Consider the following 60,948-nt stretch of genomic DNA (forward strand, 5'->3'; position numbering starts at 1 on the left):
GTGTATCTTGGCTATAAAAATACATTTGTACTTTGGTCTCGGGGCTCTCAACAAGTCATCTGAGCGTGAATCGTCAACCAGCCATCATTATCGTAGAGCACTCAATTGATTCACTTTATATATGTGCGTTGTATTGACCTGCTCCCTTATTAATAAGTGATTAAAGATTTAGTTTAAGTACAACTCTGACATGTGTGATAAGTTTGTCTCTCCTCATTTGATAGTAAAGAAATTAACCACCACAACAACCTGCTTGGAGTTTGCCAAAAAGGCACCTAAAGGACTCTCAGACCATGAGAAACAAGATTCTTCAGTCAGATGAAACCAAGATTGCACTCTTTGGCCTGAATGCCAAGTGTCACATCTGGAGGAAACCTGGCACCACCCTCACGGTGAAGCATGGTGGTGGCAGCATCATGCTGTGGGAATGTTTTTCAGCTGCAGGGACTGGGAGACTAGTCAGGAGCGAAGTACAGAGAGATCCTTGATGAAAACCTGCTCCAGAGCTCTCAGGACCTCAGACTGGGGAGAAGGTTCACCTTCCAACAGGACAACGACCCTAAGCACACAGCCAAGATAACGCAGGAGTGGCTTCAGGACAAGTATCTGAATGTCCTTAAGTGGCCCAGCCAGAGCCCGGACTTGAACCCGATCAAACATCTCTGGAGAGACCTGAAAATAGCTGTGCAGCAATACTCCCCATCCTACTTGACAGAGCTGGAGAGGATCTTCAAAGAATGGGAGAAACTCCCCAAATACAGGTGTGCCAAGCTTGTAGCGTCATACCCAAGAAGACTCGAGGCTGTAATCACTGCCAAAGATGCTTCAACAAAGTACTGAGTAAAGGGTCTGAATACTTACAGTTGAAGTCGGAAGTTTACATACACCTTAGCCAAATACATTTAAACTCAGTTTTTCACAATTCTTGACATTTAATCCTAGTAAAAATCCCCTGTCTTAGGTCAAATAGAATCACCACTTTATTTTAAGAATGCGAAATGTCAGAATAATAGTAGAGGGAATGAGTTATTTCAGCTTTTATTTCTTTCATCACATTCCCAGTGGGTCAGAAGTTTACATACACTCAATTAGTATTTGGTAGCATTGCCTTTAAATTGTTTAAATTGGGTCAAACGTTTCGGGTAGCCTTCCACAAGTTTCTCACAATAAGTTGGGTGAATTTTGGCCCATTCCTCCCGACAGAGCTGGTGTAACTGAGTCAGGTTTGTAGGCCTCCTTGCTCGCACACGCTTTTTCAATTCTGCCCACAAATGTTCTATAGGATTGAGGTCAGGCCTTTGTGATGGCCACTCCATTACCTTAGCTTCATTGTCCTTAAGCCATTTTGCCACAACTTTGGAAGTATGCTTGGGGTCATTGTCCATTTAGAAGACTCATTTGCAACCAAGCTTTAACTTCCTGACTGATGTTTTGAGATGTTGCTTCAATATATCCACAATTTTCCCTCCTCATAATGCCATCTATTTTGTGAAGTGCACCAGTCCCTCCTGCAGCAAAGCACCCCAACAACATGATGCTGCCACCCCTGTTCTTCACAGTTGGGATGGTGTTCTTCGGCTTGCAAGCCTCTCCCTTTTTCCTCCAAACATAACGATGGTCATTATGGCCAAACAGTTCTATTTTTGTTTCATCAGACCAGAGGACATTTCTCCAAAAAGTGCGATCTTTGTCCCCATGTGCAGTTGCAAACCGTAGTCTGGCGTTTTTTTATGGAGGTTTTGGAGCAGTGGCTTCTTCCTTGCTGAGCGGCCTTTCAGGTTATGTCGATGTAGGACTCGTTTTACTGTGGATATAGATACTTTTGTACCTGTTTCCTCCAGCATCTTCACAAGGTCCTTTGCTGTTGTTCTGGGATTGATATGCACTTTTTGCACCAAAGTACGTTCATCTCTAGGAGACAGAACGCGTCTCCTTCCTGAGCGGTATGATGGCTGCGTGGTCCCATGGTGTTTATACTTGCGTACTATTGTTTGTACAGATGAGTGTGGTACCTTCAGGCATTTGGAAATTGCTCCCAAGGATGAACCAGACATGTGGAGGTCTACAATTTTTTTTCTGAGGTCTTGGCTGATTTCTTTTGATATTCCCATGATGTCAAGCAAAGAGGCACTGAGTTTGAAGGTAGGCCTTGAAATACATCCACAGGTGCACCTCCAATTGACTTAAATGATGTCAATTCGCCTATCAGAAGCTTCTAAAGCATCATTTTCTGGAATTTTACAAGCTGTTTAAAGGCACAGTCAACTTAGTGTATGTAAAGTTCTGACCCACTGGAATTGTGCTACAGTGAATTATAAGTGAAATAAACTGTCTGTAAACAATTGTTTGAAAAATTACTTGTGTCATGGACAAAGTAGATGTCCTAACCGACTTGCCAAAACTATAGTTTGTTAACAAGAAATTTGTGGAGTGGTTGAAAAACGAGTTTTAATGTCTCCAACCTAAGTGCATGTAAACTTCCAACTTCAACTGTATGTAAATGTGATATTTCCGTTTTTTTATTTTTAATACATTTGCAAAACAAAAGTTGCCTAGATTGATGAGTGGGGAAAAAAAACGATTTAATACATTTTAGAATAAGGCTGTAATGTAACAAAATGTGTAAAACGTCAAGGGGTCTGAATACTTTCCGAATGCACTGTAGGTAGCTAAAACACAAACACTGCTTAACAACAATGTGCTCGGTAGGTAGTTAGCGCGTTGTAGTTGGTTAATCATTGTTTAGTCTTAGCTGGTATTGCAGTGAAGGTGGAGGAGTAGATTATAAATGTTAACAGGCACACAGAAGATGTACATACTACTCTTTGCTGAATGTAGGCTACAGCATCAGTTGGCTGGACACTGATAGACAAGCTAGCAGAGCAAGTCTTGCCTAGCTTGTATAGAGAGAATATCCTGTGGAAAAGATGTCATAATATCAGAGGACAGCTAGTGAACCCCAAGTAATACAGAGTGGTAGCCTAGGACCATAGCCTGATTACCAGACTCAGATTTCGGCGTTCAACAACGCTACATGGTTGATTATTTGCCAAGTTGACAAGCTGGCTACAGTTGAAACAGACTTGTAGCCAGTTCAGTCCCATGGACAGCACCACCGTAAACGTCCATCTCTGCCACTTCCTCTTTCCCTTTCTGCGTGGTACTGGGATAGGCAGAAGTGATTATACAAGAAATGTGTAACTTTATGGACAACTCCAAGGTTTTTCACCTGAATCTGAAATTGGCTCACTCCTCAGATATTGAATGTGCATGTGTTGTGTGACATAGAACGCACTAGCGGCTGTTCCCGGCCCAAAAATATGTTGGCTCTGCCAGTTCACTCAGCATTTTTACAGAGGAATTTCAAAAGCATAATATAATATGATTTCTTAATTAAAGCCACACAGAAATGTTGACACAGTTGGGGAAGCTAATAGCTTCCCCAACATTTCATTAGTTGGCGTTTTTGCAGTGTTGTACCATAGCTGACGGGCCAGGCTATTTGCCATTCAACAATGCTACATCGTTGATTATTTGTCACGTTGACAAGCTGTCTATAGTAAAAAAACTGATTGGTAGCTAGCAAAACGGCAAACGATCCATTCTGCTGCTGGCACTGTCCCTTTCCCCGTGGTGCTGAAATAAGCGGCAGAGAAAGAGCTCTAGTTTACGAAGGGCTTTAATAAATGTATATAAAGAAACATAACTTTAGTGATTCTAAAATAAATGTGTAACTTTATAGATGTTATTTGAGGAATTTCTCATCAAGTTGAAACCCCCGAGAAAACTGCTCGAAAGACAATGAACACTGCATGCGGTGTCTGTAGCTTTAAAGAACTGTCCTCCAGACTCGGTCAGTTAGTCACTGAGTCAGCCAGAGCCGCCGGGACTCGTTTAATCCGGTACATCTCGCCGGGGTTAGAGGGGCTGAGTGACAAGATCTAACACCAGCTCAGGCATTACAGGGATTATAGTCTGGCATGCATACAGGTGAGAGAGAGAGATAAATTATAATCTGACAGGCATACAGGTGAGAGAGAGAGAGATAGTGTGAGAGAGAGTACTAAATAGGTATACTTCTTTCCCAAATGTCAAGATTCATCAATGATTTGAATTGTATGATAATGTTTGGGATCGCTCTCTTTTTCTTTACTTCCGGTCTGTTGCTCAGCCACGTAATCAGCAGTGTAACCTCTGTCGATCCAGTGATGTGTAACAGTTGAGTGCCTCATTCTATCCAGTACGTCAATGCAGGGTAGCAGGGAGACGCATTAAGAACCCCCACCCCCTTCTCCCTCTCTCTGACAGAACATGGTCCCCATGGGGAATATCACAGATATGAGATAAGCCTGGGTTTAATCAATACTGTACCACACACACACACACGAGAACCAGGTCATCAGCGAGAGAGAGCCAGAGACAGGGGGATAGTTATAGTTTTGCTTGATATTTAATAGATTTCTCTCAAAAATAAGACGTATTCCTTTTTGAATGTCTCTAACCGCTCCCATTGCCAGATAAACAACTACATACCGGGACGCTGACCGTCATGCTGTCCTGGTTAACATAATGGTACCAGGGAACTACACAGGAAGAAAGCCTTACATTAAGGCTTGCATCCCAAATGGCATAGGCCACTGGTCAAAAGTAGTGCACTATATACGGAATAGGGTCTCTGTAATGTATAAACTTTTAATTCATTCAGGTCCATGTCTTATTAACCGCTTAACACTATGAAGTCTTCTCTTCTTTTCATTGCAGGTGCAGTGTTATATTTCCAGTCTGTTCTCTTCCTCGTCCTCTTTCTGGCTACCATGGTTACGACCACTGACCCATGACAGCCAGAGCATCAGCACCTTGGCTTTAGACTGCTTACTGCTTGAAACAGTCTCACAGTTACAGTAACAGTCTACAGTCATGGCTACTGACGCCTGGCAACTCACCGTGGTAACACACTACCTGTCCCGGAGACACCACCCTGGAAGTGCTGCCATGGAAACTGTAGTCTGGGGTATAGGGTAACTAACACCATGACAATGGTATGGCATTGGCAACTAAGACTATGGGAAGACCCTAACGATGTCTGTGCCGGTAATGTCTCAGTAATGTCCGAGTATGGTATGCTACGATAGCAACTTTCCAGAGGACATGGAAACTCCACAATAATCTCTCCTTCTCTCTCTTTGTCTTTCTCCCGCACCACCTCACTATCTCTCAGTCTTGTGTGTGTGCCTGTGTGTGAGTGAGCCTGCCTGCGTGGGCCTGCATTGGGGGAGCCCTATGCTGATGTGCGCACATCATTTCCACCCACCAGCCAATCGGACTTCACCATCTCCAGTTACCATGCCAACTCCCGCTCCTCCATCTCCCTGCTGTCTCCATGGCGACCGTGGCTTTAGATTGTTACTCTAGAGACAGCACCATGGTAACAGTCTACAGCCATGGTCGTTAGGGGGCATGCGTCACGGCGACAGTGGAAGGCAACGGAAAGAGATGAAAAAGAATAAGAAGAGATCAGAGCATGTGTGTGTGTGTGTGTGTGTGTGTGTGTGTGTGTGTGTGTGTGTGTGTGTGTGTGTGTGTGTGTGTGTGTGTGTGTGTGACGACAGCAGAGCGGGCATGTGAGAGATGGTTTTCCCAACAGGCAGGCAACCCAGAGCTCAGGCCAGCTATCTGACACACACAGCTTTCTGAGCCAGACGCTGCCTGCTGCAGTCTCCTACTATCTCTTAGTAGGTCAAAGGGACACAGATGCCGTTCACTGCTGGAAGTTCTTATATACACTTCTTTACAGAGTTGTCTATATATGTCATTGGCAAAAATGATACATACACAACACTTTAAAACAAAAAAGGATTAACTTTCATTTTAGACATAGCTCTCTTTCTCTTTCTGTAAAGATCTCAATTGCGTACTCCTTCGCGTCCTCTCTGCTCGTTTACTTCTCAAAACCCATTGGATGAGAGAGCCTGAGATCCCTGACCTCTGACCTTTTCCTCCAATGAGTAGAGAGGAAGACGAGAAGAGTATGCAATTTAGATCTTTCCTCTCTCTCTCAATGCAACACGATGGCTATATTTCTGCATAAAGGCATATTTTACATAGTTTGATATTTGTAAAACAAGTATATGTGAAAACAGTCTGATTTTGATAAACTAGCCAATTAATATTAGCATTTTTTTAGGATCAATTTCCATTTCAGTCAAATTTTCCCATTTAGCATCTTTTAAATATTATTCCAAAATCATCTAAAATTGTCTTTCAACCAAGTCAGTGAGCAACACAATCCATTTAGGCAATGATTTGGCCATGAAATGTCTTGCTGTTTGCTTAGCTCAACAGGTCAGTGCGTGTCATTGATGCCACATCTGGATAGAGTAAGTTATGTCTTAGGTAGAAAGGATCTCATGTGATATAGAGACAGAACCTCAACACACACTTTAATCTGTAAACATTTAAAGCACTGTAAACAATGTGATTGATAAAAAAAAACAATAAAGTGATATTTGGATAAATGTAATTTGTCTGTTGGTTTTTGGGGGTGGCATGTGTTGCAAATATTTGGGTCACATTTTTTTATTTTTTATTTCACCTTTATTTGAACAGGGACAACTTTGAGACCAAGGTCTCTTTTACAAATATGACCTGTATAATACAACATAAATATATACATTATACCCAAACATATACACAATAAAATACATAAACACAGTCATGGGAAGCACAAATAAAACACTACAAATTATCCAGAAAAACAGTTACATTCCTCTACAAATAAGTCTCCAATCCATACTTTAAATTGCCGAACGGCACCAGAACAGAGATGAAATGTATTTAAAATTTTGTTCCAGCAATACAGTACATTAAAACTAAAAGCGAATTTACCTAGCTCGGTGGAGACCCTAGGAACCTCAAGTGTTAACCAATCCTGTGAACGGGTTAGGCAACTCAGGTGTCTATACAAAAAGGGAGTAATGTAGAGATCTACGGGTCTTCAGCGAAGTCCAGACAACTTTTTACGCCTTTTTCTCCCCAATTTCGTGATATCCAATTGGTAGTTACAGTCTTGTCCCACCGCTGCAACTCCCGTACGGACTCGGGAGAGGCGAAGGTCAAGAGCCATGCGTCCTCCGAAACATGACTCTGCCAAGCCGCACTGCTTCTTGACACAATGCCCGCTTAACCTGGAAGCCAGCCACACCAATGTGTCGGAGAAAACACCGTACAACTGCGACCGTGTCAGAGTGCATTTGGCCGGCACTCACAGGAGTCGCTAGAGAGCGATGGGACAAGGACATCCCAGCCGGCCAATCCCTCCCCTAACCCGGACGATGCTGGCCCAATTGTGCGTTGCCTCATGGGTCTCCCGGTCGTGGCCAGCTGCGACACAGCCTGGGATTGAACCCAGATCTGTAGTGACGCCTCAAGCACTGCAGTGCCTTAGACCGCTGCGCCATTCGGGAGGCGATCCAGCCAACCTTTTGATACAGGATGCAGTGATGAGTATCAAAACTGTCACCTTTAACAAAACAAAGAGCACTATGGTAGATGGCATCCAAAGGATCAAGAGTAGTAGCAGCTGCACTTTGATAATATCACCATAACCAAGAACAGATAAAAAGGTTGATTGAATAATCTGCTTCCTACTGCTAAGAGAAAGGCACGATCTGTTTCTGTAGAAAGAGACAACTTTAAACCTTAGCTTCTTAACCAGCTCATCAATATGTTTTTTTAAACATCAAATCCATATAAATCCAAATGCCTAAGTATTTATATCCGGGAACACGTTCGATTGGAGAACCATCTAATGAGTGAATATGTAGTTCATCTGAAACATTCTTACGAGAGTTTGAAAACAACATGTACTTCGTTTTGCACGCATTAAGCACACGTTTTGAATCAACAAGTGATTCCAGCGTAGGTATAAAGTCTGACTTTAGTCTTGACACAACCAGATCAACAGACAGGGCAATAACATACATAATACTATCATCCACATATAGATGAAGTTTACCATTTTTAATTAACAGATTGACCAATGGTGTTTATATAAATAGTGAAGAGAATAGGTCCCAAAGTCGACCCCTGTGGTACACCTTTATGTACATTAAGGGTCAGAGATACCATATAGTTACATAGATGGAGAAATTGATGGATAGATAGAGAAATGGAGAGAGGAAAAGGCGTGTGTGTCCTCTCATCTGTGTACTGTAAGAGATCAAATGCTGATTGAGAACACAGCACATAAAACTCTTACTGTTCAAGGCTGAGAGAAGAGAAGGAGGGTGGAAAAGAGGGAGGATGGAGGCAGAGAGAAGAGGAGAGAAGAGAAGAGGGAGGACGAAGGCAGAGAGAAGGAGAGAGGATATAGGAGACTGTATAAATAATAATTTATACAAACACTCACTCTCTAACACACACACACACACACACACACACACACACACACACACACACACACAACTGACAATGGTTTGGGCATAAACTAGACAGTGATTGGATTAAAACAGTAATAAATAAACATGTGACGTGTCAGCGTAGTCAGACACCCCCATTCCCTCCATCCCATCTTGATGATGACTAATACTTAGCCCAGTCAGATGTGTCAGAGTCAGACAGGAACCTGTGAGGACGGCCAAACCACAGCTGTGTCTGCCAGGACTCCCTCAGGACCCTCGTGGATGCTGACATACAGCAGTCATGTGACCTGCTCTCTGCCCTCGCTTCATACCCTTTCCTCTGACCTAGAGAGAGAGAAATAAAGGAGGGGGAGATAGGGGGAGTGGAAATGGGGGGGGGGGGGGGGAGACAGAAGTAATGGTACACAGAGAGATGTTGTCTTCACCCATAGTATACACAAACAGGAAAACCATGTAGGAGGAGAGGAGAGGAGAGAGAGAGAGAATAATGTTAAACACAAATCACACCAATATGGACACAGAGGACATAACATGCAAAGAATGTGATCACTCACACAAACAAACACACATTTAAGGGGCACAGTAACCTGGGGTGTAATCATTAGTGCACACCATAGCAAAGAGAAAACATTTTGCAACGAAAACAAGAGTTTCTATTGGCCAAATTCAGTTATGTCAGTCCCTGTTTCATTCCATTATGTCCCACCCTGTTTCATTCCGTTTGCTTCCATTTGGTTCTGTACGCTTTCATGTGGTTCTGTTTGGTTCTGTTTAGGTCCATTTGTTTCTGTTCGTTTTCATGTGGTTCTGTTTTATTTGGTTCTGTTTGGATGAATTTAATTCTGTTAGGTTTAATTTGGTTCTGTTTTGTTCCTAGTGCATACAGCCCTGATCCAGTCTGTCCCTCTACATTCATCACCCCCTCTATCAGCCCCTGTGACAAAGCTGACTCGTTGGTTCTCGTCACGAACGCGCATTATTTAATTACCCTTATAAATTGTTTAGTGTTCATGTTTCCATATACATCTAGTAATGAATTTATCCTACATGTATATTATATAGTGTTGTTCTTTTCCTCTTTTGCCAGTATCATGGGTATTTACTGTGCGAAAGGCTAATTGCGTGTCGAGGAAATCTTTAGTCAAGTTGCATTGTGACGCATTTCAGTTTCATATTTAAATGCAGTAATTTACCATTTTGCCCACCTCCCAGTGGATGCGATGTTCAGGTGCACATGAACACTTGCCACACTGACGAGAAATACGTTTCTTCATTTCCATATTGTAATTTTGCCCGTGTTTGAAGTTCGCGTGTCTCGGAGCTCCATGTCTCGTCTGTCATGTCCGTGCGTAATGGGAGCGCGCGCGGGTGCGCAGCTCCATAAGTAATACGTTTTGCCGCCTGTTGGTCTGCAGAATTATTGTTATGAAATCTGTATTCATTAATGGAAAGTAAATCCCGCTTTGAGGATAAGCCAGGAATTTTTAAGATGTTTAATTAGACGGAATATGTAAATATAGGTAAATCAAATCAAATGTTATTGGTCACATACACACGGTTAGCATATGTCAATGCGAGTGTAGCGAAATGCTTGTACTTCTAGTAGAGTAATATCTAACAAGTAATCTAAAAATTCCCCAACAACTACCTAATACACAAATCTAAAGGGAGGAATATGTACATATAAATATATGGATAAGCGGCATAGGCATGGTGCAATAGATGGTGTAAGATACAGTACATACATATGAGATGAGTAATGTAAGATATGTTAACATTATTAGTGTCATTGTTTAAAGTGACTAGTGACCCATTTATTAAAGTGGCCTTTGATATGAGCCTCTATGTAGGCAGCAGCCTCTCTGAGTTAGTGATGGCTGTTTAGCAGTCTGATGGCCTAGAGATAGAGCTGAAGTCGGAAGTTTACATACACCTTAGCCAAATACGTTTAAACTCAGTTTTTCACAATTCCTGACATTTAATCCTAGTACAAAGACCCCGTCTTAGGTCAGTTAGGATCACCACTTTATTTTAAGAATTTGACATGTCTTCCCTGTAGCTCAGTTGGTAGAGCATGGTGTTTGCACCAGGGTTGTGGGTTCGATTCCCACGGGGGGCCAGCACAGAAAAAAAATGTATGAAATGTATGCATTCACTACTGTAAGTCGCTCTGGATAAGAGCGTCTGCTAAATGACTAAAATGTAAATGTAAAATGTCAGAATAATAGTAGAGAGAAGGATTTATTTCAGCTTTTATTTCTTTCATCACCTTCCCAGTGGGTCAGAAGTTTACATACAGTCAATTAGTATTTGGTAGCATTGCCTTTAAATTGTTTAACTTGGGTCAAACGTTTCGGGTAGCCTTCCACAAGCTTCCCACAATAAGTTGGGTGAATTTTGGCCCATTCCTCCCGACAGAGCTGGTGTAACTGAGTCAGGTTTGTAGACCTCCTTGCTCGCACACGCTTTTTCAATTCTGCCCACAAATTTTCTATAGGATTGAGGTCAGGGCTTTGTGATGGCCACTCCATTACCTTGACTTCGTTGTCCTTAAGCCATTTTGCCACAACTTTGTAAGTATGCTAGGGGTCATTGTCCATTTAGAAGACTCATTTGCGACCAAGCTTTAACTTCCTGACTGATGTCTTGAGATGTTGCTTCAATATATCCACATAATATTCCTCCCTCATGATGCCATCTATTTTGTGAAGTGCACCAGTCCCTCCTGTAGCAAAGCACCCCAACAACATGATGCTGCCACCCCCGTACTTCACGGTTGGGATGGTGTTCTTCGGCTTGCAAGCCTCCCCCTTTTTCCTCCAAACATAACAATGGTCATTATGGCCAAACAGTTCTATTTTTGTTTCATCAGACCAGAGGACATTTCTCCAAAAGGTACAATCTTTGTCCCCATGTGCAGTTGCAAACTGTAGTCTGGATTTTTTATGGCCGTTTTGGAGCAGTGGCTTCTTCCTTGCTGAGCGGCCTTTCAGGTTATGTCGATATAGGACTCATTTTATTGTGGATATCGACACTTTTGTACCGGTTTCCTCCAGCATCTTCACAAGGTCCTTTGCTGTTGTTCTGGGGATTGATTTGCACTTTTTGCGCCAAAGTACGTTCATCTCTAGGAGAGAAAACTGGTCTCCTTCCTGAGCGGTATGACGGCTGCCTGGTCCCATGGTGTTTGACTTGCATACTATTGTTTGTACAGATGAACGTGGTACCTTCATGCGTTTGGAAATTGCTCCCAAGGTTGAACCAGACCTGTGGAGGTCTACCATTTTTTTTTAGGTCTTGGCTGATTTGATTTTCCCATGATGTCAAGCAAAGAGGCACTGAGTTTGAAGGTAGGCCTTGAAATACATCCACAGGTACACCTCAAATTAACTCAAATGATGTCAATTAGCCTATCAGAAGCTTCTAAAGCCATGACATCATTTTCTGGAATTTTCCAAGCTGTTTAAAGGCACAGTCAACAAAGTGTATGTAAACTTCTGACCCACTGGAATTGTGATACAGTGAATTATTAGTGAAATAATCTGTCTGTAAACAATTGATGGAAAAATTCCTTGTGCCATGCACAAAGTAGATGCCCTAACCGACTTGCCAAAACTATAGTTTGTTAATTACAAGAAATTTGTGCAGTGGTTGAAAAACGAGTTTTAATGACTCCAACCTAAGTGTATGTAAACTTCCCACTTCAACTGTAGAAGCTGTTTTTCAGTCTCTCGGTCCCAGCTTTGATACACCTGTACTGACCTCTCCTTCTGGATTGTAGTGGTGCGAACAGGCAGTGGCTCAGATGGTTGATGTCATTGATGATCTTTTTGGCCTTCCTGTGACATCGGGTGCTGTAGGTGTCTTGGAGGGCAGGTAGTTTTCCCCCGGTGATGCGATGTGCAGACCGCACCACCCTCTGGAGAGGGTGTAAATACCATTTTGTAAATACCTTTATAGATTATGTAAATATTGAATGGATTTTGTCATTCACCGGGAACCACCTTTCACTGTTAATAAACTGGAAACTGTTTTGCACCTGATCCTGCTGCCTCTTCTAATTACTGCACTTAAGGTTGCTCCAACATCTGGTCCCTAAGACATCCTCTCTATCAGCCCCTCTATCAGCTGTCTATCAGCCCCTCCATCAGCCCCTCTATCAACCATCTATCAGCCCCTCTATCAAGCATCTATCAGCCCCTCTATCAAGCATCTATCAACCCCTCCATCAGCCCTTTATCAACCGTCTATCAGCCCCTCTATCAACCGTCTATCAGCCCCTCTATCAACCATCTATCAGCCCCTCTATCAACCATCTATCAGTCCCTCTATCAACCATCTATCAGCCCCTCTATCAACCATCTATCAGCCCCTCTATCAACCATCTATCAGCCCCTCTATCAACCATCTATCAGCCCCTCTATCAACCATCTATCAGCCCCTCTATCAACCGTCTATTAGCCCCTCTATCAACCGTCTATCAGCCCCTCTATCAACCGTCTATCAGCCCCTCTATAAACCATCTATCAGCCCCTCTATCAACCATCTATCAGCCCCTCTATCAACTGTCTATTAGCCCCTCTATCAACCATCTATCAGCCCCTCTATCAACCGTCTATCAGCCCCTCTATCAGTCCCTCTATCAACCATCTATCAGCCCCTCTCAACCATCTATCAGCCCCTCTATCAACCATCTATCAGCCCCTCTATCAACCATCTATCAGCCCCTCTATCAACCATCTATCAGCCCCTCTATCAACCATCTATCAGCCCCTCTATCAACCGTCTATTAGCCCCTCTATCAACCATCTATCAGCCCCTCTATCAACCGTCTATCAGCCCCTCTATCAGTCCCTCTATCAACCATCTATCAGCCCCTCTATCAACCATCTATCAGCCCCTCTATCAACCATCTATCAGCCCCTCTATCAACCATCTATCAGCCCCTCTATCAACCATCTATCAGCCCCTCTATCAACCATCTATCAGCACCTCTATCAACCGTCTATCAGCCCCTCTATCAACCGTCTATCAGCCCCTCTATCAACCGTCTATCAGCCCCTCTATCAACCGTCTATTAGCCCCTCTATCAACCGTCTATCAGCCCCTCTATCAACCATCTATTAGCCCCTCTATCAACCGTCTATCAGCCCCTCTATCAACCATCTATCAGCCCCTCTATCAACCATCTATCAGCCCCTCTATCAACCATCTATCAGTCCCTCTATCAACCGTCTATCAGCCCCTCTATCAACCGTCTATCAGCCCCTCTATCAACCGTCTATCAGCCCCTCTATCAACCGTCTATTAGCCCCTCTATCAACCGTCTATCAGCCCCTCTATCAACCGTCTATTAGCCCCTCTATCAACCGTCTATCAGCCCCTCTATCAACCGTCTATTAGCCCCTCTATCAACCATCTATTAGCCCCTCTATCAACCATCTATTAGCCCCTCTATCAACCGTCTATTAGCCCCTCTATCAACCGTCTATCAGCCCCTCTATCAACCGTCTATTAGCCCCTCTATCAGTCTATCAACCGTCTATCAGTCCCTCTATCAACCTCCAAAACAACACAGCCCTCCCGACCAGCATCCAAAACAACACAGCCCTCCCGACCAGCATCCAAAACAACACAGCCCTCCCGACCAGCATCCAAAACAACACAGCCCTCCCGACCAGCATCCAAAACAACACAGCCCTCCCGACCAGCATCCAAAACAACACAGCCCTCCCGACCAGCATCCAAAACAACACAGCCCTCCCGACCAGCATCCAAAACAACACAGCCCTCCCGACCAGCATACAAAACAACACAGCCCTCCCGACCAGCATCCAAAACAACACAGCCCTCCCGACCAGCATACAAAACAACACAGCCCTCCCGACCAGCATCCAAAACAACACAGCCCTCCCGACCAGCATACAAAACAACACAGCCCTCCCGACCAGCATACCGATTTCACCACACATATACACACACAAGCTGGCATGCAGGAATGCACACACACACACACACACACACACACACACACACACACACACACACACACACACACACACACACACACACACACACTGGCAAGCAGGAACATGTAGCATTCAGGAACACATACAACACAAATGTAAAGTCATGCTCACATTGATTCTACCTCCTTGTTCAAAAAGGCAAAACAAATCCCATTGCAAATGTCCCAGTTCACAAAATATGATGATGAAGGTGGTAGCATGGAGCTGAGGAGAAAAGGATGTGTTGAAGATTGATTGATGCTTTGGTTCAGGAGGCTCTGAGGCAGTCTGGTAAGGGCAGTAGAAACATAGTAGTAGTCTGTATTGGTAGTAGTAGTCGTTACAGTAATACCTGTAGCAGTAACTGTAGTAACAGCAACAGCAGCACTAGTAGTAGTGACTGCAGTAGTAGCAGCAGAAGCAGTAGTGGTAGTAGTATTACTGTAGCAGCAGTAGCAGTAGTAGTAGTAGTAGTAGCAGCAGTAGTAGTAGTAGCAGTAGTAGTAGTAGCAGCAGTGGTAATGGTGGTGGTGGTAGTAGTAGTAGTAGTAGCAGCAGTGGTAATGGTGGTGGTGGTAGTAGTAGTAGTAGCAGTGGTAATGGTGGTGGTAGTAGTAGTAGTAGTAGTAGTAGTAGTAGGAGGAGGAGCAGCAGCAGCAGTGGAAATGGTGGTAGTAGTAGTGGTAGTAGTAGTAGTAGTAGTAGTAGTAGTAGCAGCAGCAGCAGTAGCAGCAGCAGTGGTAATGGTAGTAGTAGTAGTAGTAGTAGTAGTGGTAGTAGTAGTAGTGGTAGTAGTAGTAGTAGTGGTAGTAGTAGTGGTAGTAGTAGTAGTAGCAGTAGCAGCAGCAGTGGTAATGGTAGTAGTAGTAGTAGCAGCAGTAGCAGCAGCAGTGGTAATGGTGGTAGTAGTAGTAGTAGTAGTAGTAGTAGTAGCAGCAGCAGCAGTGGTAATGGTGGTAGTAGTAGTAGTAGTAGTAGCAGTAATAGCAGTAGTAGTAGTAGTAGCAGTAGTAGTAGTAGCAGTAGCAGCAGTAGCAGCAGTGGTAATGGTGGTAGTAGTAGTTGCAGTAGCAGCAGTGGTAATGGTGGTAGTAGTAGTAGTAGTAGTAGTAGTAGTAGTAGTAATAGCAGTAGTAGTAGTAGTAGTAGTAGCAGCAGCAGCAGCGGTAATGGTGGTAGTAGCAGTAGTAGTAGTAGTAGTAGTAGCAGTAGCAGTGGTAATGGTGGTAGTAGTAGTAGTAGTAGTAGTAGTAGCAGTAGCAGCAGCAGTGGTAATGGTGGTAGTAGTAGTAGTAGTAGTAGTGGTAGTAGTAGTAGCAGTAGCAGCAGCAGTGGTAATGGTGGTGGTGGTAGTAGTAGTAGTAGTAGTAGTAGCAGCAGTAGCAGCAGTGGTAATGGTGGTAGTAGTAGTAGTAGTAGTAGTGGTAGTAGTAGTAGTAGTAGTAGTAGTAGTAGCAGCAGCAGTGGTAATGGTGGTAGTAGTAGTAGTAGTAGTAGTAGTAGCAGCAGCAGTGGTAATGGTGGTAGTAGTAGTAGTAGTAGTAGTAGCAGTAGCAGCAGCAGTGGTAATGGTGGTAGTAGTAGTAGTAGTAGTAGTGGTAGTAGTAGCAGTAGCAGCAGTAGCAGCAGTGGTAATGGTGGTAGTAGTAGTAGCAGTAGCAGCAGTAGCAGCAGTGGTAATGGTGGTAGTGGTAGTAGTAGTAGTAGTAGCAGTAGCAGCAGCAGTGGTAATGGTGGTGGTGGTAGTAGTAGTAGTAGTAGCAGTGGCAGCAGTAGCAGTGGTAATGGTGGTAGTAGTAGTAGTAGTAGTGGTAGTAGTAGTAGTAGTAGTAGTAGTAGCAGCAGCAGTGGTGATGGTGGTAGTGGTGGTAGTAGTAGTAGTAGTAGTAGCAGCAGCAGTGGTAATGGTGGTAGTAGTAGTAGTAGTAGTAGTAGTAGCAGCAGCAGCAGTAGCAGCAGTAGTGGTAATGGTGGTAGTAGTAGTAGTGGTAGTAGTAGTAGCAGCAGTAGCAGCAGTGGTAATGGTGGTAGTAGTGGTAGTGGTAGTAGTAGTAGTAGTAGTAGTAGTAGTAGTAGTAGTAGTAGCAGCAGCAGCAGTAGCAGCAGTAGTGGTAATGGTGGTGGTGGTAGTGGTGGTAGTAGCAGCAGTGGCAGCAGCAGCAGTGGTAGTGGTGGTAGTGGCAGTGGTGGTAGTAGTGAGTGGTAGTAGCAGCAGCAGCAGCAGTGGCAGCTGCTGCTGGTGGTAGTGGTGAGTAATGGTGGTAGTAGTAGTAGTAGTAGTAGTAGTAGTAGTAGTAGCAGCAGCAGCAGCGGTAATGGTGGTGGTAGTAGTAGTAGTAGTAGTAGTAGTAGTAGTAGTAGCAGCAGTAGCAGCAGTGGTAATGGTGGTAGTAGTAGTAGTAGTAGTAGTAGTAGTAGTAGCAGTAGAAGTTAGCTAGTATCCTGGTAAGACTGATGCTTTAGCTAACAGGATGACCAGATAGTCTGGAGTTGAAGGACCTCTTTTATATACTCTCTCTGTGGCCCCTCCCTCTATAGCATCTCCCATGACAACAAGGCTTCTAGAATCAAAACACAGCCTGTCGGTCTGTCCCGCCGAACATACTGATACTTACTGCTTTCAGAACCTTCGTGACTGTCTGTCTCCCTGTTCCCCACATAACCTCTATACAGAGATGGAGAGGAACTTTTCCCTCCTCCCTCACTCACTCTCTACGTTATTTCTCGCTTGTTGTGCAACAGAGAAGGAACAGATTCCAGAGCAGAGAGTCACAGCTCTGTTGTAAAACCTACTGGCAACACTGACTCTCTGTTTTTCTTTTTCTCTCTCCTTGTTATCAAAACCATGTGTGTGTGTGTGTCTGTGTGTGACTGTGTGGGTGTGTGTCTGTGTGTACACATGTTAAGGTCTAGGAAGGACAGAAGGGAAACATGAGAGGACAGGAGAGGGTAAAGAAAAAGAGAGGAGCAGAGACGAGACGAGGAGGGGAGAGGACAAGAGAGGAGAGGAGCAGAGACGAGACGAGGATGGGAGAAGAGAGGAGAGGAGAAAGACAGGCAGGCAGACACATCAGGTAATAATTGGATAATTGAAGAGATGAGAGTGAGGGAGGATAGAAGAGCTTGGCAGGGTAGAAAGGAGATACAAAGAGAATGGAGAGGATGAGTGGAGAGGAGAGAGAGCATGTTTGTGTGAGAAACGTCAGAAGGGAGGTTGTGTGTGTGTGTGTGTGTGTGTGAGAGAGAGAAAGCGGGACAGGGAGAGAGACAGAGAAAGAGAGAGGGAGAAAGAGAGAGGTCAGGAAAGAGGTAGTGTGGATCGGATGGTTTAGTACTTCCTGTCAACCACATCACGTAGCTTCCCCCACTTCCTGAAGAGAAAGGGGACACACAAACACACAAAATAAATACATAAACACAACCACCAACCCACACCACTATCAAATCCACTACACCCACTCACAATCTACACCCACTCACAATCTACACCCACTCACAATCTACACCCACTCACAATCTACACACACCAGTGGTGTAAAGTACTTAAGTAAAAATACTTTAAAGTACTACGTAAGTTGTTTTTTGAGTATCTGTACTTTACTTAACAATATAGATTTTTGACAACTTTTACTTCACTACATTCCTAAAGAAAACTATTTACTTTTTACTCCATACATTTTCCCTGACACCCAAAAGTACTCAATACATTTTGAATGCTTAACAGGACAGGAAAAGGGTCTAATTCACACACTTATGAAGAGAACATCCCTAGTCATCCCTACTGCCTTTGATCTGGCGGACTCACTAAAGATAAATGCTTTTATTTGTGAAATGATGTCTGAGTGTTGGAGTGCGCCCAACACTATCCATAAATAAAACAGAAAAAAAAGAAAAATGGTGCTTGTTGGCTTGATATAAGGAATAACAAATGATTTATACTTTTACTTTGATACTTAAGTATATTTTAGCAGTTATATTTACTTTTGATACTTAAGTATATTTAAAACAAAATACTTTTAGACTTTTACTTAAGCAGTATTTTACTGGGTGAATTTCACTTTTACTTGAGTCATTTTCTATTAAGGTATCTTTACTTCTACTCAAGTATGACAATTGACTACAGGCTTCTGGAACACTCTCAGATGAAAGCAGGGGAGAGGGAAAGAGGGAGAATTAAAAAAAGAGAGGAGGGAGGGGAAAAAGAGAGGAGGGATTGATATTCTCAACCTATCTGGAAGCAATCATGAGGAGAGTAACACGCACAAGCTTTCACTACAAAAGAACACGGAGTCCTTGCCCACTTCCAACAAACACATACTCTCTCACACGCACACGAGCAGTCATTAATCAGTGGCAGATATGACACTACACCAGGGGTCTCCAACTTCTCTAGCATGAGAGCTACTTTAAAAAAAAATTGCAACATATCACGAGCAACACATTTTTTCCTAGATTTCAAATAGGCACATTCTTCTCTGCTTTCCCGGATCCTTAAGTGTACAAGACAGTGGGGCACTGTTTTCTGTCGTTATACCTGGTAAAAAAAATCAGCTCTATAAAATCTGTGATTTCTTACCCAAATATTATGTTGTATATTTTCCCCCAATTTAGTTTTTCAGTTTTATTTTTTGTTTTTAGATTTTTGGGGGTTTTCACTCTCAAATTCCAATTGTTCGTAGAGAAACAACATAATTGGATGTCCTGAGTCAATGTCAATGCTTAAATCACATTAGAAGACCATTTTTTTTAGGTTTGGAAGAAAAATAACACTTTTAGATTTTTGACTGTAATTCCCCTTTAATTGCGCATCTGGTCCTTTAATTGCACATCTAGCAAGTGAGGAATTTTCCCTCTAAAGTGCAGTTCTAGTGATGGTTCTGTACGGCTGTTGCTCATTTCAGGGCCAAGTTTGCAAACAACAAATATAGATTATATACTTTCTCATTATATACTTCCGCCAGGTAAGACAACTTTGCAGTTAACATTTACTTGAGGTTTTAGGGAAAGTATTTCTGTCAACCCAAAGTATTTCTGTCAACCCACAAGACAGCTCAACTAGTCTTTACTGTGAGCCGTCAATGAATCAAATGTTATTTGTCACAATACAACAGATATAGTACACTTTAGTTTGAAATGAACCACAGGTCTTCATGCCATGCATTACATAACACTTAGATTTACATTTTGGTAAGTGATGGCAGGGTTGGTGTTGGTGAGCGGATACAATTATCAAGAATCTTGTCATAGAATGCAACAAAAGCAGGCAAAAAAAAAAGTCAATGTTTTTTGGAATTTATTTTTCAACATGCAGTCATTTTTTTTTACTGTGGTAGCCTACTAACATTGTATGAAAATTAAAGACGCTTTCCAATAAAATATTTTTACAATTTCTGGATACACAAGATAACTGTGTTAACTTAAATCAACATTCTCGAAAAAGTTACTTGTCGTCTTTGGATGAGCAACATCCACATGAAGTTATGCTCTTAATTTTCAGACATTTACCTCCTCTGAAACTTCTAGGATGGAATAGTTTCCATGCTTCTCCTTCCCCTACTGAAACCTCTTGAGAAACTCCTGATAGGTCTGTCTGTGTGCCGAGGCCGCTGGCACAAAATGGCCACCAGGATGAGTCAGCACCAGAGGCTCCTGGAACAGGGGAAGGAGCTCCCGGCTCATCCGATCAGGAATGACCTGGTCTTCCTGTCCGAAGATGTGCAGGGACGGGATGGCGAGCGAAGCAGGGCCACCATAGAACCGCTGGTGTTCCGAACAAGCACTCCGGAACCCGGCCACCAGGATAGCGAAGCGGAACTGGAATTGTGGTTCTAGATTCTGTTCCTGTATAGAACAGAGCACGGCAACTAGAGCAGCGCCCTGGCTAAACCCTAGCACACCGTCAAACGGGCCCAGGTCCTTCACTGCTGTCCTCACGGCCTCCACACTCTCCTCAAGCCCCAGGCTCGCCTGACACTGCTGGCCGGCGTCGAAGCTCCGAGCCTGGGTGTCAGAGAACCACCATCCCCTGGGGGCCTCGTCACTTCCAGGGCCCACTTCATTCTCCTTCCCTTGGGCTGCTGGAGGGAGAGACAAAAGAGAGAGAGAGAAGAGAGAGGTAGAAGGGCGAGAAAGAGAGTATTAAACTAAGTTGATTTTGCATTTAGTTGAAATCTGTGTGATCACCCTGATAGGTACCAGTCAGAAAGCCATGCATTACCAAAAGTTTGGTAACGCAACAATCCCTATCCTCACAGCACTGTTCAGTCAGAATGTTCACGGAGTATCCAAACATTAAGAACACCTGCTCTTTCCATGAGACTGATCAGTGAATCCAGGTGAAAGCTATGATCCCTTATTGATGTCACCTGTTAAATCCACTTCAAATTAATGTAGATGAAGGAGAGGAGACAGGTTAAAGAAGGATTGAGACAATTGAGACATTGTGTGTGTGCTGTTCAGAGGGTGAATGGGCAAGACAAAAGATGCTGGGTTTTTCACGCTCAATAGTTTCCCGTGTATCAAGAATGGTCCACCACCCAAAGGACATCCAGCCAACTTGACACAACTATGGGAAGCATTGGAGTCAGCATGGGCCAGCATCCCTGTAGAACGCTTTCCACTCCTTGTAGAGTCCATGCCCCTGATTAATTAAGGCTGTTCTGAGGGCAAGGGGGAGGAGGGTGCAATTCAAAATTAGGATGGTGTTCCTAATGTTTGGTATACTCTGTGCTTTCAGAAAGTATTCACACCCCTTGACCAAATGTTGTTGTGTTACAGCCTGAATTTATAATTGATTCAAGTTTTTAAAAAAGTGTCACTGGCCTACACAATACCCCATAATGTCAAAGTGAAAATATATATATATTTTTTTTATATTTACAAATGAATAAAACATTTAAAACTGAAACGTATTGAGTCAATAAGTTCAGGAGTAAAAATGTCACATAAGTCGGACTCGTGCAATAATAGTGTTGAAGATGATTGAATGAATACCTCATCTGTTATCACGTGTGACTCAGTTGGTAGAGCATGGAGATTGCAACACCAGGGTTGTGGGTTCGATACCCACGGGGGACCTGTACGAAAATGTATGCACTCACTACTGTAAGTCGCTAAATGACTAAAATGTAAACGTTATCACGATTATCTGTAAGGTCCCTCAGTCGAGCAGTACATTTCAAACTCAGATTCAACCACAAAGACCAGGGAGGTTTTCCAATGCCACGCAAAGAAGGGTACCTATTGGTAGATGGGTAAAAAAAAAGAAAATAAAAAAATATATTGAATATCCCATTGATAATGGTGAAGTAATTAATTCAAATTAATTATTATTTGTCACACGCGCCATATACAACAGGTGTAGACCTTACAGTGAAATGCTTACTTACAAGCCCTTAACCAACAACGGAGTTAAGAAAATACCCCCCCAAAAAAGTAATATATAAGAATAACAAATAATTAATAAGCAGCAGTAAATAACAATAGCGGGGCTATATACAGGGGGTACCGGTACAGAGTCAATGTGCGGGGGCACCGGTGTTGAGGTAATATGTACATGTAGATAGAGTTATTAAAGTGACGATGCATAGATAACAGAGAATAGCAGCAGCGTAGAAGATTACACTTTGGTTGGTGTATCAATACACCCAGTCACTACAACGATACAGGCGTCCTTCCTAACTCAGATGCCAGAAAGGAAGGAAACCGTTCAGGGATTTGACCATGAGGCCAATTGTGACTGTAAAACAGTTACAGAGTGTAATGACTATGGTAGGAGAAAAATTAGGATGGATCAACAACATTGTAGTTAAGCCACACTCCTAACTAGTGATGCACAGATATCCAATATTTTCATTTACAACTGCGACCTGGCCAAGATAAAGCAAAGCAGTGCGACAAAAACAACACAGAGTTACACATGGGATAAACAAACGTACAGTCAAAAACACAATAGAAAAATCTATATACAGTGTGTGCAAATGTAGTAAGATTAGAGAGGTAAGGAAATAAATAGGCCATAGTGGTGATTAATTACAATTTAGCATTAACACTGGAGTGATAGATGTGCAGATGATGATGTGCAAGTAGAGATACTGGGGGTGCAAAGAGCAAAAATAAATAACAATATGGGGATGAGGTAGTTGGGTGGGCCATTTACAGATGGGCTGTGTACAGGTGCAGTGATCGGTAAGCTGCTCTAAAGTTAGTGAGGGAGATATAAGTCTCCAGCTTCAATAATGGTTAAGACCTGGGAAGTTTTTCAGTATAAAAAAAGAAACAGAATGGAGTTAAGCACAGGCAAAATCCTAGAGGAAAACCTGGTTCAGTCTGCTTTCCACCAGACACTGGGAGATAAATTCACCTTTCAGCAGGACAATAACCTAAAGCACTGGAACTGGAATTGCTTACCAAGAAGACAGTGAATGTTCCTGAGTGGCCGAGTTACAGTTTTGACTTAAATCTACTTGAAAATCTATGGTGAGTCCTGAAATTGGTTTTCTAGCAATGATATACAACCAATTTGACAGAACTTTAATAATTTTGAAAATAATAATGGGCAAATGTTGCACAATCCAGGTGTGGAAAGCTCTTAGAGACTTACCCAGAAACACACTAAAGTACGTACCCAGAAACACACTACAAAGTATTGACTCAGGGGTGTGAATACTTATGTAAATTAGTTCACTGTATTTGAGTTTCAATAAATTGGCTAAACTTTATAAAAACATGTTTTCACTTTGTCATTATGAGGTAGTGTGTGTAGATGGGTGAGAAAAAAACAACTTAAATCAATGTTGAATTCAGGCTGTAACACAACAAAATGTTAAAAAATGTCAAGTATGATTTTTTTTCTTGTTGCCAGAAACCAAACACCACAGAATAAATATAATGCATCGAAAGATGTACGTTACATCCCTTAGTTTTTCATCTAAACAAACTACAGTTTTGCAATGCGCGTCTGACATGTAAAAATAAAAGTCACCGAATGCTCGTTAACTGTCACGTCATGTTGACATTATTGGGGGATCAGAATGTGACCCACCGTCGCCTGTCTGCGGTACCCGGTGAGGCGCACTCATGTAAACCAGCTCCACATACTTCTTCAGGAGCTTCCGTAGGGCCCCAGTCTTCTCGCGAAACGAGCCGCTGTTCTGTCGGTAACCGTGTATGCACAGGATCCGGAGCGGTGCTGCTCGAGTTACAGTCGCCATGTTTGCAGGAAGTTAACGACAGGTAGTCAATTAAACTGACCGGTTAGGCATTATTCTCTTACAAATATTGCATACCGGTACTTTTACCAATTAAGTTAGCTCCACACTATCGCGCTTTGATTTGTAGATTGAATTTATTTTTTGAGTTAGTTTCCGTGTCAAGTGAAAACTTGTTTCAACCGGTAAGAGTACAGGTCCGTCTGAAAATAGTGGTCGGTGGGAACAGAAGCTAAGTCGTTGGTTCCTATGCATAGCACAGTTCCGAGCTAACACAGGAATCATCGTTGCATTGGCCAGATGATAAACCTCTGAAAAGCCAGATCTATCTGTGACAGCATGGGCCGTGCCATAAAAAGCGTCCGTGACAGCATGGGCCGTGCCATAGAGGCTATTTCCATTTTAAAGTAGTCAATGTTCTACTTCATTGGCTGATTGCTCCCAACTCATAGGAATCCCCACCCAGTTGACTACTTTAAAATGGTGGAAGCCCTCAATGACAACGTCCATGCTAAAACGGGTTATATCCATGATGAGTCCTCTATTTATCCCTATGACAGCCACTACTTTTTTCAAAGTTACAGAAATGCCAAGTGCGTCAACTTATATCAGTGCATTCGTAACAACCTAACCATTCCGAAACTTCTATTCGAATAAAATAAGCCTCACGTAGCAAATTGGGAATTACATTTTTGTTGACCAAATTCGACAGTCTCTCACTGCCCTCCATATAAAAATTCCTCACTCCGGCGCCTTATTTTCGTGGACAGATTTTTTGCGGCGAAAAAGCTCACGCTTCACCTCTTCGACGTTCACTGGTAAGACATCGCAAAAGCCCGTGACTTCAAAATATAAGTATCGCAATGAAGATGGTAAAAAACAATAGTAATTGTTAAAATTCCTTCCATTTTATTAGGAAATGTTAGAGAACTTTGTTTAACAATATTTAAAAAATTAAATAGTTCATAGACTTAATTGTACAAATAATATTATTAAAGGTAATGATTACTAGATAGTTATTATGGTAGCAACAGTAATACAAATAACAAAACATTATTTATGCTACTATAAATAATAGTAATAACAATATTAATATTATAACTAAAACAATCAACTTTAGAAAATACATTTAAATCCTATTGTTATTTAGCACATTTGTATTACACGATGTTCATATGTTGTTCATGTTGGACATGCACAATTTTCACCACATTGTGTCACACGGTAAAAGGGGGTCCATTTTACTCAGGAGCAGCTTTAGTTTCCAAATTCACTGAGTTTACTGCTCTTTTTGCGGCCCTTAAAGAGTGGCCCATCATCTTAAATGCAATAGTTTTTTCATATTGGACAGGCATATTGCACTGTTCATAAAATGAGCGTTGACACTCCACTGGGTGTAAACTCTGGATTTGTACACGAGAAGTGCTCCTGAGTAGAATGGACCCCCCTTTCACTGTGACACAACACACAGGCAATTATGTCTGCTGTAATATTTATGTCCACTGGGAAAAACGTACTACATTTAAGCTGATGGGCCACTCTTTAACGACCGCAAAATGAGCAGTGACGCTCCTGTGGGTGTAAACTATAGAAAGAAGATTGGACCTCCTTTTACTGTGACAAAACATACAGGAAATTCTGTGTGGTGCAATAAATGATACGAGTACCCACTCAAAAAAACATTGTTAACTGTTCGCCCATGACTGCATGGCCAAGCACGACTCCAACACCATCATTAAGTTTGCAGACGACGCAACATTGGTAGTCCTGATCACTGACAACGACGAGACAGCCTATAGGGAGGTCAGAGACCTGGCCGTGTGGTGCCAGGATAACAACCTCTCCCTCAATGTGAAGACAAATGTGATGATTGTGGACTACAGAAAAAGGAGGACCGAGCACGCCCCCATTCTCATCGACGGGGCTGTAGAGGAGCAGGTTGAGAGCTTCCTTGGTGTCCACATCACCAACAAACTATCATGTTTCAAAATCACCAAAACAGTCGTGAAGTGGGCATGACAATGCCTATTCCCCCTCAGGAGACTGAAAAGATTTGGCATGGGTCCTCAAATCCTCAACACGTTCTACAGCTGCACCATCGAGAGCATCCTGACTGGTTGCATCATCGCCTGGTATGGCAACTGCTCGGCCTCCGACCGCAAGGCACTACAGAGGGTAGTGGAGGACAACAACCACCCGAGCCACTGCCTGTTCACCCTGCTATCATCCAGAAGGCGAAGTCAGTACAGGTGCATCAAAGCTGGGACCGAGAGACTGAAAAACAGCTTCTATCTCAAGGCCATCAGACTGTTAAACAGCCATCACTGACATTGAGTGGCTACTGCCAACATACTGACTCAAATCTCTAGCCACTTAATAATTAAAAATTGGATGCAATAAATGTATCACTCGTCACTTTAAACAATGCCACTTTATATAATACATACCCTACATTACTCATCTCATATGTATATACTGTACTCTATACCATCTACTGCATCTTGCCTATGCCGCACGGCCATCGCTCATCCATAGATTTATATTTACATATTCTTATTCATTCCTTTACACTTGTGTGTATGAGGTAGTTGTTGTGAAATTGTTAGATTACTTGTTAGATATTACTGCACGGTAGGAACTAGAAGCACAAGCATTTCGCTACACTCGCATTAACATCTGCTAACTATGTGTATGTGACCAATATAATTTGATTTGATTTAGTGCGTACGGCCCAGTACATCATCGGCGCTAAGCGTCCTGCCATCCAGGAACTCTATACCAGGCGATGGCAGCAGAAGGCCCAAAAAATTGCCAAGGACTCCAGCCACCCGAGTCATAGACTGTTCTCTCTGCTACCGCACGGCAAGCGGTACCGGATCGCCATGTCTAGGTCCAAAAGGCTTCTCAACAACTTCTACCCCCAAGCCATAAGACTGCTGAACAATTAATCAAATGGCTACCCAGACTATTTACATTGTCCCCACCCCACCCCCATATTATGCTGCTGCTACTCTCTGTTTATTATCCATGCACAGTTGCTTTACCTTTACCTACACGTACATGTTACCTCAATTACCTCGACTAACCGGTGCCCCTGCACATTGGCTCTGTACCAAACCCACTGTATTAAAAGTGCCTTCCTCAACATCTTAAATAAGCATGCCACACTCAAAAAATGTAGAACTAGGAAAAGATCCTTGGTTCACTCCAGACCTGTCTGCCCTTGACCATCACAAAAACATCCTGTGGTGTTCTGCATTAGCATCGAATAGCCCCCGTGATATGCAACTTTTCAGGGAAGTTAGGAACAAATATACACAGGTAGTTAGAAAAACTAAGGCTAGCTTTTTCAAACTGAAATTTGCATCCTGTAGTACTAACTCAAAAAAGTTCTGGGACACTGTAAAGTCCATAGAGAATAAGAGCACCTCCTCCCAGCTGCCCACTGCTCTGAGGCTAGGAAACACTGTTACCACCAATAAATCTACTATAATTGAGAATTTCAATAAGCATTTCTCTACGGCTGGCCATGCTTTCCACCTGGCTACCCCTACCCCGGTCAACTGCCCGGCACCCTCCACAGCAACCCGCCAATGGCCCCACCATTTCTCCTTCACCCAAATCCAGATAGCTGATGTTCTGAAAGAGCTGCAAAATCTGGACCCATACAAATCAGCCGGGCTAGACAATCTGGACCCTCTCTTTCTAAAATTATCTGCCTAAATTGTTGCAACCCCTATTACTAGCCTGTTCAACCTCTCTTTCGTATCATCTGAGATTCCCAAAGATTGGAATGCTGCCGCGATCATCCCCCTCTTCAAAGGGGGTGACACTCTAGACCCAAACTGCTACAGACCTATATCTATCCTACTCTGTCTTTCTAAGGTCTTCGAAAGCCAAGTTAACAAACAGATTACTGACCATTTCGAATCCCACCGTACCTTCTACGCTATGCAATCTGGTTTCAGAGCTGGTCATGGGTGCACCTCAGCCACGCTCAAGGTCCTAAATGACATCATAACCGCCATCGATAAGAGACATTACTGTGCAGCCGTATTCATCGACCTGGCCAATGCTTTTGACTCTGTCAATCACCACATTCTTATTGGCAGACTCGACAGCCTTGGTTTCTCAAATGATTGGTTTCTCAAATGATTGGCCTTCCCTGTAGCTCAGTTGGTAGAGCATGGTGTTTGCAACGCCAGGGTTGTGGGTTCGATTCCCACGGGGGGCCAAGTACGAAAAAAAAAAAATGTATGGAATGAAAAAAAATGAAATGTATGCATTCACTACTGTAAGTCGCTCTGGATAAGAGCGTCTGCTAAATGACTAAAATGTAAAATGTAAAAATGTGGTTTACCATCTACTTCTCTGATAGAGTTCAGTGTGTCAAGTCGGAGGGCCTGTTGTCCGGACCTCTGGCAGTCTCTATGAGAGTGCCACAGGGTTCAATTCTCGGGCCGACTCTCTTCTCTGTATACATCAAGTGATGTTGCTCTTGCTGCTGGTGAAACTAAATGCATGCTATTCAATCAATCACTGCTCGCACCTGCTCGCCCGTCCAGCATCACTACTCTGGACGGCTCTGACTTAGAATACGTGGACAACTACAAATACCTGGGTGCCTGGTTAGACTGTAAACTCTCCTTCCAGACTCACATTAAGCATCTCCAATACAAAATTAAATCTAGAATCAGCTTCCTATATCGCAACAAAGCATCCTTCAGTCATGCTGCCAAACATACCCTCGTAAAACTGACCATCCTACCGATCCTCGACTTCGGTGATGTCATCTATAAAATAGCCTCCAACACTCTACTCAGCAAATTGGATGTAGTCTATCACAGTGCCATCCGTTTTGTCACCAAAGCCCCATCCACTACCCACTATTGCGACCTGTACGCTCTCGTTGGTTGGCCCTCGCTTAATACTCGTTGCCAAACCCACTGGCTACAGGTTATCTACAAGTCTCTGCTAGGTAAAGCCCTGCCTTATCTCAGCTCACTGGTCACCATAGCAGCACCCACTCGTAGCACGCGCTCCAGCAGGTATATCTCACTGGTCACCCCCAAAGCCAATTCCTCCTTTGGTCATCTTTCCTTCCAGTTCTCTGCTGCCAATGACTGGAACAAACTGCAAAAATCTCTGAAGCTGGAGACTCATATCTCCCTCACTATCTTTAGCACCAGCTGTCAGAGCAGCTCACAGATCACTGCACCTGTACATAGCCCATCTGTAAACAGCCCATCTATCTACCTACCCCATCCCCATACTGTATTTATTTATCTTGCTCCTTTGCACCCCAGTATCTCTACTTGCACATTCATCTTCTGCACATCTACCATGCCAGTGTTTAATTGCTATATTGTAATTACTTTGCCACCATGGCCTATTTATTGCCTTAACTTACCTCATTTGCACTCACTGTATATAGACTTTTTGTTTTCTTTTGTTCTACTGTATTATTGACTGTATGTTTTGTTTATTCCATGTGTAACTCTGTGTTGTTGAATGTGTCGAATTGCTATGCTTTATCTTGGCCAGGTCGCAGTTGCAAATGAGAACTTGTTCTCAACTAGCCTACCTGGTTAAATAAAGGTGAAATAAATAAATAAAAAATACAAGTATATAGCCTCGCTACTGTTATTTTACGGTTGCTCCTCTATTATTTGTTATATTTCTCTCCCTATATATATATATATATATATATATATACTGCTCAAAAAAATAAAGGGAACACTTAAACAACACATCCTAGATCTGAATGAAAGAAATTATCTTATTAAATACTTTTTTCTTTACATAGTTGAATGTGCTGACAACAAAATCACACAAAAATAATAAATGGAAATCCAATTTATCAACACATGGAGGTCTGGATTTGGAATCACACTCAAAATTAAAGTGGAAAACCATACTACAGGCTGATCCAACTTTGATGTAATGTCCTTAAAACAAGTCAAAATGAGGCTCAGTAGTGTGTGTGGCCTCCACGTGCCTGTATGACCTCCCTACAACGCCTGGGCATGCTCCTGATGAGGTGGCGGATGGTCTCCTGAGGGATCTCCTCCCAGACCTGGACTAAAGCATCCGCCAACTCCTGGACAGTCTGTTGGTGGATGGAGCGAGACATGATGTCCCAGATGTGCTCAATTGGATTCAGGTCTGGGGAACGGGCGGGCCAGTCCATAGCATCAATGCCTTCCTCTTGCAGGAACTGCTGACACACTCCAGCCACATGAGGTCTAGCATTGTCTTGCATTAGGAGGAACCCAGGGCCAACCGCACCAGCATATGGTCTCACAAGGGGTCTGAGGATCTCATCTCGGTACCTAATGGCAGTCAGGCTACCTCTGGCGAGCACATGGAGGGCTGTGCGGCCCCCCAAAGAAATGCCACCCCACACCATGACTGACCCACCGCCAAACCGGTCATGCTGGAGGATGTTGCAGGCAGCAGAACGTTCTCCACGGCGTCTCCAGACTCTGTCACGTCTGTCACGTGCTCAGTGTGAACCTGCTTTCATCTGTGAAGAGCACAGGGCGCCAGTGGCGAATTTGCCAATCTTGGTGTTCTCTGGCAAATGCCAAACGTCCTGCACGGTGTTGGGCTGTAAGCACAACCCCCACCTGTGGACGTCGGGCCCTCATACCAACCTCATGGAGTCTGTTTCTGACCGTTTGAGCAGACACATGCACATTTCTGGCCTGCTGGAGGTCATTTTGCAGGGCTCTGGCAGTGCTTCTCCTGCTCCTCCTTTCACAAAGGCGGAGGTAGCAGTCCTGCTGCTGGGTTGTTTCCCTCCTACGGCCTCCTCCACGTCTCCTGATGTACTGGCCTGTCTCCTGGTAGCGCCTCCATGCTCTGGACACTACGCTGACAGACACAGCAAACCTTCTTGCCACAGCTCGCATTGATGTGCCATCCTGGATGAGCTGCACTACCTGAGCCACTTGTGTGGGTTGTAGACTCCGTCTCATGCTACCACTAGAGTGAAAGCACCGCCAGCATTCAAAATTGACCAAAACATCAGCCAGGAAGCATAGGAACTGAGATGTGGTCTGTGGTCCCCACCTGCAGAACCACTCCTTTATTGGGGGTGTTTTGCTAATTGCCTATAATTTCCACCTGTTGTCTATTCCATTTGCACAACAGAATGTGAAATTGATTGTCAATCAGTATTGCTTCCTAAGTGGACAGTCTGATTTCACAGAAGTGTGATTGACTTGAAGTTACATTGTGTTGTTTAAGTGTTCCCTTTATTTTTTTGAGCAGTGTATATATATATATATATATATATACATACATACATACATACATACATACATACAAAACTATGAAATAACATACATGGAATCATGTCGTGACCAAAAAAGTTTTAAACAAATCCAAATATATTTTTTTATTGGAGATTCTTCAAATAGCCATCCCTTTGCCTTGATGACAGCTTTGTACACGCTTGGCATTCTCTCAACCAGTTTCACCTGGAATGCTTCTCTAACAGTCTTGAAGGAGTTCCCACATATGGTGAGCACTTGTTGGCTGCTTTTCCGTCACTCTGCGGTCCGACACATCCCAAACCATCTCAATTTGGTTGAGGTCGGGAGATTTTGGAGGCCAGGTCATCTGATGCAGCACTCCATCATTCTCCTTCTTGTTAAAATTGCTCTTACACATCCTGGAGGAGTTTTGGGTCATTGTCCTGTTGAAAAACAAATGATAGTCACACTAAGCCCAAACCAGATGGGATGGAGTATCGCTGCAGAATGCTGTGGTAGCCATGCCGGTTAAGTGTGCCTTGAATTCTAAATAAATCACAGACAGTGTCACCAGCAAAGAACCCCCACACCATAACACCTCTTCCTCCATGCTTTACAGTGGGAAATACACATGCAGAGATCATCTGTTCACCCACACAGCGTCTCACAAAGGCATGGCGGTTGGAACCAAAAATCTCCAATTTGGACTCCAGACCAAAGGACAAATTTCCACTGCTCTAATGTCCATTGCTCGTGTTTCTTGGCCCAAGCAAGTCTCTTCTTCTTATTGGTGTCCTTTTGTAGTGGTTTCTTTGCAGCAATCGACCATGAAGGCCTGATTCACACAGTCTCCTCTGAACAGTTGATGTTGAGATGTGTCTGTTACTTGAACTCTGTGAAGCATTTATTTGGGCTGCAATTTCCGAGGCTGGTAACTCTAATGAACTTATCTTCTGCAGCAGATGTAACTCTCGGTGTTCCATTCCTGTGGCGGTCCTCATGAGAGCCAGTTTCAACATTGCGCTTGATGATTTTTGCCAGTGCACTTGAAGAAACTCAAAGTTCTTGAAATGTTCCATATTGACTGACCTTCATGTCTTAAAGTAATGATGTTCTTGCTATAATATAGACTTGGTCTTTTACCAAATAGGGCTAGCTTCTGTATACCCCCCCTACCTTGTCAGAACACAACTGATTGCCTCAAACGCATTAAGAAGGAAAGAAATTCCACAAATTAACTTTGAGGAAGGCACACCTGTTAATTGAAATGCATTCCAGGTGACAACCTCATGAAGCTGGTTGAGAGAATGCCAAGAGTGTGCAATGCTGTCATCAAGGCAAGGGGTGGCTACTTCGAAGAATTTCAAATATAAAATATATTTTGATTTGTTTAACACTTTTTTGGTTACTACATGATTCCATGTGTTTTTTCATAGTTTTGATGTCTTCAATATAATTCTACAATGTAAAAATAGCTCAAAATAAAGAAAACCCCTTGAATGAGTAGGTGTTCTAAATCTTTTGACCAGCTGTGTATATCAATATATATATATTTTTCTTGTTAAAGTTGCAGTTCTTGGTTAAGGGCTTGTAAGTTAGTGTTTCACTGTAAGGTCTACACCTGTTGTATTTGGCGCATGTGACAAATAAATCACATAATATCTTATATAAATACTTTAAAGTATTCTTTCTATGATAACTAGTATAAATCTATCAATAATTCTTCATATTTCCCATCATTTTCGCCCTAATTATTAAATTACATAGTATACAGGACAGGAGTCTTATTCTGATTTAATGGTGATGTGAAGATGGCAGAAGTGGAGGCTGAGTTCGAATCAAGCAGCGCGTCGAGCAAAGTTGGTGAAGATGAATGTTCTGAATGGACAACATTAGTGTCAAAAAATCTAACAAAAGGAAATTGTCTAAAATTTGAGTGGAGGATACGTGTGTAAAAAATAATGAATCGCTTCTTCTTGGCATGCGTTTGCTGAGTAAGGATGCATACGGTATGTAGGATACCCACTTGAGGTGTCGAAAATTGTGAAGTATGCGCTTGTAAAAGTGGGAGTCTATCAGAGTGACCAGAAGTGGTCTTATTTTGATTAATTGTATTTCTGAAGAGTAGAGGAAGATTGCAATAGGCCTCAAAATAATCCGGACAACAGAAATGTTGTGTTTTGAATTTCGGAGTAGAGCTCCCGTCAAAGGAGTCATCTCAGGGTTAACGATGGATGTCCAGGTTGAATACCGGAAGAAAATTCCTGGTGTGGTTGGTGCCCGGCGTCGGACCCGCTGGGTGAAGGGAGGAAAAAAAGAAAGTGTCGGTCCTGTTGTTTTTTGATAAAGAACAAATACCTACGCATGGGAAGCTTGGTTATGTAAGATACGCCGTAAAGCGTGCGTCCCCAAACCACTGCAGTGTACGAATTGTGAAGAATTTGGCCATGTTTCAAGTGTGTGCAGACGAACAGAGTACACTGAAGAACGGTGTGTAGGACAGTTGTAATTGTGGTGGGGATCATGATCCTGAGTTCATGGAGTGGTCTGTAAGGGTGAAATTGAGGTGGCAAACGTTAGAGCGGTCAATCAAATTTCCTATGCGGAGACAATTCAAATTGAGAAAACAAGTGATGCTAGTGAAGATATGGTAGTGGATACACCACAGCATGTAGTAAATGTTTGCCGCCAGACAAAAAATACCCTGCGTGTTAAAAAGTTTGATTTTGTTGCGTTCATTGCCACAGTTATAAACTGTACAGCACAAGTTTCAAAGAAGTCGAAGAAACTGGACATTATTGTGGCTGCGGCAGAAACGTTTTTGAAAATGAAGACCTAGAAGGGGTCCTGGCGCCGGAAAACCCGCACTCCCAGGTTCACCTGGAGCCTGTGTATGGATCAGATCTGTTTCATTTGTTTTTAACATAATCGTTTTTTTTGTATTAAATGTTTGGTAGTTACGTTTTTTGGGGTGAATCCTGTTTCCATCCCGCATAGTAGATGGCGGGATGTGTGATCGTCAATATACCATAGAAGAAAAAGTCTTATTCTGAAGGATTCCAAAAATCCGTGAACCGGAAGTACTTAGTTATTCTTGCATGCGTCACATTGGTATGCGATAACGACACTCCTATCGTTTGTTTGCGGATGGCGATAAAATTATAAAAGAGCCACAATAACAACACAGCAAAGAAGTAAGTTCACTTCATTGTATTACTCAATACGTTGCAAGTGTAAGCTACATGTGTTACAAACAATACGTCAAGAAACAATAACGAAGCAGCAAGCAAGTGCTTGTTTGAGTTAGCAGCGAAACTCACCTGAAAGTTTGCCAGTACGGTTGTTCTTTTTCCCGAAGGAAGACGTGTGATTTGAGGGGGGAAATGGCCACCACATCTTCTCTTCCAGAGGAGGACCTCACCTGTCCTGTATGCCGAGACATCTTCAGAGACCCAGTCATCCTGTTGTGTAGCCACAGCTTCTGTAAAGACTGTATACATGGCTACTGGAGGGAGAGAGAAGTAAAGGAATGTCCAGTCTGTAGGAAAAGATCAAAACTCAGTGATGCACCCCTCAACCGGGCTTTGAAGAACCTCTGTGAGGCCTACTCGAAGGAGAAAGCATCTGCAGGTGTCCTCTGCAGTCTGCATGGGGAGAAATACAAACTTTTCTGTCGGGACCACGGACAACCAGCTTGCCTGGTGTGCCAGACTTCTGAGTTACACACAAACCACAAGTTCTGCCCCATGGACGAAGCTGCCAAAGAATATAAGGTGAGTGAGAAATAAAAACTGTGTGGCAATAGAATAAATGCCTGTTACATTTAGCTATTTCCTTAAAAAAAGCAACAATTACTGAACACCACTGCTTAGTGTAGGTGCTGATGCCCTTAGTGTAGGTGCTGATGCCCTTAGTGTAGGTGCTGATGCCCTTAGTGTAGGTGCTGATGCCCTTTAGAGAAAATGTTTTCTCAGTAAACTGATATATTTAAAATGTTCATGTTTCATTCCAGGAGTCTGTGCTGAAGCTCCTACAGAACAAACTGGAGGTCCTTGAGGCAGACAGTCGAACTTGTGTTCAAACGGCAGATACTATCACGGTAAGAACTGAGTGGCTTTTATGTTTCTGTTGTAGAGTTTCCCTCAGCCAGCAGATCTGACTCGCTTGCTTACAACTGCGCAACGGTCGGACAGGCTTCCTGTGTAGATTAAGACACTGCAGAGCCAGGCCTCCCGAGTGGCATAGCGATCTAAGTTGTCACTACAGACCCGGGTTCGATCCCAGGCGGTGTCACAACCGGCCGTGACCGGGAGTCCCATAGGGCGGCACACAATTGGCCCAGCGTCATCTGAGTTAGGGGAGAGTTTGGCTGGGGGGGCTTTACTTGGCTCATCGTGCTCTAGGGACTCCTTGTGGCGGGCCGGGTTCCTGCAGGCTGACCGTGGTCGTCAGTTGAACAGTGTTTCCTCCGACACATTGGTGCTGCTGCCTTACGAGTTAAGCGGGCGGGTGTTGAGGCGCAGTTTGGTGGGTCATTTTTCAGAGGACGCATGACTCGACCTTCGCCTCGCCCGTTGGAGAGTTGCAGCGATGAGACAAGATCAAAATTGACGATAAAAAGGGGGTAAAATATCTCTATCTATATCTCACTCACTCACTCGCTCGCTCACTCGCTCACTCACTCACTCACTCACACACAGTACCAGTCAAAAGTTTGGGCACGCCTAGTCATTCCATTTTTTTATTATTATAATAATGAAGACATCAAAACTATGAAATAACACACATGGAATCATGTCGTAACCAAAAAAGTGTTAAAGAAATAAAAATATATTTGAGCTTCTTCAAAGTAGCCACCCTTAGCCTTGATGACAGCATTGCACACTCTTGGCATTCCGTGGACTGCATCAAAAAACATCCCCCTCCTTCAGTCACAGTTCAAATCACATCCCTCTCACAGGGAATCTCACTAAACTCAAATACATGTGAGAAGGGAGAGACTCCTCATCAAAAAACAATAGAATGATGGAGTGTGCATCCTCTTTCCATGCGGGTCATTCGGTGTGCACCAACCAGTTGATCCAATTCGTCACGTATATCCTTCACATTCGCTTCTAGCATCACCCCAGAGATGACACCCTTGATAGGTTCCCTGCATTGAAGATCCACACACGACACATTTCCAACCTATATCTTCTAGAGGTGCTGAGCACTCTCCTTCTGTTCCATAGATGCGCAGAAAACCAAAATAATCACATTTCTCGTTTCTCTCACCGATGCCACCTTATCCAACGCATCCACGATTTTTATAGACTTCAAACTGACCTCCCAGGTAACATCAATCCTTATTTCCTTTTGTATTTACCACCGTAATACAATTCTTCTCATTCTCCATTCGACACGCCATCTGATTCAAACAGAACATCCATTTGCGCCATTTCCCTTTCCAACATCACATTTCCAGCACATCGCGTTGAACAACAAAGTAGCTGATAGTCTGATACTGCCATTCCAAAATGGCTGTTGTGGCTTCTGCTACCTAGCATGAGGACTAAAAGGGCAGTTTTCCAGAAAACTAGCAGTTGCTGAATCTTCTTGGTGTAACAGATGGGATAATTTGGAGTAAAAGGTGTTTTTCATCGTTGGGTTGAGGTATGTTTTCTGAGCCATATCTCCCACCAGCTTCGCAGTGTCTTAACCTAACCAGGACGCCTGTCCAAACCTAGTGCAGCTGTAAGCAAGCGGGTCGTATCTGCTGGCTATGTTTCCCTTAGTTCCCTGGATTTGGGGATGAACCGTATGACCTTAAAGAATAACAATAGTAGAGTTACAAAATTACCTGGTTTTCTAGAACTCCTGGTTGGAGGATTACTGGATGTCCACCTTATTCCCTCTCAATTCCAGGAGTTTTCCAACCAGGATTTCTGGTAAACCAGGGAATTTTTTGAAAGTTAGGAACATTTTCCATCCGTAAATAGTAAAATTAGAGATTTTAGTGGACTGAAATAATAGGTGCCAGTACTAATCATATTTCAGAGCCAATATTCTATGAGGTGCAGTAGAACATTTGAGGTGCCGGTACTCCACTGGTGTGTACCCGTTCACATGCGGACATACATGCCAGGCGGTGTCTGAGAGAGGCCTGAAAAAAGGGGCAAAGACTCCAGCCATTCGACACATGGACTGTTCTCTTTGCTCCCGTCTGGCAGGCAGTACCGCTTCATAAAGGCTCAGACAGACTCCTAAATGGCTTCTATCCCCTGTTAAATGGCTAACAACTACTGCGCTCCTTCTCCCACAGACTCCACACTGATTCTATGCCCATTCACAGGTCTCTACCCACTCAATTAGATGTATTACTCCATTAAGCTGCTGTCTATTGATTACCATTAGTATTTATCCTGCTACTGGTCACTTTTACTCCTGTTTATATGAACTCAGCAAAAAAAAGAAATGTCCCTTTTTCAGAACCCTGTCTTTCAAAGATAATTTGTAAAAATCCAAATAACTTCACAGATCTTTATTGTAAAGGGTTTAAACACTGTTTCCCATGCTTGTTCAATGACCCATAAACAATTAATGAACATGCACCTGTGGAATGGTCGTTAAGACACTAACAGCTTACAGACAGTAGTCAAGTAAGATCAAATCAAATTTATTTATATAGCCCTTCGTACATCAGCTGATATCTCAAAGTGCTGTACAGAAACCCAGCCTAAAACCCCAAACAGCAAGCAAAGCATGTGAAAGAAGCACGGTGGCTAGGAAAAACTCCCTAGGAAAAACTCCCTAGAAAGGCCAAAAACCTAGGAAGAAACCTAGAGAGGAACCAGGCTATGAGGGTTGGCCAGTCCTCTTCTGGCTGTGCAGGGTGGATATTATAACAGAACATGGTCAAGATGTTAAAATGTTCATAAATGACCAGCATGGTCAAATAATAATAATCATAGTAGTTGTCGAGGGTGCAACAAGCACGTCCGGTGAACAGGTCAGGGTTCCATAGCCGCAGGCAGAACAGTTGAAGCTGGAGCAGCAGCACGGCCAGGTGGACTGGGGACAGCAAGGAGTCATCATACCAGGTAGTCCTGAGGCATGGTCCTAGGGCTCAGGTCCTCCGAGAGAAGGAGAGAATTAGAGGGAGCATATTTAAATTCACACAGGACACCGGATAAGACAAGAGAAATACTCCAGATGTAACAGACTGACCCTAGCCCCCCGACACAAACTACTGCAGCATAAATACTGGAGGCTGAGACAGGAGGGATCAGAAGACACTGTGGCCCCATCCGATGATACCCCCGGACAGGGCCAAACAGGCAGGATATAACCCCACCCACTTTGCCAAAGCACAGCCCCCACACCACTAGAGGGATGTCTCCAACCACCAACTTACCGTCCTAAGACAAGGCCGATTATAGCCCACAACGATCTCCGCCATGGCACAACCCAAGGGAGGGCGCCAACCCAGACAGGAAGACCACGTCAGTGACTCAACCCACTCAAGTGACGCACCCCTCCCATGGACGGCATGGAAGAACACCAGTAAGCCAGTGACTCAGCCCCTGTAAAAGGGTTAGAGGCAGAGAATCCCAGTGGAAAGAGGGGAACCGGCAAGGCAGAGACAGCAAGGGCGGTTCGTTGCTCCAGCCTTTCCGTTCGCCTTCACACTCCTGGGCCAGACTATACTTAATCATAGGACCTACTGAAGAGATAAGTCTTCAGTAAAGACTTAAAGGTTGAGACTGAGTCTGTGTCTCTCACATTGGTAGGCAGACCATTCCATAAAAATGGAGCTCTATAGGAGAAAGCCCTACCTCCAGCCGTTTGCTTAGAAATTCTAGGGACAATTAGGAGGCCTGCGTCTTGTGACCGTAGCGTACGTGTAGGTATGTACGGCAGGACCAAATCTGAAAGATAGGTAGGAGCAAGCCCATGTAATGCTTTGTAGGTTAGCAGTAAAACCTTGAAATCAGCCCTTGCCTTAACAGGAAGCCAGTGTAGGGAGGCTAGCACTGGAGTAATATGATCAAATTTTTTGGTTCTAGTCAGGATTCTAGCAGCTGTATTTAGCACTAACTGAAGTTTGTTTAGTGCTTTATCCGGGTAGCCGGAAAGTAGAGCATTGCAGTAGTCCAGCCTAGAAGTAACAAAAGCATGGATTAATTTTTCTGCGTCATTTTTGGACAGAAAGTTTCTGATTTTTGCAATGTTACGTAGATGGAAAAAAGCTGTCCTTGAAACAGTCTTGATATGTTCTTCAAAAGAGAGATCAGGGTCCAGAGTAACGCCGAGGTCCTTCACAGTTTTATTTGAGACGACTGTACAACCATCCAGATTAATTGTCAGATTCAACAGAAGATCTCTTTGTTTCTTGGGACCTAGAACAAGCATCTCTGTTTTGTCATAGTTATGAAAACTTAGGACACTAAAGAGGCCTTTCTACTGTCTCTGAAAAACACCAAAAGAAAGATGCCCAGGGTCCCTGCTCATCTGCGTGAACGTGCCTTAGGCATGCCGCAAGGAGGCATGAGGACTGAGGATGTGGCCAGGGCAATAAATGGCAATGTCCGTACTATGAGAAGCTTAAGGCAGCACTACAGGGAGACAGGATGGACAGCTGATCATCCTCGCAGTGGCAGATAACGTGTAACAACAGCTGCACAGGATCGGTACATCCGAACATCACACCTGCGGGACAGGTACAGGATGGCAACAAGAACTTCCAGAGTTACACCAGGAACGCACAATCCCTCCATCAGTGCTGACTGTCCGCAATATGCTGAGAGAGGCAGGACTGAGGGCTTGTAGGCCTGTTGTCTGGGGAGGACCTGCCTTACATCACCGGCAACAACGTCGCCTATGGGCACAAACCCACCGTCGCTGAACCAGACAGGACTGGCAAAAAGTGCTCTTCGCTGATGAGTCGTGGTTTTGTCTCACCAGGGATGATGGTCAGATTCGCGTTTATCGTCAAAGGATTGAGCGTTACACCGAGGCCTGCACTCTGGCGCGGGATCAATTTGGAGGTGGAGGGTCCGTCATGGTCTGGGGCGATGTGTCATAGCATCATCGGACTGAGCTTGTTGTCATTACAGGCAATCTCAACGCTGTGCGTTGCAGGGAAGACATCCTCCTCCCTCATGTGGTACCCTTCCTGCAGGCTCATCCTGACATGACCCTCCAGCATGACAATGCCACCAGCCATACTGCTCGTTCTGTGCGTGATTTCCTGCAAGACAAGAATGTCAGTGTTCTGCCATGGCCAGAGCCCGGGTCTCAATCCCATTGAGCACGTCTGGGACCTGTTGGATCGGAGGGTGAGGGCTAGGGCCATGCCCCCCAGAAATGTCCGGGAACTTGCAGGTGCCTTGGTGGAAGAGTGGGGTAACATCTCACAGCAAGAATTGGCAAATCTGGTGCAGTCCATGAGGAGGAGATGCACTGCAGTACTGGGGGGCATGGCCCCTGCCCAGTCGTGAAATGCATTGATTTATCAATTTACTGATTTCCTTCTATGAACTAACTCAGTAAAAATTTAGAAATTGCATGTAGTGTTTCTTTTCCTGTGTGTATGTACAGTTGAAGTCGGAAGTTTACCTACACCTTAGCCAAATGCATTTAAACTCAGTTTTTCACAATTCCTGACATTTAATCATAGTCAAAATTCCCTGTTTTAGGTCAGTTAAGATCACCACTTTATTTTAAGAATTTGAAATGTCAGAATAATAGAGATTTATTTCAGCTTTTATTTCTTTCATCATATTCCCAGTGAGTCAGAAGTTTACATACACTCAATTAGTATTTGGTAGCATTGCCTTTAAATTGTTTAACATGGGTCAAACGTTTCAGGTAGCCTTTCACAAGCTTCCCACAATAAGTTGGGTGAATTTTGGCCCATTCCTCCTGACAGAGCTGGTGTAACTGAGTCAGGTTTGTAGGCATCCTTGCTTGCACACGCTTTTTCAGTTTGCCCACAAATTTTCAATGGGGTTGATGTCAGAGCTTTGTGGTGGCCACTCCAATACCTTGACTTTGTGGTCCTTAAGCCATTTTGCCACAACTTTGGAAGTATGCTTGGGGTCATTGTCCATTTGGAAGACCCATTTGCAACCAAGCTTTAACTTCCTGACTGATGTTTTGAGATGTTGCTTCAATATATCCACTTAATTTTCTTTCATCATGATGCCATCTATTTTGTGAAGTGCACCAGTCCCTCCTGCAGCAAAGCACCCCCACAACATGATGCTGCCACCCCTGTGCTTCACGTTTGAGATGGTGTTCTTCGGCTTGCAAGCCTCCCCCTTTTTCCTCCAAACATAACGATGGTCATTATGGCCAAACAGTTCTATTTTTGTTTCATCAGACCAGAGGACATTTCTCCAAAAAGTACGATCTCTGTCCCCATATGCAGTTGCAAACCGTAGTCTGGCTTTTTTATGGCGGTTTTGGAGCAGTGGCTTCTTCCTTGCTGAGCTGCCTTTCAGGTTATGTCGATATATAAGACTCATTTTACTGTGGATATCGACACTTTTGTACCGGTTTCCTCCAGCATCTTCACAAGGTCCTTTGCTGTTGTTCTGGGATTGATTTGCACTTTTCGCACCAAAGTACGTTCATCTCTAGGAGAGAGAACTGGTCTCCTTCCTGAGCGGTATGGCGGCTGCCTGGTCCCATGGTGTTTGTGCTTGTATACTTTTGTTTGTACAGATGAACGTGGTACCTTCAGGCTTTTGGAAATTGCTCCTAAGGATGAACCAGACTTGTGGAGGTCTACCATTTTTTTTCTGAGGTCTTGGCTATTTCTTTTGATTTTCCCATGATGTCAAGCAGAGGCACTGAGTTTGAAGGTAGGCCTTGAAATACATCCACAGGTTCACTGCCAATTGACCCAAATTACGTCAATTAGCCTATCAGAAGCTTCTAAAGCCATGACATGACTTTCTGGAATTTTCCAAGCTGTTTAAAGGCAGTAAACTTGGGGTATGTTAACTTCTGACCCACTGGAATTGTGAAATAATCTGTCTGTAAACAATTGTTAAAAAATTACTTGTGTCATGCACAAAGTAGATGTCCTAACCGACTTGCCAAAACTGTAGTTTGTTAACAAGAAATTTGTGGAGTTGTTGAAAAACGAGTTTTAATGACTACAAAATTAGTGTATGAAAGCTTCCGACTTCAAGTGTGCGTGTGTATATATATTCATGTTACCAGTCACTTTTCAACCCTGTTTACATGTATATCCTTCTACCAGTCACTATGTATAAACCCACCTCAACCACTCCAGTACCCCTGAACATTGAATAAGGTACTGACCTGTATATACAACCACTCCAGTACCCCTGGACATTGAATAAGGTACTGACCTGTATATACAACCACTCCAGTACCCCTGGACATTGAATAAGGTACTGACCTGTATATCCAACCACTCCAGTACCCCTGGACATTGAATAAGGTACTGACCTGTATAACCAACCACTCCAGTACCCCTGGACATTGAACAAGGTACTGACCTGTATAACCAACCACTCCAGTACCCCTGGACATTGAATAAGGTACTGACCTGTATATACAACCACTCCAGTACCCCTGGACATTGAATAAGGTACTGACCTGTATAACCAACCACTCCAGTACCCCTGGACATTGAATAAGCTACTGACCTGTATAACCAACCACTCCAGTACCCCTGGACATTGAATAAGGTGCTGACCTGTATATACAACCACTCCAGTACCCCTGGACATTGAATAAGCTACTGACCTGTATAACCAACCACTCCAGTACCCCTGGACATTGAATAAGGTACTGACCTGTATAACCAACCACTCCAGTACCCCTGGACATTGAATAAGGTACTGACCTGTATAACCAACCACTCCAGTACCCCTGGACATTGAACAAGGTACTGACCTGTATAACCAACCACTCCAGTACCCCTGGACATTGAATAAGCTACTGACCTGTATAACCAACCACTCCAGTACCCCTGGACATTGAATAAGCTACTGACCTGTATATACAACCACTCCAGTACCCCTGGACATTGAATAAGCTACTGACCTGTATAACCAACCACTCCAGTACCCCTGGACATTGAATAAGCTACTGACCTGTATAACCAACCACTCCAGTACCCCTGGACATTGAATAAGCTACTGACCTGTATAACCAACCACTCCAGTACCCCTGGACATTGAATAAGCTACTGACCTGTATAACCAACCACTCCAGTACCCCTGGACATTGAATAAGCTACTGACCTGTATATACAACCACTCCAGTACCCCTGGACATTGAATAAGCTACTGACCTGTATAACCAACCACTCCAGTACCCCTGGACATTGAATAAGGTACTGACCTGTATAACCAACCACTCCAGTACCCCTGGACATTGAATAAGGTACTGACCTGTATAACCAACCACTCCAGTACCCCTGGACATTGAACAAGGTACTGACCTGTATATACAACCACTCCAGTACCCCTGGACATTGAATAAGCTACTGACCTGTATAACCAACCACTCCAGTACCCCTGGACATTGAATAAGCTACTGACCTGTATAACCAACCACTCCAGTACCCCTGGACATTGAATAAGGTACTGACCTGTATAACCAACCACTCCAGTACCCCTGGACATTGAATAAGGTACTGACCTGTATAACCAACCACTCCAGTACCCCTGGACATTGAATAAGGTACTGACCTGTATAACCAACCACTCCAGTACCCCTGGACATTGAATAAGGTACTGACCTGTATAACCAACCACTCCAGTACCCCTGGACATTGAATAAGCTACTGACCTGTATAACCAACCACTCCAGTACCCCTGGACATTGAATAAGGTACTGACCTGTATAACCAACCACTCCAGTACCCCTGGACATTGAATAAGCTACTGACCTGTATAACCAACCACTCCAGTACCCCTGGACATTGAATAAGGTACTGACCTGTATAACCAACCACTCCAGTACCCCTGGACATTGAATAAGGTACTGACCTGTATATACAACCACTCCAGTACCCCTGGACATTGAATAAGCTACTGACCTGTATAACCAACCACTCCAGTACCCCTGAACATTGAATAAGGTACTGACCTGTATAACCAACCACTCCAGTACCCCTGGACATTGAATAAGGTACTGACCTGTATATACTTGCAGTCTTGTTTCTTTAACTCGCATGTCCTCTCTTATCTTTATTATCTATACTATTAGTATTTATCTATTATCATTATTTATATTATTAATATCTAAATTATTTATCTATTATCTATATATTATTATCATCTAAATTATTATTGTCTAAATTATCTTTATTAGTATCTAAATGATTGTCTTATATTTGTATCTATTTTGTTAGTAGTATTATATTAGTATCTAAATTATTATTATCATCACTGCATTGTTGGGAAAGAGCTCAAGGTAAGAATTTCATTGTACCGTATAACACCTTGTATTCTGTGGACGTGGTGAATAAACTTAAACTCATCTCAAGCTCTGGATATTTGTCTTCAGAGCCAGGCTCTGTCCACAGAGAGGAAAATAAGGGAACAGTTTGAGGAGCTTCACCAGTTTCTACGAAAAGAAACGGTTGTCAGGATAGCTGCCCTGAAGCAGGACGAAGACTACAAGAGTCAAATGATGATGAGGAAGATTGAGGAGATGAACAGAGAGAGATCGTCCCTTTCTGACACCATCCAAACCCTAGAGGAGGAGCTAGGGGCTGAAAACATTTCTTTGCTACAGGTAAGAAACAAAAAGGAATGATCTCCCTCTGTTTTAAGTAGAGATGATAGATACTTCTACAACTTGATAATGTCTTTGATAGTCATGTCTAATCTGACACTTTGTTCTCCTGCAGGATTACGAGGTCATCAAGAAAAGGTAAGGGATCTTCCTCCTGTTTCTATCCCAACCCTACAGCAGTACTGACTACCTCTAACCTGTACCCCATGTATATAGCCTCGTTATTGTTACTTTTTGTTGATTACTTTAGTTTATTTGGTAAATATTTTCTTAACCAACAGTGTAGTTCAAGAAGAGTTAAGGGCTTGTAAGTAAGCATTTCATGGTAAAGTCTACACCTGTTGTATTCGGTGCATTTGACAAATAAAGTTTGATTTGATTTCATGTTCTCTCCACGCTGTGGTTTTGAACCCAACCCTACAGCAGTACTGACTCCTTAATGTTCTCCCAGAGTTCAGTGCATATTGCCAGATCCAGAGAGGGTTTCAGGAGCACTGATCGACGTGGCCAGACACCTTGGCAACCTGCAGTTCAGAGTCTGGGAGAACATGCAGGAAATTGTTGAGTACAGTGAGTACTATTTTATGATAATACATACATACATGCATACATACATTTACATTTAAGTCATTTAGCAGACGCTCTTATCCAGAGCGACTTACAAATTGGTGCATTCACCTTATAATATCCAGTGGAACAACCACTTACAATAGTGCATCTACATACATACATACATACATGCATGCATGCATGCATACATACATACATACATACATACATGCATACATAGGACTTATATAGAGCTTTTCAAGGACCCAAAGACGCTTTACAATCGTATAGAATAAAATATCCAAGATAATAAAACAAATTAACAATATCACACTTATTTCAATATGTGTAAATCACGGGACGCAATCCTGAAGGGGAAAAAAAGTAATCCGTTTTGTATAAAAATGACCTGCTCGTACTACTACGAGTTCCCACTTTAAAATAATCTGTGTGTGTTCTCTCTCCTCTCAGCTCCTGTGATTCTGGACCCCAACACTGCTCACCCAGATCTCATCCTGTCTGGTGACCTGACCAGCTTCACATGCAGACTCAGTGATGACCAACAGCAGCTTCCTGACAACCCAGAGAGGTTTAAACACCGCTATGCTGTCCTGGGCTCAGAGGGCTTCAGCTCAGGGATACACAGCTGGGACGTAGAGGTTGGGGACAGCAAAGAGTGGGCAGTAGGTGTAGCCATAGAGTCTTGCGATAGGAAGGAGACGTCTCGGTGGCATATTAGTGGAGTCTGGTATGTACTCTCAAGAGAAGGGAGTGACTATATTGACCAAGTGTCACCGAATGCATGTTACTGTCTTGAACCCTTTAAAGTGAAACCCCAGAGGATCCGAGTGCAGCTGGACTGGGACAAAGAAACGGTGTCACTTTCTGATCCTGTCAATAACCAACGGATTGGCTGTTTCTTCAAAAACCCTCAAATATTTTCACTGAGTTTCACTGAGAGAATTTTTCCGTTCCTCAGTGGGGACTATGTAAGGGTTATGCCAGTGAAGGTCTCTGTAACAGTATAGTACAGTTAGAGCTGATAATTACACAAGTCGGGTTTCGTGTGAAAACAAAACTTCAGGCTAAAAGGCAATTGACACAAACGATTGCTGTGGGAACATTGTTGACCAATTTGAAATGCATAAATTGAAATAAATCAGTTTATTGTTAACTTTATTGTCTCTTAAGATCAGTAACCCTTGTTTGATGAGAGACATGAGAACTGCAGGTTATGTTCTGTTTGCTGTTTTTCAGTGTTTGTGCCTGCTGCTGAATCTCATTCAACATCGACTTAATGGGACAGATTTGGAATATATCGGGGGGGTTTTCCATTTTGAATGCCAGGTGTACTGAACACATCTATCCTCGTTGGCCTTTTGACTATTTTGTCTAGGGAAATGTTACTGTTGTTCAGTTAAAGTATCCGCTAACCACATATGATATAGCAATCTGTCAGTCAATGACATGCAACCATTAGTTGATGCAACACTACCTTTGAGTCAGACTGGCTGTGACTGAGATCCCTCTCCCTCCCTCTCTCTCTCCCACTCCATCCCTCTAAAGAACTGACTCCCTCTCACTTCCTGAATTCATCCTTCTGTTTTTTTATTTCCATTTGCTGTTTTGTTATTTAGTGTTTTTAAGCGCTTTGAGATTTCTTCTCAATCAGTAATGGTCTTCCTGTCTGTGAAGTGTGCTACGTCATTCTAGTGTAATTCTGTCATGCAAGTTGAGTAATTGCTGCAGTGTTTTTATAACATGGTCATGTTTTACAGCCTTTCTCATGTAATAAGCCAGTTTTCATTTTATACGTTAAATTACATTTAAATTGGCGTTTGTCTGACATTACATTTCAGTCATTTATCAGACGCTCTTATCCAGAGCAACTTACAGTAGTGAATGCATACATTTTCAAACTTTTTTTGTGTTGGACCTTTGGGAATCGAAACCCACAACCATGGCGTTGCAAGTGCCATGCTGTACCACTATCAACTGATCCACACAGGACCAAACAATACAATCTAACTGCTTGTTGTTCTCAATGGGTCTGTGTCCCGGGCTCAGATTAAGCTCTTTCAGTGGAGAATCGTGTCCAGACAACTCCTAGCCTGAGAGTGATTGATGGGTGGTGACATGGTGAGGGCTCCACCTTACCCTCTGATAGGCTTGCTGCTAATTACATGGACAAGGGGGCCCTGGTCAGTAATCCTAGATCAGTGATCCTACTCGGAAAATTTGTGAATACAGGCCTAGATCTTGCCTAAATTGTAGGTGTGTGTGTGAGTACATGGCGGGTGGGGAGAGGAGTGTACTGCAGGGGTGTGTGGTGGTCTGGCCAGTCATTTGTGGGGTGTCTCTGTAGCCTCAGTTCTTTGGCTCTTACCCCTTGCGTTGTCTTAAGGGTAAAAAATGACCTGCCACTATGTTAACAGCAGAGAAAACCCACTAAATGATATTTTTCAACTTGAACAGCAAAATAACATGGTCCTTGTCACTGTATGACAACCAGGGCAGGATGGCAGCACAAAATGTCATAAGGATGACCCCAGGACCCACAAGACGTGCAGTTGCCTAGGCCCAGGAGATCGGCTCAACATTCTACATGCTCATCACACCAGCCATCGAAAAAATCATTTTTGGAGGGTTTCTGTAAATATGGAGACAACTGGAAAAGGATGGATGAGATTGACCTGCGTGTCTACATAGGGCTGCTAATCTTAGCGGGTGTGTATAGGTCTCGAGGTGAGGCTACATGTAGTCTCTGGGATGCAGAGAGTGGAAGGGTGATTTTCCATGCCATGATGCCACTGAAAGTCTTTCACACTTTCTCAAGAATGCTACGATTTGATAACCGTGAGTCAAGACCTGCAAAACATGTGAGAGACAAACTGACGGCCATAAGAGAGGTCTGGGAGAAGTGGGTGGAGCGTCTGCCGTACCTCTACAACCCTGGGCCTGAAGTAACAGTGGATGAGGCCATACCTCTACAACCCTGGGCCTGAAGTAACAGTGGATGAGGCCATACCTCTACAGCCCTGGGCCTGAAGTAACAGTGGATGAGGCCATACCTCTACAACCCTGGGCCTGAAGTAACAGTGGATGAGGCCATACCTCTACAGCCCTGGGCCTGAAGTAACAGTGGATGAGGCCATACCTCTACAGCCCTGGGCCTGAAGTAACAGTGGATGAGGCCATACCTCTACAACCCTGGGCCTGAAGTAACAGTGGATGAGGCCATACCTCTACAGCCCTGGGCCTGAAGTAACAGTGGATGAGGCCATACCTCTACAGCCCTGGGCCTGAAGTATCAGTGGATGAGGCCATACCTCTACAGCCCTGGGCCTGAAGTAACAGTGGATGAGGCCATACCTCTACAGCCCTGGGCCTGAAGTAACAGTGGATGAGGCCATACCTCTACAGCCCTGGGCCTGAAGTAACAGTGGATGTGGCCATACCTCTACAACCCTGGGCCTGAAGTAACAGTGGATGAGGCCATACCTCTACAGCCCTGGGCCTGAAGTATCAGTGGATGAGGCCATACCTCTACAGCCCTGGGCCTGAAGTAACAGTGGATGAGGCCATACCTCTACAACCCTGGGCCTGAAGTAACAGTGGATGAGGCCATACCTCTACAGCCCTGGGCCTGAAGTAACAGTGGATGAGGCCATACCTCTACAACCCTGGGCCTGAAGTAACAGTGGATGTGGCCATACCTCTACAACCCTGGGCCTGAAGTAACAGTGGATGAGGCCATACCTCTACAACCCTGGGCCTGAAGTAACAGTGGATGAGGCCATACCTCTACAACCCTGGGCCTGAAGTAACAGTGGATGAGGCCATACCTCTACAACCCTGGGCCTGAAGTATCAGTGGATGAGCACCTGGTTCCATTCAGAGGTACATTTCATATCTGTAATGTAAGTGATTTTCACTGTTCATTTTATTATATATTGCTGTAATATCATTGATTTATGTGATTGTTTTCTGTGACACTGATACTAATTACTGATAGTAATCTCTTTTGTCAAAAGGTCGCTGTCCTTTATGGCAGTATATGCCCAGCAAGCCAGCAAAGTATGGCATCAAGATATGGGTGGTTTGTGATGCACAATCCAGCTACGCTTGGAAGATGCAAGTCTACACAGGGAAGCCGACCAGTTGAGGCCCGGAGAAGAACCAGGAGATGCGGGTTGTGATTGATGTGACAGGGGGACTGAGGGGGCACAATGTCACGTGTGACAATTTCTTCCTCTTATGAACTCAGCTCCTGAAGAGGAAGCTCACCATGGTTGGCACAGTTAGAAAGAACAAGCCTGAGCTCCCCCTGCAGTCCTCGCAACAAGGGGGAGAGAGGCCTTTCATCAAAGTTTGCCTTCACCCCCACTCTAGTTTCTTACCTCCCAAAGAGGAACAAGAATGTGGTCCTCCTGAGCACACTGCACAAAACGGCTGAGATCAGTGATCGTGAGGACAGGAAGCCAGCCATCATCCTGGACTACAACCACAACAAAGGAGGTGTGGACAACCTGGACAAGGTGATTGGAACTTACAGCTGCAGGAGGATGACTGGCCCCTGGTCATCTTCCATAACATCATTGATGTGTCCTCATACAATGCCTCTGTGATATGAAACAAGATCAACCCTACCTGGATGCCTGATCAGCGGAACATGAGGAGGGTGTTCCTGGAGCAGCTGGGAAAGGCACTTGTAACCCCACACATTTCAAAAAAGGAGCAACTCCGAGTCACAGCAGTCTCTGCAGCGCTTGTGAAAGCTGTTCAGGGGGCTGAATCTTGTCCTGATCCACCGGAGGCTGCAGCTGGGGCAGGCAAGAGGAGGAGATGCCAATTCTGCCCCCCAAAGAAGGACTGTAAAACAAATACTATGTGCTGCACATGTGAGAAATACATCTGCAAAGTCCATGCACACACACTTGCATACTGTCCTACATGTGCTAATTAGAGTTGATTGATTTATTTTCTTCACGTTTTTGTTTTGTATCTATCTTATTTTATTCTAATTGTTGTTACACCTTGTGGTCAGGGGCAATGGTTAAAACATGGGAGAAGAATAGTATTTTTGTAGTTGAATTCCTCATTATACAGTAGATAAGAACATATGACTTTGTTGCCAAAAATGTTCAAGACCGTTGTTTCCCTTTAATAAAATGCATTCTGCACATTTCTGCTACTTTCTTAGGCCATACAAGTGCTATGTCTTGCTAAAAAGTTATGTTTACACCTACGCGGTACCTTTAGCATTAATAATAATAATAAACCTCTACTTTAGTAAAGAAAACAATTTTGACAGGTGTGTTGTAATAAAAACGAGTGGTGTCCACTGATTAAATGCAGTATTTCTGCATTGTAAAGAGGGAAAACACATATTCACACAGTTTGTAATGAATGACAGGTTGTTTCTTCGTGCAAAATAGATTTGGGGTTTAAAGTTCAATTAAGCTGCTTTATTTTAGGGGTTTAGTGAAGGCGGGTCATTTTTTACCCTTAAGACAAGGGGTATACAGAATGTTAAAACTACACAAGGGTTAATCTGAAACTCACCCTGCTCTCTACCTCTTCACTGTCACTCGATTGAATGATGTCATTCTCTGACCACTCCTCCTTTCCTGAGCTCATGCTGTGGCAGATGAATCCGAATTAGTTGGGTAACATAGATAATTAAGATGTTTTATTTGCATAATATGCTTATGTGAGATACTTGTTATTAGTATGTATCTCTTTGGACTGGTGTTGGCAGTTGTACTTCTTCCCTCAGCTGGGGCTCAGTCAACTGGGGCCCAGAGAGGGGAGAGGTCAGGCTTGTCTTTCACATGTCCCTGGTGCTATGCAGAATATCAGAAAGGGAAGAGGACAGGAGGGAACATTGTCTTCATATGTGAATGTGTCTTTACCTATTCTAAACCATGTGAAGGGATGGCGTGATTAATGGGGAACCAATTACTTGTCTCCACAATGTCTGTGAGCAAGTCACTCCCTCCTTTTCCATTTTGTGGGGTGGTGTATGGCTGTGTCTGGAACCATGTATGTGTGTGTCCTCTCTTAGATCTTGCACCTATCCTGGGGTAGTGTATGACCTAGAGGCTCACTTCCCTCAGTGAGCTTGTCCAGGAGTGGAGTCAAGAGGGGGTTTACTTGAGATGGGAGTATCTGGAGTTGACAATTGATTTATGCCATTGGATGAGCTAATGGTTCTGTTCTATACCGTACCAGGGAGAGACGGTTCCAGTTTGGAGTAGGAGGACCAGACACTGGTCTACACAATGAAAACTGTTGATACAGCAGTTGCTGTCTGCTATGTTTTATAGATATCTTTCATACAAAACTTAACCTTGTGACCATTCTATGTATCTGTGGTTCGTCATGTATATTGAGGGGTGTATCTTGGCTATAAAAGATCTTTGTACTTTTGTGTAGTCACTTTTTCAATGGTTCATTGAAAGTCAAAGTGCTTTTGCAAAAGCATCTTAATTATTAAAGATGTAATTTTAAGTATAACTCTGACTGGTGTGTGAAGTTTAACTCTCCTCATTTGGTAATGCAGAAATTAGCCACCACAATGCCCTCAACAGACAGAATAGCAACACCAGCAGAAATACAGCACCCCTCATTCTGAAATGGCACCTCTTCAGAAATGATATAGTCTAGGCAGCTAGGATACATCAGTTAGCTAACCATTTACAGTAACATCATTTCATTAATAGTAACAAGAAATATGTTTATTAACCTATCTTATCATTTGAAATCTAAAATAGAAACGGAGAAATATCACTATATTGCCATTCATAGATTAATTAATAGCTATTAAGGACTGAAGGAGTGGGAATGTATATGTGTAAACATTTGTTTTTAGTGTATGGGGATTAGTGTTAATTTCCTCTTCCCGTAAGGTATTTCTATTTTTATTTTGTAATATTGTTTTACCCCCGTCCAGTTGGTGGCGACAGTACACATTTTTTGTGTAGTTCGCCATAAAACCGAAAGTGGAAGTTGTTTGCGGAACTAAGACATCTGGCTCGAGAGACTTGAGTGTGGGCAAAGATATGTAGAACGTTAGATATGAAGTGAATGGCAAAAAATACGTGTCTCCTGAATCATTTAAGTTATTATACTTAAAAAGAAAGTTTGGCAGCATTTCAGGACTGAAAAACAGTGCGTTAAAAGTGTAGCTGAAGAGAACACGCCGTCTTTTAAAAGTGAAAGTACTGCGTCTCTGCGTTATATTGGTATCGAACATGTCACCCTCCCGAGGAGAGGGGGTGACCTTGATAATTTATTGTTAAAACGAGAGGCTGCCTGGATCTTTAATTTAAAGACCCTTGCTCCCTTCGGTCTCAACATAGACTTTGATCTGAAGCCATTCTTGTGATAATTGTGATTTTGCCATTGTAATTGTTTGTTAGATACATTTTAGACTACAAATGCTATGATCGTATGCTATCCATTTGTATGGATGCCATTTTTTTTAAATATTTGAGTTAACCAATGATATTAGGCCACACTTGGCCATGATTACAAACACCTGTGTGTCTCTTGACACTATATAAATGACTCATCTCGCAGTGTTTGATGATACCCTGATGAAGACAGCTTCGCTGTCGAAACTTTGGTGATTAAATTTTTGCATCTGAGCTCTTAGAGTGTGCGGCTTTCCTTTATTTTCTAGTGAAGAATCTAAACCAAGCTGTACTCTGTGCGGTGGTGACTTCAAGGAGGGTGTCAGACTGACCTGTTGCCACCGCTTCTGTAAATGCTGTCTAAAGGAATACTGGAGAAAAAAGAGAAATCGGGAATGTCCAGTCTGCAAGAGAAAATCTTCCATGGAGATGCCTCCACGCATGTAGCAGGAAGAAGTATGTGAAGTGTTCTACTGCAGTCTAGTGAATTAATCATTGCTGCATTGTTTTACACCTTCGTACTGCGTTGACTACATCAGAAAATAGACATTTTCAAAAGAACGCTGTTCTGTATGCCAGGAGGACTTCAAGGATCCTTTCAAAGTCTTTCTGAAGAAATAGAGACTTTACTGTGTCCCAAATGGCAACCTATATAGTGCAAAACTGTTGACCAGGACCATATTGCATCTACTACCTGGCTGTAACAGAGATCCCACTCCTTCCCAAGCAAAGAACTGACCAGGACCATATTACATCTACTACCTGGCTGTAACAGAGATCCCACTCCCTCCCAAGGCTGTAACAGATCCCACTCCCTCCCAAGGCTGTAACAGAGATCCCACTCCCTCCCAAGGCTGTAACAGAGATCCCACTCCCTCCCAAGGCTGTAACAGAGATCCCACTCCCTCCCAAGGCTGTAACAGAGATCCCACTCCCTCCCAAGGCTGTAACAGAGATCCCACTCCCTCCCAAGGCTGTAACAGAGATCCCACTCCCTCCCAAGGCTGTAACAGAGATCCCACTCCCTCCCAAGGCTGTAACAGAGATCCCACTCCCTCCCAAGGCTGTAACAGAGATCCCACTCCCTCCCAAGGCTGTAACAGAGATCCCACTCCATCCCAAGGCTGTAACAGAGATCCCACTCCCTCCCAAGGCTGTAACAGAGATCCCACTCCCTCCCAAGGCTGTAACAGAGATCCCACTCCCTCCCAAGGCTGTAACAGAGATCCCACTCCCTCCCAAGGCTGTAACAGAGATCCCACTCCCTCCCAAGGCTGTAACAGAGATCCCACTCCATCCCAAGCAACAAACTGCTTTGTTTCTGGCTTCCAGATCTCATCTTTGGATTTTTATTTCCATTTGCCGATTGATTAATTTGCTTTTTAAGCGCTTTAAGATTTTTTATCGATCGGTCTTCCTGTCTGTGAAGTGTGCTACGTCATTCTAGTGTAATTCTATGTAATGTAAGTTGAGTAATTGCTGCAGTGTTTTATACCATGGTCATGTTTTACGTCAGTTTTCATTTTATACAGACACTCTTATCCAGAGCAACTTACAGTAGTGAATGCATACATTTTCAAACTTTTTTTGTGTTGGTCCTCTGGGAATCGAAACCCACAACCATGGCGTTGCAAGTGCCATGTTTCACCAACTGATCCACACAGGACCAAACAATTACATTTACATTTTAGTCATTTAGCAGACGCTCTTATCCAGAGCGACTTACAGTAGTGAATGCATACATTTCCTTTCATGCATTTTTTTTTTGGTACTGGCCCCCCGTGGGAATCGAACCCACAACCCTGGCGTTGCAAACACCATGCTCTACCAACTGAGCCACAGGGAAGGCCCGACTAATTCATAGGTGTGATTAAAAAACGTGTGGGTTTTGAGTTTAGTATTTTTACAGCGCCTTGGGGCTTTTTTCCTGAAGCGTCTTCTTGTCAATGTTGAAATGTACAACCACTGAGTCATGAAGTGGAGTATAAAAAAATATATATATATTTTGATGGAAGAATTAAACAAATCATATAATTCCTGTTGTCATGCTGTGAGCCTGGCACGCTAGGCTACGGCAAACAAAAACCACCCTGTATATTTAAACACACAAACATTTACAGTATACAATCGGTGTCGCTCTGGATAAGAGCGTCTGCTAAATGACTAAAATGTAAATGTAAAAAAATGTGTTATACAATACATATTTTCCCCGCTAGTTGTTTACAGTTCTTTACCAGGAGAATCCAACATGAAAATGACATTAAACTAGTGCTTTGAGAGTACCAAGTAGGCATTACTGTAAAATTTAAGTAAAAAAACATTACTGTAGAATATCAGTCTAAACATTACTGTAGAATATCAGTCAAAACATTACTGTAATATGAGTCCAAAACATTACTGTATTATATCAGTCCAAAACATTACTGTATTATATCAGTCCAAAACATTACTGTATTATATCAGTCCAAAACATTACTGTAGAATATCAGTCAAAACATTACTGTAGAATATCAGTCAAAACATTACTGTAGAATCAGTCCAAAACATTACTGTATTATATCAGTCCAAAACATTACTGTATTATATCAGTCCAAAACATTACTGTATTATATCAGTCCAAACATTACTGTAGAATATCAGTCCAAAACATTACTGTAGAATCAGTCCAAAACATTACTGTAGAATCAGTCCAAAACATTACTGTAGAATATCAGTCAAAACATTACTGTAGAATATCAGTCAAAACATTACTGTATTATATCAGTCCAAAACATTACTGTATTATATCAGTCCAAAACATTACTGTATTATATCAGTCCAAACATTACTGTAGAATATCAGTCAAAACATTACTGTAGAATCAGTCCAAAACATTACTGTAGAATATCAGTCAAAACATTACTGTAGAATATCAGTCAAAACATTACTGTAGAATATCAGTCCAAAACATTACTGTAGAATATCAGTCAAAACATTACTGTAATATATCAGTCCAAAACATTACTGTAGAATATGTCAAAACATTACTGTAATATATCAGTCCAAAACATTACTGTATTATATCAGTCAAAGCATTTCTGTAGAATATCAGTCAAAACATTACTGTAGAATATCAGTCAAAACATTACTGTAGAATCAGTCCAAAACATTACTGTATTATATCAGTCAAAACATTACTGTAGAATATCAGTCAAAACATTACTGTATAATATCAGTCAAAACATTACTGTAGAATCAGTCCAAACATTACTGTAGAATATCAGTCAAAACATTACTGTAATATATCAGTCCAAAACATTACTGTAATATATCAGTCCAAAACATTACTGTAATATATCAGTCCAAAACATTACTGTAGAATATCAGTCAAAACATTACTGTAATATATCAGTCCAAAACATTACTGTATTATATCAGTCCAAAACATTACTGTAATATATCAGTCAAAACATTACTGTATTATATCAGTCCAAAACATTACTGTAATATATCAATCGAAAACATTACTGTAGTAAATCAATCCAAAACAAAACAATACTCCATTTAAAACTGGTTTATTCAGAGTGGGTCATTTGAAATGAGGGTAAAAAAGAGAAATTAGTGGCAAAGATGTGGGAATTATCTGAAGAAATAGTATCTATTTCCAGGGGCCGTTGGTAAGGCTAGTCCTTCATCCAGACTGGTTGATGTTTAAAGGTCAAAGGTCATAGCTGGCTCCAACTCTTCTGAGGCGTGTGTGTGTGTGTGTGTGTGTGTGTGTGTGTGTGTGCATGGTTGGTGGGAGTCATGCTGAGAATTTACACCATTGGGGTCAACGCCCGAGGGACTCCAGTGTTGCCATGACGCCGCCCAGACGATGGCATTTCCCCCAAAACAATACAATCTAACGGCTTGTTGTTCTCAATGGGTCGGTGTCCCGGGCTTAGATTAAGCCTAGACCTGGACTAAAAAGCTCTTTCAGTGGAGAATCTCCATGGAGAATGACTTTTAGTCCTGGACTAGGTTTAATCTGTGTCTAGGAAACCAGCCCTATAGAACGGTAGACCAACATCAGTAGTAGAGGACTGAGTTCAGGAGTTCAGTTCACACAGACTGGCAGCAGGGGGAAACATTGTCTGTTCTGTGTGACAGATCTATGATTCTGCTTGGATGTAGTCTCGCATAGCCAGACCTTGGGCAAATAAAATAAACAGTTCTGATATTACCCCATGGTTTATGGTAGGAGTGTGTTTTATGGATGAGAAGGATATGTATGAGTGAGTATCCATGATACCCAGGACCTGTCCAGACAACTCCTAGCCTGAGAGTGATTGATGGGTGGTGACATGGTGAGGGCTCCACCTTACCCTCTGATAGGCTTGCTGCTAATTACATGGACAAGGGGGCCCTGATCAGTAATCCTAGATCAGTGATCCTAATCAGACACTTTGTGAATACAGGCCTAGATCTTGCCTAAATTGCAGGTGTGTGAGTATGTGGTGGGTGGGGAGAGGAGTGTACTGCAGGGGTGTGTGGTGGCCTGGCCAGACATTTGTGGGGCCTCTCTGTAGCCTCACAACCTTTAGCTCTTAATCTGAAACTCACCCTGCTCTCTACCTCTTCACTGTCACCCTGTTGAATGATGCCGTTCTCTGACCACTCCTCCTTTCCTGAGCTCATGGCCTCAACAGACAGAATAGCAACGCCAGCAGAGCTACAGCGCCCCTCATTCTGAAATGACAACTCTTCAGAAATGAGGTAGTCTACGATGATTAGATTACTAATGGATAACTAGGGAGCTAGGATATATCAGTTATCTAACCATTTACAGTAACATATTTTCATTAATAGGTCAATAAACATGTTTTTTGTGACTATTTTATTTTAATTCTAAAATAGAAATTGAGAAATATCCCTATATTGGCATTAATAGATAAATGAATAGCTATTAACAGATGACATGGTATATGAATACAATGAAGGTAGTGTCATGACGTTGGTCTGTGGGTAAGGTTTATGACCCCCCCCCCATAAATACCTTTCTCCCTTCCCTCTCTCTCTTGACTCTACAGAGGGACTCTTGAAAAGCCTTTGTTAAACATAGAGAGTCTGGGAACATCAAAAGGTGGGGGAAAGGAACCATATTTCGGTAATCCAACCAGCTGAGAATATGCGTTGGTACTAAATGAATATGATGCCAGATCAGTTGGCGTCTGAGACATGATTACTGATGATAGGACGACATAAACTGTATCTTGGAAAGTCTACACATTCTAGTCTACACATTGACATTCTACACATCAGATTCACATGGAATTGTTGTGCAATTTAAATGTTTAAATATGAAACTATTTGTGAAAAGATGAAATGTAATTTAGCTTCTTAATGAGAGAACGGTTTGTCATAGAGTAAACTATGCTCAACTCAGTGGCCCTGCCCATGTGAACAGACATTGGTTATAAACTATGAAACACGCCCTTCTCTCCCCTCATATATAAAGCCCTTGACGAAAATGCAACTTTCTGTTCCGAGGACGTTAGGGCGACAGTCCTACGTTTAAGAGGGCTCAGATAATAACCTGTTCCAAGGACGTGTGGATTTCAGGTCCCCACGTTGAAAGGACAAAAACCACCTACAGAACTAAGCCAACCTTAGGTTATCTAACGGAATTAGCACCGAATTTCAACTATACCAGCCAGAATATAGCATGAGCTTAAAAGTATGGCAACTTGGTATGAACTTTTAACTCTTATTCACTCCAGAAGTGATACCTCCTAGCCGTTGAGTTAGCAGCAGTCGCTAAACGTGGGCTAGGATAGGAAGGACAGAGTATCCATTCTACCACGCTCCAGTTTACCACTAGACATTCTTCAGATGACCAGAAATCCATAAAGGACAAACCGGCCTTCCATCGATGACCAATCTACTGAAGCGCAGCTCAGAGTAAATGTTTATTGCATTCTCCTTTTTCAAATGGGCAGTTATTTAGAATGCATAAGATTCTGTATTTACGATAGCATAGCTTCTCCCTTTGTTACTCAGTCTTCCCGCTCTTTCACTCAAACCCAACCCCCTCTCTTTGTGTAACCAGCTATCGCATCTGTTCCGTCCACCAGGGACGTTTTCTTTATGACATCATTTGTAATCAATGTATGATTCATTCTGTGTAGATGTAATTCTGTGTGATTAGTTAGGTATTTAGTAAATAAATAATTAAACCAAATTTTATATTGCTGATTCAACTTGTTAGCCAAGGTTCGTGAAGATAACCAAGAATTTACAACTTTCAGATGAGACTAAATAAGGTGAGGATTAAATATTGACTGCTATTGATATAAAAGATTACCAGGTCTTTAAGAGTTTATTCAGAAGATAACAGCTCTATAAACATTATTTCGTGGTGCCCCGACTTTCTAGTTAATTACATCAACCTGATTAGCTTAATCAGGTAATATTAATTAGAGAAATTATTTTATAGAATAGCATGTCATATCACTTAATCTGGCATAGCCAAAGACACGACAGTAAAATGCTGAACTACTACTTTGAAGGGACAGGAAGTGTTCACTGTGCATTTGGCTAATGACAGGCATTCCACATTTAACCCCACCTACTTGTGAAAATTGAAATATGAAGTTGGATATGTAATAAGAAGCAATTTTTCAGTTTTTGGAATATATACAGTACCAGTCAAAGTTTGGACACACCTACTCATTCCAGGGTTTTTCTTCATTTGTACTATTTTCTACATTGTAGAATAATAGTGAAGACATCAAAACTAGGAAATAACACATATGGAATCATGTAGTAACCACCAAGTTTTAAACATTGCCCTGTTGAATAACACATGATAGTCCCACTAAGCGCAAACCAGATGGGATGGAGTATCGCTGCAGAATGCTGTGGTAGCCATGCTGGTTATGTGTGCCTTGAATTCTAAATAAATCACAGACAGTGTCACCAGCAAAGTACCCCCACATCATCACCCCTCCTCCATGCTTCACGGTGGGAACCACACATGTGGAGATCATCCGTTCACCTACTCTGCGTCTCACAAAGACATGGCGGTTGGAACCAAAAATCTCAAATTTAGAATCATCAAACCAAAGGACAGATTTCCACCGCTCTAATGTCCATTGCTCGTGTTTCTTGGCCCAAGCAAGTCTCTTCTTCTGATTGGTGTACTTTAGCAGTGGTTTCTTTGCAGCAATCGACCATGAGGGCCTGATTCACGCAGTCTCCTCTGAACAGTTGATGTTGAGATGTGTCTGTTACTTGAACTCTGTGAAGCATTTACTTGGGCTACAGTTTCTGAGGCTGGTAACTCTAATGAACGTATCCTCTGCAGCAGATGTAACTCTGGGTCTTCCATTCCTGTGGCGGTCCTCATGAGAGCCAGTTTCATCATAGCGCTTGATGGTTTTTGCGTCTGTACTTGAAGAAACGTTCAACGTTTTTGACATTTTCCGGATTGACTGATCTTCATGTCTTAAAGTAATGATGGACTGTCATTTCTCTTTGCTTATTTGAGCTGTTCTTGCCATAATATGGACTTGGTCTTTTACCAAATAGGGCTATCTTCTGTATACCACCCCTACCTTGTCACAATACAGCTGATTGGCTCAAACTCATTAAAAAGGAAAGAAATTCCACATCTTTTAATTTAAAAGCATTCCAGGTGACTACCTCATGAAGCTGGCTGAGAGAATGCCAAGAGTGTGCAAAGCTGTCATCAAGGCAAAGGGTGGCTACTTTGAAGAATCTCAAATATAAAATATATTTTGATTCATTTAACACTTTTTTGGTTACTGCATGATTCCATGTGTTATTTCATAGTTTTAATGTCTTCACTATTATTCTACAATGTAGAAAATAGTACAAATAAAGAAAAACCATTGAATGAGTAGGTGTATCCAAACTTTTGACTGGTACTGTATGTACAGTAGGCCCCACCTGCTGGAACTCATGTCTTATCTCTCTGTTAGTCCTAGCCTAGTTAAAGTCATAACAAAGCTTCCTAAAGAAAGAGGTGTCACACAAACAAGCCATTATCTCACACACACACACACACACACACACACACACACCAGAGAGATTCTGATGAACTCTCCAGCAGACAGACTGGATTCCAACAGAGATTTGGAGATTTCAACATAATACAAAACATGAATGAAAACCATTTCACCCCCACATTTTTACCCAAGTTTGTGTGTGTTGTGTGTGTGTGTCTGGCTGTGTGTGTTTAGAGCTGTGGCAGTCATGAAATTTTGTCAGATGGTGATTGTCACGCAAATAACTGCCAGCCACGGTTATTGACCGTTAATTAACACAAACACCTTTTA

The 60,948-nt window shown here is 42.9% G+C and overlaps 2 protein-coding genes and 1 long non-coding RNA gene across 6 annotated transcripts; 2 read left to right on the forward strand and 1 right to left on the reverse strand.

The window, feature by feature from the left end:
• Positions 1-19,704: 19,704 nt before the first annotated feature.
• ovca2 (OVCA2 serine hydrolase domain containing) lies at positions 19,705-33,977 on the reverse strand. 3 transcript variants are annotated; one of them, XM_014129634.2, is made up of 2 exons: positions 33,858-33,977; positions 19,705-20,505 (listed from the first exon to the last, which is right to left on the reverse strand). In XM_014129634.2, exons 1-2 carry the CDS (start codon positions 33,889-33,891, stop codon positions 19,982-19,984), a joined length of 558 nt encoding a protein of 185 aa, XP_013985109.1. In that variant the 5' UTR covers positions 33,892-33,977; the 3' UTR covers positions 19,705-19,981.
• LOC106563800 (zinc-binding protein A33) lies at positions 33,013-47,044 on the forward strand. Of its 2 annotated transcripts, XM_014129662.2 has the most exons (7): positions 33,013-34,090; positions 34,255-34,669; positions 34,909-34,995; positions 44,430-44,660; positions 44,776-44,798; positions 45,112-45,230; positions 45,681-47,044. In XM_014129662.2, the coding sequence occupies exons 2-7, from the start codon at positions 34,280-34,282 to the stop codon at positions 46,235-46,237; spliced, it is 1,407 nt and encodes a 468-aa protein (XP_013985137.1). In that variant the 5' UTR covers positions 33,013-34,090; positions 34,255-34,279; the 3' UTR covers positions 46,238-47,044. The 2 variants fall into 2 exon arrangements, with proteins under 2 accessions (XP_013985137.1, XP_045546129.1); XM_045690173.1 differs by having other exon boundaries at positions 33,015-34,669.
• Positions 47,045-49,082: 2,038 nt separating this feature from the next.
• Positions 49,083-50,394, forward strand: LOC123725205 (uncharacterized). The gene is made up of 2 exons (XR_006757715.1): positions 49,083-49,129; positions 49,244-50,394. It is a non-coding gene; the product is annotated as an uncharacterized lncRNA (long non-coding RNA).
• Positions 50,395-60,948: the final 10,554 nt, after the last annotated feature.

This window comes from Salmo salar, chromosome ssa11 (genome assembly GCF_905237065.1).
Source record: "Salmo salar chromosome ssa11, Ssal_v3.1, whole genome shotgun sequence".
In the NCBI taxonomy this organism is placed as follows: domain Eukaryota; kingdom Metazoa; phylum Chordata; class Actinopteri; order Salmoniformes; family Salmonidae; genus Salmo; species Salmo salar.

Coding starts and splice junctions, on each gene's coding strand:
- ovca2 (XM_014129633.2), bottom strand. CDS start 23,640: ATGGCGACTGTAACTCGAGCAGCACCGCTCCGGATCCTGTGCATACAC. Junction 20,503..23,471: donor GGTACCGCAGACAGGCGACG/GTGGGTCACATT, acceptor TCCCTCCAGCAG/CCCAAGGGAAGGAGAATGAA.
- LOC106563800 (XM_014129662.2), top strand. CDS start 34,280: ATGGCCACCACATCTTCTCTTCCAGAGGAGGACCTCACCTGTCCTGTA. Junction 34,670..34,908: donor AAGCTGCCAAAGAATATAAG/GTGAGTGAGAAA, acceptor GTTTCATTCCAG/GAGTCTGTGCTGAAGCTCCT. Junction 44,799..45,111: donor TACGAGGTCATCAAGAAAAG/GTAAGGGATCTT, acceptor ATGTTCTCCCAG/AGTTCAGTGCATATTGCCAG.